We start from the raw sequence: 72,089 nt of genomic DNA on the forward strand, positions 1-72,089 counted from the left end.
GAGGACATAAAACTACACTGTTAAAAAAACCCTGATTTTACAGAAAAATAAAAGAAGATTTTGCAGAAAGCAATACCAGAATCATTCTTTAAATTCATGAAACAAGAATTTTTCTGCAATTTAACAGAACAGGTCTGTTAGAAAAAGGGGAAAAGAGTGTTTTATTTAAGGAAATTTGTAAGATTACACACACCAAATACCAATTTCCTGTAAGATTACGCAATCTGGTAAGATTACAGGTGTTCTCGAGAGTCTGCTGCAGGAACTTCTTTTAGTTTAAGGATAAATTTTCTAACAGTGTATATACTACCTAGGCTATATTTAGATTACAGCCCTGGGGAATGGGGTACGTGAGAGAAAACCACGAATCACTGGTAATTAAAGGACAAGTCCACCCCAACAAAACTTAATTTGAATGAGATGAGAAAAATTCAACAAGCATAACACTGAAAATTTCATCAAAATCGGATGTAAAATAAGAAAGTTATGGCATTTTAAAGTTTCGCTTTATTTCACAAAACAGTTATATGCACATCTCGGTCGGTATGGAAATGAGGAACTGATGACATCACTCACTATTTCTTTTGTATTTTATTATATGAAATATGAAATATATTTATTTTCTCGTCATTGTCATGTGAAATGAAGTTTCATTCCTCCCTGAACACGTGGAATTCCATTATTTTAACATTTTGTGCTTCAGGCAAGGAGGTCCTAATCGTCATATTCGTAAAAATTGAAATATTGTATAATTCAAACAATAAAAAACAAAAGAAATAGTGACATCATCGACTCTTTCATTTGGATGAAACTGGCTCGTTCATACAACTATTTTGTTAAAAATAAGCGAAACTTTGAAATGTCATAACTTTCCTATTTTATATCCGATTTTGATGAAATTTTCAGCATTGTGCTTGTCTGATTTTTCTCTATTGATTCAAATCAACATTTTTCTGAGGTGGACTTGACCTTTAAGTAAATGGCCTATGAGAAAGTTGTCCTTGGGCCGATTGTACGAAAGGGTCTATCCAAGGACCGTCTTTCGTGTCACCCATCTTTTATGATACGCTATAAGCGGGGTGTTTCTGAAATTTATGATAAAGAATAAGATTCATTAGCTTGCTTTTGAATCAAATTTTATACATTTTCATGATATATCACATCATTTTATAAACAAATATTTTGTTTATTTTACGGACGAATGAAATATGTTTGTAGATGATTTATTTAAAATGCGTTTCACATGGCGCATCATAAGAGATGGGCGACACCACTCATTCAATGAACAAGGTTATAATATAACCTTGTTCTCAGTTATATCTCCATGTGTGACAAAATAAGGGTGGCAATGTTTGGCTTATTTTCTCTTTTTCTTTGGGGCAAATGCTTGATTTTTTTACACTGACAGTTTCCATTAGACCTGTTAATTCATACTGCTTGGCTCTTATTTAAATTTGATTCTTTATAGCATTTTTTCTTAATTAAAAATAGAGATCAAAAAATGAAAATTTTCTTGCCATATTACTTTCCACCAATAGAGGGCGTACACAAAAATATGCCCAAAATTCAAGTTTTTGAGCGCTCTGGTGAATACAAAGATCATTCCCACATTACTAATGATAAATAAATTAAAACTGTATGGAAATTAGTAATTTTGGTCACAAAAGTGATATTTTAATGATTTTTTAAAGTGTGTGCTCTATACAGCATTGGCATACCATAGTCCTACCTGTAGATTCTCCACAGGCCAGATGGTAGCAGTGAACAAGTGGGCGACACGAAATAGCGAAATAGATACCCTTTTTGGCATTATCGTGATATAGGTAACCACCATTCACTTCATACAGCAGCGCTTTATTCAGTCGCACGCACGGTTCCCTATTTCCACCTCCATTCACTTTGTACACAAATGCGCGTACACAAATCTATGAGTGGTTTCCAAAACCACGATTTGGCCCCCTTTTTTCATTATTTTTGTGTTTTTGACACCCTTATCACGTTACGTATGTAACGTGCCCTATCGTGAAAAAGAAATCCCTTTTACGTGTTTTTTTGGTCGCGCATGCTATCCACTCGTCAATGTAAGTGCCCCCCCCCCCCCGGAAAGGGGCATACAGTAACGAAACGGAACGATAAGCATGAGGCGGACTACTCTAATACTGAAGCACGTCACAAAGTAGGAATTTGCAAGAACTTTTGTGCGGGATTATGCCGTTCTTCTTCGCTAGATGGCGCTAATGCACTTCATTACACAGATCCTAAAACAGAACTGAAGTCAGCACAAGCGATTGAGGAAGTTGGAAGCAGTAGACCTTCAACAAAACTGTCTTGTTCTGTGTTGTCTTGTCTTATCAACTTTTCTTTTTAATGAGTGTACGGGAGTGATGTAAGAGGTTATCCATTTTATCCACACGTAGAGGGTATCATACTATTGATGACACGACATAAGTCTTGAATGAATTCGAGATAACGATATTCACATTTCAAAAATAAATGACTTAAAATAATTATGATAATCTTACCTTGAATTTCTTGCTTGCTTCATCAGGAAACTCATAAAACTTGGTGTGGAAATCCAATGAAGCAAGTGGAGCCAGGAGTCAGGCGACAAGACATCCATTAGAGAAAAATTAGTTGATCATCCGGAGCTTGAGCCTAATTGAAGCAAGATGTCCAAATTTCACAAAACATCAATAAAGTTTTACAATGAAAACTACCACTGAGATTTGACGATTGCACAAGCAAACGCATCACCGAAATACATCGGAAGGAAAATAAAATGTGATTGTTTCCCTTCCTTGGCACAAAACGACGCTGTTTTCCTGCAGCAGACATAGACTCCACATAGTTGCTGATAGTATATCGCGTTATTAAGACTCCACATAGTTGCTGATAGTATATCGCGTTATTAATCCAAATTAGCTGCACAGTCATGGCAGTTATGGAGAGAAGTCCTGCAACATTGATTGTTTAGTAGTTTTCATCAAGATAAATAGCAGAAAAATAGGCTTATATATATATATCGACCCAAATAGGCTCATTTACGGCTAAGGCAGGGTTGGGGAAATCTTTCTATACAGAGTTTGAATTCCAACATGTGCATTCGTAAGATTGCCTTTTTAGTTTCGTTGGTTATAGTATACAAATAGCGAATAGGCATGAGTGCGATGGTGCGAGATTTCGCATGAGGTGAAAGAAAGTTGCTCTATTCAACGAGGCGTTAGCCGAGTTGAATAGAGCGTTTCTTTCTTTCACCGAATTTTTGCTATACAACGCTAAACGACCGAGGTACGTGCCATAGTACAAAACTATTCAACTGTAGAGCGTGATTGCCTGACCTATAATGCATCGAGTGACAACGGTGAATGGGCAAAATGCAGGCCTTTGAGGCTTGTTGAATAAGCTGGCTCGCAGTGAACAAAGGGCTGGTTTGAAAAGGAATTGCTTGTCCGCAGATATTGAATCAAATAGTTTGAAGTCTTGGGTAAATTGCTTTTGTGCAGATCACCTGAATAACACTAACCCACCGCGACTGAAATGCATGTTTGTTTGTTATATTTGGCACCAAGCAAAATAACATTCATAAATCCACACTGAAAAAAAAAACAATATAATCAGATTGTTATTACATCAAACACGCATAGTAGAAACAAAGCATAAAACAAACATTTTGAAACACAGAAATCCCTTTTTAAAGTCATGAAAAACATTTCGTTTGGCCCATGATGATTTCTTTAAGACACACAAAAAATTGTTCAACTATGATAATATGATTTTTTTCCTTAAAGGTCAAGTCCACCTCAGAAAAATGTTGATTTGAATCAATAGAGCAAAATCAGACAAGCACAATGCTGAAAATTTCATCAAAATCGGATGTAAAATAAGAAAGTTATGACATGTCAAAGTTTCGCTTATTTTCAACAAAATAGTTATATGAACGAGCCAGTTACATCCAAATGAGAGAGTCGATGATGTCACTCACTCACTATTTCTTTTCTTTTTTATTGTTTGAATTATACAATATTTCAATTTTTACGAATTTGATGATTAGGACCTCCTTGCCTGAAGCACAAAATGTTAAAATAATGGAATTCCATGTGTTCAGTGAGGAATGAAACTTCATTTCACATGACAATGACGAGAAAATGAAAATATTTCACATTTCATATAATAAATTACAAAAGAAATAGTGAGTGATGTCATCAACTCTCATTTGGATGTAACTGGCTCGTTCATTTAACTATTTTGTTGAAAATAAGCGAAACTTTAAAATGCCATAACTTTCTTATTTTACATCCGATTTTGATGAAATATTTAGTGTTATGCTTGTTGAATTTTTCTCTTTTTATTCAAATCAAGTTTTTGTTGGGATGGACTTGTCCTTTAAAGTTCCATTGCAAAATCCTGAATGTAAAAGATTATTCATTCATATGCCAGGCAAATAATATATCATTATGTTCTATCTGTTCTGTTATCACCTATTCGTGTTTTGGCTAAAGATGGCGCTAGACCACTCATGTTGACCTCTTACACTATCTTTTCTATGTGTCGAGTGTTTTTGTACGATTGAACTCTATGAAACGTTCATTCCAAAGGAAAAAAATAGATGTATTTTACTAAATATTTTAATCTCCCTTTGACTTAAGCCATACTTCCTTTCTACTATAACCAATAGCGTAATGAGTCATATATTTTGAGGGAGGCATATAGGGCAAAATTTATCATAAGTTGTGAGAGAATGCAAAAACGTTGACATCTGTATTACAAAAATCAAAATTTTGTGATAGATTTTGACGCAATACTCAGAAAACAATATTATATTTTATCCTTCTGTCTTTCCTTGAAAATTTGAGGGGGGGGGGGGTCGCCCACGTTCTCCCTTCTTTCCAATTCTCTCTCTCATCCTAATTACTATCCGCATCTTTTACTTCTATCCATTACTTTTCTGTCAATTCTTCTCTCCTTCTCCTGCTCTACTCCTTTCCCTGAATCATTCATCCCTTCCCCCTCTCGCCCCCATTGTCGAATTTCTCATTTTCAGTTTACCCCCCTTCCCGAGTCCACCTTTATTCTTCTCCCAATATTTCCCATTTATCTCCTCTGTATCTCCCAAGATCCGTAATCTCTTCTACCTCCCTCTCTCTCTCACCTCTTGCCCGTTTCTCTGATGTCCAATCACCAAATATCAAGTCCATCTTTGTTATCTCCATCTCTTCTGTTTTCTTCCTGTATATCTCCCATAATCATCATTATTTCTTTTCTCCCAACTACTCTTTCCACTCCTAACTTTGCTCCCCTCACATTCCCCTCCCCTCCCATTCCCCCTCCCCATCCTCACATTCCCCTCCCCTCACATTCCCCCTCCCCTCCCCCTCATATCTCCAATCCTCACATTCCCCCTCCCCTCACATTCCCCTGCCCTCACATTCCCCCTCCCCTCCCCCTCATATCTCCAATCCTCACATTCCCCCTCCCCTCACATCTCCAATCCTCACATTCCCCCTCCCCTCATATCTCAAATCTTCACATTCCCCCTCCCCTCACATCCCCAATCCTCACATTCCCCCTCCCCTCATATCTCCAATCCTCACATTCCCCCTCCCCTCACATCCCCAATCCTCACATTCCCCCTCCCCTCACATCCCCAATCCTCACATTCCCCCTGCCCTCATTCCCCCTGCCCTCACATTCCCCCTGCCCTCACATCCCCAATCCTCACATTCCCCTCCCCTCACATTCCCCCTCCCCTCACATCCCCAATCCTCACATTCCCCCTGCCCTCACATTCCCCCTGCCCTCACATCCCCAATCCTCACATCCCCAATCCTCACATTCCCCTCCCCTCACATTCCCCCTCCCCTCACATCCCCCATCCCCTCATATCTCCAATCCTCACATTCCCCCTCCTCTCACATTCCCCCATCCTCACACCCCCCTGCCCTCACATCCCCAATCCTCACATTCCCCCTCCCCTCAAATTTCCCCCACCCTTGTTGCTGCTCCACTCCCTCCTCATTTCAATCTCCCAATTAGATAGTCCATCTCTATTCGTCCAATTTCCCCCCATTTCTCTTTCTCTCTACCCCCCCAAAAAAAATATCAAACAGATGGATGTTACAAGAGAAATCGTACATGTAATTCATCTTTACTGTTACACACTAGTTACAAGTGAAATTAGTATTGCATACATAATCTTCAAAACAAACATGATCATTTTGTCAGTACACTGTATTTATGCATTTTACTGTAAACAAAAGGCTAGTTTTGTCTAACATTAATTAGTGTCAGGAAACAAAATACTGAAAACGGTACAGATTATTGAATACAAGAAAATAAATAGCTAACAAAGGACTACATCGCTATATTTAATTTTAGATTATTTTCCCTCATATAAAACATACATTGTTATAACCTAATTCTAATGTGCAAATAAGAATGAATAAATTGATCAATTCAGCATTCTAAATCAATGCTCCTCATTGATTTTTCTACATTTCACATTTAATAAACGTTCTTGGAAAAAAATACGATCACTAAATCTAGCCTGATAAAGACTGTAAAACTATTAATATATGTCAAATGACATGATTTTGTATTAAAAAAATCTTTTTAACTTGCTACAATCTGTATCTGTGAAACAATGAGTTGTCAAATTACCGAACAGATTTACAAGATACAATCTTGAATAATAATTCATTCAAGTATTTGCTAACTTAACACAACGCCGGAAAATGCAAAAAGAAAATAAATAATATATTTCCCGTATTCAAAATGACATACTTTTCAGCAAAAAGGCTTGACCAAATTGACTCTGTATAAGTTTTCCTACATTTATTCAATAACTTCTGTGCAAAAAAAATCTATTGCAATATCATGTCTGAGTGGGCATACCTTTGAAGACAAAAATAAAGAGACATCTTCATGACCACCATATTAACAGTAACTTTTATCATTTACCTTACCTTTACTTCAATGTGTGCTCACTCAAATATACCAAAATTATCTCCCATGTTTATAAACTCAATGGCCCGTATTCTGAAGTCAGGTTTAACTTAGACCATGGTCTAACTCTGTGCCAAAATTATGGGAAGCCAAAAGTGTCATTTTTTCATTAACTTGTATGTTTCTTATTTTCACTGTGCTCTTTCCTGATTCATCGATGGTGAAGACAATCATCTATTTATACTTCCTAGACAATTATGAATGATTTTGAGAGCCAATTAAGCTGAAAAATGATATCTTTACTGTTAGTGATTTATATAACAATTGGCTATCCATACTTAAACCACAACTTTAAACCTGAGTTTAAGTTAAACCCGACTTCAGAATACGGGCCTATGCCAATATATGAAAATGTTGGCTAATGAAACCTGTTTTAAATAATTCACACAGATGTAAGTCAAGACCTGTAAAACACTTTTCCCGAGTTATTTTTCTTGAGATGCTTTTAATGAAAATTTATGCCACTTTGATGAACGAGTCAAAATGAACTATGACAGCCGATGCATTGACTGTTTCACACACCAGAATGGCCTAGTGGTAATGGTGATACCTGGCAAGTAGGTTACGGGTTCAAATCACACCTATAACTTTTATGATTGAGCCAGTAAATGTACAAGATGGGAGTTTCCTGTCTTGGTACGAGGGTTCCATGACATTTTCTCTGGCGACAAGTGCTCTGATGGAAAATCTGCCCGTAAAGCCAAACATAAAACATAAACTCCCAAATTAAATAAACCTTAATCCGTATCTTTACATCATTCTGAACCCAAAACTATTACAATCCTAACTCTAACCCTATGCCCTATGAGATATTAAGACTGGAGCAATTGTTGCAGGAGAAAATGTTGTCGCCGGTATGAGCAACGGTATTTAAAAAAAATAAGAACTTCTCAACAAAAGTCTCAACATTCAAGCACTAAAAAAAGTTATATCAACAAATAAATAACTTATCAAAGTGTACAGCAATAAGACAGAAAAAAGGTAATATGAATTTCAAATTTAATGTTAAAATACCGAGTCATTTCAAGCACCTTAATACCCTTCATATTCCTTATCAATTACTACAATTCGTGGGCTTCACTTGAAAATAAACTAGTCAGTTAAAAGGACTAGTTTATTTGTCAAATGGATGCAACCGATATCTCTAGTCATATTCATTCTGACTTTCTTGTCACAATGACCGTCTTCATTTCCATTCCAATACGACTAAAATAATAGTTTCGCAAAGCTACACCATTCATCAAGTCACATTATAAAGTTTGTTTGTAATTGTTCATTTACACAATAATGCAAATGATTCCATGACATTTGCTCCGGCAACAATTGCTCCGCTGGAAGGTTCACACATCAACGGACTGACCAACTTCAACCCTGGATTTAAAGGGGAATGAAACCTTTGGAACAAATAGGCTTGTGTAGAAACAGAAAAATCAAAGATTAAGAATAAAGAAAGTTTGAGAAAAATCGGACAAATAGTGAGAAAGTTATGAGCATTTGAATATTGCAATCACTAATGCTATGGAGATCCTCACATTGGCAATGCGACAAGGATGTGTGATGTCACTGATGAACAACTTTCCCTTTGGTGGACTATAAAATACCCTCAAAATGTCTCTTTTTGCTTTTTCTCATGATGATACAAATTCTTTATCCATGATGTATTCTTAAAAAATATGTATTACATGCCATCATGTAGACAGAACACATGGTTTATGGATAGATGTGATAAAAGAGGCAATTCTAGTGAAATATATACTAAAGTGATGGGGAGAGTTGTTCACAAGTGACATCACACATCTTTGTCGCATTGCCAATTTGCTATCTCCATAACATTAGTGATCGCAATATTCAAATGCTCATAACTTTCTCATTATTTGTCTGATTTTTCTCAAACTTTCGTTGATCTGTTTCTTCGATTTTTCTGTTTTCACACAAGCTATCATGTTCCAATGGTTTCATTCTCCTTTAACACTATACCCTACCCTAAACCTAACATAACACCCCATTGCAACCCTAATCCTAACCCTATATCTTAAAGTGATTGGTTAACACTGGTTTGACTTTTACAAAATCTGAGCTAGAAGGCCACACTTGTCACCTGTGTCTGTGATATGTTACAAAAATGAAGCCAGAAAAAATTGCATTCAAAAATGATTATTTAGTGCTTCAAAAATTGAAATATAGTGACCGGAAACACCATCTTAATTTCATCCCATACACTTATGTGTACTATTTAGGTGTCTATAAGACGCCTATTTACAAAATCGGGGTTTGCCTTGTAGTTTTAGCTTTTCATTCCCAATAATGGTTGTTTTCAGGGTTTATTAGTTCTAATACATGCACTTGTACACATGTTTCATCTTGGTTTGAGAATTTTTTAAATCGACTGCTCACAAAGTTAAACAATACCTTTAATCAAAATAAATAAAGCCCAGAGAGCAAATGTTGTGTCACCAATACATACACTACACTAAAGTATGAATTGATTTCCTTTAGTAAAAACTGATCTATTACCTGTAAATATACTTCTGAAATTTGTAATTGATTGCAAGTTGTGTTGCAACAACCCCATACAGGCAGGAAACTATTACGTCTTGTATAAGTTCTTGCTCATATTTTTCTTGACCACAATTGAAATACTTGCAGTTTATCTTATAAGCGTCAGAAAATATCATTATTAATAAATTGCAGTTTTGTGATAGACTGTAATTGAGTTAAAATGAGTAGTAGAAAAAAAATGGATTCAATAAAGAAATTAATATAGATATGCAATGCTGAATTTAAGTATTAAATAAACAGAAAGTCATAATGAACCTTAAAGGCTAATGATTATTACTCAACATAATTGTTCATACTATTCAGTTGTGATATCTTGTAATCTAAAATAAAATTGTACTCCTATAGCTACAACTATCAATTTAGTATATGCTTTAAAAGATAAACTTGCAAGCTAAAATTTACAATAATTTTCGTCACTATTGATAAATCTTCCCATTATTGAATTGAGTTGTAAAGTATCATGATGTATCCTATGTGGCCAATTTGATGAAAATTTGAATAAAAAATACCTAAACTAGATTGTCGAATGGATGCAATCACTCCCACAATGGAGTCTTAAACAGTCTCACTTGATTGATTTCTTAGGGGGTGTTGCAAGAAAATATTTGCGATCAATTGCAAACAATCTTTTTCAATTTTACAACTGATAGATCATTGTTAGCTGTAGCAAATCAGATTAAACTTCTTGTTTCAAGGGGCAAATTATCAATCAATCACTGATTTGAAATTAACTGCAAGACATATGATTGATTTAGGGACCAAAACTTTACTTGCAATTGATCGCAAGTTTCTTGCAAACCCCATCAGATATTGTACTACACAATGGTATAAAAAAAAAGCTATTTCCATCACATTATAAAGCCCACAAAACAAAGCTTTACTTTGAAAATTCATAGTTTGTAAAAATGGTGGATCTTACTACACAGGAATCCATGCTGTAGAATCCTCTTCTAATTCCTCCTCTTCTTGCTCTTCCTGTAATAGTTCTTCCCCCTCCCCTGGCTCGTCCCCTAATGACTCTCCCCCCTCTGAAACATGCTCATCCAATGCCACTTTTCTCTCTAATGGCTGTTCCGAAAAGGGTTCTTCCCCCTCTCCTGGCTCTTCTCCTAAAGACTCTCCCCCCTCTGAAAAATGCTCATCCACTGCCACTTTTCTCTCTGATGGCTGTTCCAAAAATGATCCTTCTCCCTCTCTTGGCTCCTCCTCTAATGACCCTTCCCCATCTGAAATATGCTCATCCACTGCCACTTTTCTCTCTAATGGCTGTTCCGAAAATGATCCTTCTCCCTCTCTTGGCTCTTCCTCTAATGAACCTTCCCCTTCTCTATTATGTTCATCCAACACAACTTTTCTCTGTTCCTGCAATTGCCCATCCCCTTCTTCTGACTCTTCCACAAATGTCGCTTCCCACATTTCTAAATTTTGTTCGCCCTCCCCATCTTCATCGGCTGACTCCCTCTCTTGTTTTATTACCAATGCTTCTCCAAGACCTTGCTCTTCCTCTAATGATGCTTCCTCCCCTACCAGCTCTTCCTCCATTCCGAGGTCTTCTGGCACATCATATTCTTCGTCCAAAGGCTCTTTCTTCATCGGTTTCCCTTCAACCCACAATTCTTCCTCTATCGACTCATCATCACTTGGTTGTTCCCTGAACTGCTCTTCCTTGAATTGCTCCTCCTCCCCCTCTACCTCTTCATCTAATCGCCCTTCCCCCATCCATGGATCTTCCTGTAAAGACCCATCCTCCCCCGAATCCTCTCCAATCCTTTCTTCTTCAGGGAATGTCTCTTCCGCTGCACTTTTCTGTCCCTTTGAGTTCCCGTGATGAACTGTCCGCTTCACACTCAAATCTAAAGGACCAGAACTGCCACCATCTACCCTGTACGTCAAAGAATCTCCTGCAGTGTCAGGGAAGGTGGCAGGAAGCTGATTCACAGAAGTCCCCTCAACCGAAACTTTCATAAACTTGTGCAAATCCGTATGGTTCAGCATATGAACTTTAAGGGAGCTGTTCTGGGTGTAGCTCTTCCCACAGATCCCGCAAGAATACGGCCTAATGCCGGAGTGCGACCTGACGTGGGCTCTGAAACTGCTCGGATCGGTGAATCCCTTGGAGCAGAACTCGCATTTGTAGCGGTAGTCCCCTGTGTGTATTCTCATATGGATACCTAAAGAATCCTTGCGGGTGAAGCGCTTTGAGCACACCGTACACTCAAATGGCTTGCTTCCGCTGTGGACGCGGAGGTGGGTCTTCAGATGCTCCTGGAGTCGGAAGCTCTTGGGGCAGAGATGGCAGCTGTATGGCTTGGTCCCCGTGTGGATCATGAGGTGCGTCTGCAGATAGCACTGTTGGGAAAACCTGTGGTCGCAGTATTCGCACCTATATGGCTTGATCCCGGTGTGGACTTTGAGGTGCTTATTGAGGTATCGCTGATCAACGAATGTCTTTTCGCAGATCTCGCACTTGTACGGCCTCTCCGTGCTGTGCGTCTTCAGGTGCGACTTGAGGTGGGATTTCCTGTTGAAGGCTTTGTCGCAAAGGTCACACTTGAACGGCCTTTCATTGCCGTGATTATTGCGAAGGTGAGCTTTGAGGAGGTGCAGCTTTGGGAAGGCATCGGAGCAAAGCTTGCAGCCGTAAGGGGTGTAGGAACTATGGTTCTTCATGTGTGATTGCAACTGTGCGCTCTGTGCAAAGTTCTTGTGGCAAATTTCGCAGCTAAACGGTCTATCCTTGCTGTGTGTTCTCATATGAACCTTGAGGGTGTTGGCAAAGGTGAAGCATTTGGAGCAGATTTCACACTGATGCGGTTTAACCCCAGAATGAATCTTCTTATGACGAAGCAAACCAGAGCGGTCGGAATAACACTTCAAACACTCGTCACACTGGTGGGTCTTACCGCTGGCGTGTGTCCGCATGTGTGCTCCAAGTTCCCGAAAGTGCGCAAAACTCTGCGAACAAACATCGCAAGTGAAAACCTCACCACCGTCTTCGGCGCTATCCTGCATCTTGCAGCCATCACACAGCGGCGTCTTTGGGTTTCCGTCCTCATCAGTTTCGTGGGCGATGTACAACGTCTTCTTGCAGATCTTACAAAGCTCCATTGTATACAGTTTCAAAGGAGGATCGCTCGAATCCATAGTCAATCCACTCTCATTGCCAGAGCCTTTCCCTACTGAGCTCCCTTCCATAACTACTACATCAGCATTCTTGTCCAAGTTTACTTTGGTGGTTTGACGAGGTTTCCGCCTCCGAGCTTTCTTAGTTGCGACTGCTTGTCCATCATCAACTGAAGCTGGAATACAGAAAAGGGGAACAAGATTAAGTTAACTTAGTTCTGTTTATTACTGGGAGCCTGTTTCATGAATGCCTAACGACTCCAGCTCGATGGCATCTCTATGGAAAGCCAAGCTGGACAAAATGCAAATGCATGGAATTTGCATAGAACTGTTCACAGACTATCATTGTCCAGTTTGGCTTTCCATATGAATGGACATCAAGTTGAGAAATGACGCATTCATGAAAGGGACCCCAGGGCTCAATCTGTTTTGCAAAACAAAATGGGACCAAATAATTGTATCAACCTTTTAAACCTATGGCTATGGAAAGCCTGTGACAACATAAATTGTCATCTAAAATACACATCAATAGATTGGTACAGCATTCCATTCCAGCTACTTTAGAAGGTAAAAATACAACAAAATTTCATCACCTTTAGTACCTGGTGACTGTGAAAAAGTGATAATCACACGGTTTGATTTTGAATGGATGCCCCTAAAATCAAAGCCAAATCTTTGTTCCAAAGACAGGTCCATAGCTGATAATCAATCGATTAATTCTCATCAAATGCAGAAATTAGACCTTGTAGAACTGGGCTCTTCACGTCTTCAACGTTTCACAAATCGTCCCAAGAGGCAAATTCTAGGTTTTTTATCTATCTACCACTCATGGGGTGGAACACCCTATCAGCAAATGCTGTTTTTCATAGGGGTCCCAAAAACAAAGACGTCAATGAAACAAAATGTTTGAAAAAATGCATATACGTCAAATGAGTGAGTGTGAATGTCAGTGTAATGTTCCATTGTCACATAATTTTGATGTTGTCTGAAACAATCTTGTTTGTAGGTTTATACCATAACAATATACAAATATATTTCGTTGTAAAATTCATAGGGATATGGTTTTGTGGAAACAGGCGTGAAATCATTAATTTTTACACACACATATTTTGCTAACCTTGAAAGGGGTGGTCCAGGCTGAAAGTATTTATAGCTTAATAAATAGAGTAGAATGCACTGAGCAAAATGCCAAAAATTTCGTCAAAATCGGACAACAAATAGCAAAGTTATTGAATTTTAAATTTTAGTAATATTTTGTAAAAACAGTTGTCATGAATATTCATTAGGTGGGCTGATGATGTCACATCTCCACTTGTTCTTTTGTATTTTATTATATGAAATTAGGTTTATTCAAATTTTTCCTCCAAGAACTAGAAAAATTGGATTGACAACTGATTTAGTGCATTAGATATTTATCGCTGCAACTTATTTCATTATAAGGGAGACATATTATTCACACAAGTATGAAATAATGAAAAAAATATGGTTTTATGTAATAACATAAGAAAACGGAAAGTGGAGATATGACATCATCAGCTAACCTAATGAATATTCATGATGACTGTTTTCACAAAATATTGCTAAACTTTAAACTTCAATAACTTTATCATTTGTTATCCGATTTTGATGAAATTTTCGGCGTTTTGCTCAGTGAATTCTACTCTGTGTATTAAGATATAAATATTTTCAGCCTGGACCACCCCTTTAAGGAAATAGTATAATCTATTTGATGTGTTTAATTTGTAAATTCACAACGTATAATCTTTGTACCAATAATTGTAATAGACCAGTTTGTAGTTACATCATGGACAATTTGGTCAAATGACCTTTCATTTCTTTTAATATGATAGGCAGATTTCAAAGCAAGATACTATGTAATCTGGCCTTACATAGCAGGATGAAGAAATTGAATAGACCAGGTGACTACAATAGCACACCAATGAACACTTGATGAAGGTATTTGTTGCATTCCTACTTTGAATGCATATCATAGCATGTTGCACAATGTACTTGGCAAACTGTGAAATACCAGTCGTTCGTGGATGCATTGTTGTTTTTTGTGGATGTAAATGAAAACCACAATTCAAAAGAATATATGAATAATCAAGACATCAAAGTTGGTGCTTATCTCACTAGATTTTACACTGCCATGTCACTATAGTACAAATGACCTTCCTCTGATCATGCGTAGAATCTTTTGATCATGTTCAGAAAGGAACTACAAACTGGCTGTAACAAGTTCACCTCTTCCTCTCTCTTAGTCGCCCCGCATGCTCAACCTCCGTCTTTTGCTCTCTTTCCATCACTTTCCTGCTAGCTTTCTCTTCTCCAGACCTTACCATCTACCCGTTGCTTTAATTTTCTTTCCCCATATCTTCCTCTCTCTCTCTCTGTCTGTCTGTCTCCCACTCTAAGTTTGTTTTCATTACTGATGTACTGCATGTTTTGATGTGTTTCTATAATGTACCTACTGTATATTTACATTTATTCATATTTATATTTGTATCACTCTCATATTATCTTGTCTATTTGTTTTCATTGTGCAGGGCCCTCAGTGAGAGAAATTTGACAACAGTTGAGGTAGGGGGGATCTAGGATTTTTCGAAAGGGGGGGGGGGGGCACATTTTCATGAGGAAAAATTTGAAAGCAAGCCCCCCCAAAAGGGGTTTTAACAAAAAATGAAGGGTATTTCACCCACGCAAAAAAAGTGGGGGCAAACATGGGTTTTACAGAAATTTTTACATTACAAATTTTTATTGTGCTTCTCAAAGGGGGGGGGGGGGGAACGGGGTCGCCCTCCCTGGAGGATCCGCCAGTGTGTTGAGGTTACCCTGTTGACATAAAACTAGAAATACATATTAAATTACAAGGAAAGACCAGGATGTCTGATGAAGTTTACGGAAACATATTACATGGCACTGCGCACATATGCTTATATGACAACACAAAGTATGTTTTTCAGAAGTCATTTCAGAGATTTGAAGTATCTATCAACAAAGATGTATGACAAAGAAACGCAAAGGAACACATTTATGCTTTGCTTCGCATTTATTTACAGCGCTATAAACAAAATATTCATTAAGTACAGTCATGATAGAAGTAAATGAAAAGAAATTGTTTGCTCTCTCTCTCACACGTGTCCCACGCTCTCTCCTTCCAATTTTTTTTTAGAGACAGAAGACACCAATGATAAGATGTTATTATCTAATTGTTATCATAGCAACAACCAGACACATGAGCTTCCCAGCCAATTGAACCCACTGAAAGTTGTAAGATCTGGGGCCCCGTCTTACAAAGAGTTGCGATTGATCTGATTAATCACAACTATGGAAAACCAACATATACAATGCATGTTTCTTCAAAACATTTTCTAGATATGAATGTATATCCATGATTTCATTGATTTCTTGACGATTTGGTGTGGTCTCCTTTGTTTACAATGGACAGTTTGCAAATTTACTGGAGAAAAAATTATGACACTGATGGATTTCCATAGAGTTACGGTTGATTGGATCAATCGTAACTCTTTGTAAGATGGGGCCCTGGGGGTGTTAGTGTTTCACACAGATTGAAGTGTGACCAGAGCCGCACTTAAATTCAAGGTTGCATGGGGTATAAAAGGCATCTCCGCCGTTGGTCAAATCATGCTAACTTGACACGCGCTATTGCTTACCGATCAATAAGATTGCATGTTACATATCATGTGCGCATCGGTATTTAAAGATATATGAAAGTAGTTGCAGTAAACACTGATTTCACGAGAAAATGTGTGAAACCATGCGTAATTTTTACTACATCATCGAGGATCTAGATCTGGTACAGTTACATAAACTGAACTAGTGAAATCTTGAAATCTACGCTGAAAAATATTCACACTGAAGATCACCAACACAGATAAGTGCACGTGGGACAGTGTATTATTATTGCTTTGAATGTTGGCCCGACGCTTGACCCAAATCCTGTGCTTATTTGCTAATTTCTCAGCAATTACACAATTTCTTCCAGAATCCTTTGGCACATATTTTTTATTTCTACAAACAGACATTTTGGTGGTCATTTCATTGTATTCTGTACAAACCCATTTTGAAATCGTGACCACAACTGGAATTTATCTTTAAGCAGGACTATTTACGTCACACTCAACTCACTGTGCAACACATCCTGAACTTATCACAAGACAATTGTTGATAAAATATTCCAGTGAGTCATTTTACAAGTGGATTGAGAGGCTGTATCAACAATGCAATATACAGGTAAATCTGGTTAAAGGGGAAGTTCACCCTGAAGAAAACTTTGTTGTAAAAATAGTAAAAAATATTGGTGAAGGTTTGAGGAAAATCCGCTAAAGAGTAAGAAAGTTATTAGAGTTCAAAATTAAGGATTTGTGACGTCATAAACGAGCAGCTGCCCCATGTGTTATGTAATATAAAATGTATGAATTTCAAATTTTGTATGGTTCCTGATAACTTAATTTTGTTTTCTTTCCATGATCGGGTGTGAAATAATTTGTCTATTGACATACAAAAGTTACAGTGAAAACCATTTTCAATTTTCTGAGAAAATGACATTTCATTGATTTTTTACCATTTGCTATGTAGGAATGCTGCTCGAATATGACGTCACAAATCAAATAATTGAAATTCTAATAACTGTTTAATTACTTGATGAATTTTTCTCAAACATTCGGGAATCTTTTATATTATTTTTTCTGCTATTTTTACAATAAACTTTTTGTCAGGGTGAACTTCCCCTTTAAAGGTCAATTCCACCCCAGGGAAGTGTTGATTTGAATAAATGGAGAAAAATCAAAGCAGCATAACACTGAAAATTTCCTCAAAATCGGATGTAACATAAGAACATGTAATGTCATTTTATAGTGTCACTTATATTTCGCAAAGCAGTGATATGCAAATGAGAGTGTCGATGTCCCTCACTCACCAATTCTTTTTTTTTTATTGATTAAATTATACAATATTTTGATTTTTGCAGGTTAGACAATAATGACCAACTAGATTGAACCATAACATATTGAAACAATTGTAATTCCACAAGTTCAGGGAGGAATGAAACTTTGTTTCATACAATAATAAGAAAATTATAATATTTCATATCTCATACAAAGAAATAGTGAGTGGATGATGTTATAAATTTCCTGTTGCGTATCAACCAGGATTTGTGAAATTAAGCAAAAGTTCAAAATGTCATAACTTTCCTATTTTACATCTGATTTCGATGAAATTTTTAGTGTTATCCTTGTTGGATTTTTCTCTTTTATTTAAGTCAACTTTTTGTTGGGGTGAACTTGTCCTTTAAGTAAAGTCTTTTAGGATAAAAAAATAATCTTGTTCCATTTCAGCAAAATTTAAAAACTACAAAGATGTAATTACACATGTCTGCATAATAATAATAATATCTGGATTCATAAAGCGCTTTTTCCAGAGGATACAAAGCGCTGCTATTATTACCCCAGATTTAGAAATGTTTGTACAGAATTATCATGGCAAGTTTAGCGACAAAAAAGGTATTTCTCAGCCTGAAGTCCGCAATCAACTCGAGTTGCATAATGAGTAGTAGCTTTTTGGGCCCGCTCTGCAACTTCTTATACCATTCCAAAGAACAGTCGACAGACATCTGCCTGACGTCATGGGGCCCGTCTTACAAAGAGTTGTGATTGATCTGATCAATCACAACTATGGAAAGCCAGCAACGTCAACATCTGAAATACATGTTTGTTCAAAATATTTTCTAGAATTGACATATATTCATGCATTCACTGTTTTCTTGACAATTCAGTATGATTCATTTTGTTTTCTAAGGACATTGGGTGATTTCAAGTTCAGTGTTGACCTTTTGGTGTTGGTGTTGGGTCAATTTTTACACGATTATAACACCAAACATAAAATGAGGATGGTCCCGAAAAGTCACTCACTAGTTGTTGAGATGTCAATAATGTGATCTGGATCGGTTTTACAAGCTCTAAATAAGTTTTGGAGCTAGGGGAAGCAACCGAAATTTCAACACTAACACCAACACCAAGGCCAACACCGAACTTGAAATCACCCATTGAGCAAATTTCCAAAAGAAAACATGACGTTGATGGATATCCATACAGTTGGGATTGATCGGATCAATTGTAACTCTTTGTAAGACGTGGTCCTTGGCCCCGTCTGACAAAGAGTTGCGATTGATCCGATCAATCACAACTATGGACGGCCAGCAACGTCAACATGTATCATGCATGTTTGTTCAAAATATTTTCTTTGGTGTATATTCAAACATTTGACGTTTTCTTGAAAATTCGCTGTGCTTCTCTTTGTTTACAAAAGACATTATGCACATTTCCTGTAGAAAAAAAATGACATTGATGGATTTCCATAGAGTTATGATTGATTGGATCGATCGTAAATCCTTGTAAGACAGGGCCCTGATCTATCCTTGAGCCCTCTATTCAGCAAGGAAATGAAGGAATACTGTGGTTTTCTTCAAGATCACAAGCACGTGTGCCACCAATGCACAAGCATCAAGAAATGTTCTTTCACTTCTCCATACAGTTCCGCAGACTGAGTTGGATCTTCAGGAAAGATCCGTTATTATGATCCTGTGAATTACAACGAAGAAAGGAGGAAATAAATAATTACAATTATGAAAAATTGAGAAGACATAAATTCTAGTCAGTGATTGGTTGCACACACGCTCAATGTCCGGGTGGGTGTTTCATAAAACTGTTTGTAAGATAAGAGCGACTTTAAGAACGACTGGTGATCCTTTCTTGTGGTAAATGGTATATTCACTGGCGATGGTTTAGCGCATAAGAAATGATCACCAGTCGTTCTTAAAGTCGCTCTTAAATTACGAACAGCTTTATGAAACAGACCCCACGTATTTGTTTCGCCCGACTCACACATTTTACTTTTAAGAGGTGATGAGTAAAGTAAAGTAGAATGAACAGTTATTATTTTGAGATGAGGATATTCTTACCACATAACAAGGACCTATAACATCACCATCTTATAAAACAAATGATGCACGTCATTTTCATATAAATTACCCATGGTCAGTACCTTTAGAAGGGTCCAAATATATTCTAAATATAAAAAATGAACCTTATGTGTTTACATTCTTACTGACCAGTATTTAACCCTATCTTGGCCGGGGGAGGGGGCCTCGGAGGCCCCCCTCAACGAATCATGCGATATTTTCGCTGCGCGAAATTTTTTGACCGCGCCGCTCACTGACTTTTTACTTTCAAGTCTTGTGCAACTTTTGAGACCAATATTGCATCACCCGGGTACGTGGTTCCGAAATTACGCAACATTATGTAAGTGCATGTCAGACCAAAAATTGCTCAAAAACATGATTTCGTATAGAAAGTCAATGCAAATTGTGTTTTCAACCAAAATTCATAAATGCATGATTATTTTTAGTTTTGCTGGTCTAAATGTCATTTATTTTATGCTTTTTATGATCACAGAAGAGTCTCCAACAAATTTTAATGAAAAACAAAAGATAAAAATCAGAAATACATAAGAAATTGCAAAAAACAATATAATGCATAAGAAACTGATTTGATATCGCAATTTTTTTCATGTACAGTTGCTAAGAACACTACAAAGAGTTTCTATACCAAAAATTAGTACATTTGGAGCTTTATTTAGGGAGTTGGAGGAAAAAGTATGATTTCGCATACTAATTACGCATAAATTAGCATACCCGGTAATCACTTAATAGCAATTCGCATGAAATAAATTACTATACAATCTTGTAGATTATGTCCCAGGCAACCCGCGTGCCAATTTTCGGCGTGATCGTCGGAAACGTAATGTGACGGCCGAGATCTTAGGGGGGGGGGCCTACCAGGCCACCCCCTCCGGCCATATGAACTCCCAAAATACCCCCGCCTAGATAGAGTTAACCAACAGTAATAATATAATAATAAACATTTATAATTTAATCAAAAACTAAGTGACAACATAATTTTACACCAACCCTACACATGCCCCAGTCAACAAACGGCTCCTACATAATACACATAAATCCCATAGAGCTGCAAGAGCTTCAGCATGTGTAGGGTGCAAACCATGCATATAAAAGAACTGGATAGAGATCGCTGTATGCTGCTGTGCACACAATTTTGAAGCTAGAGGAAGAGTACTCCGTGACACAATTAACACTATATGGAACCACACCAACAGGTAAAAAACAATATATAAGAGAAAAAAAATGAAATTTTGTACGCACTTGACCTTTTAGAGTACTTTAAAGTGTTTCCGGTGCCCTCATAAGAGCATGTTGTTGCTATATCAATGTTTTTATGCTGATGGTGCAAATAGGTATGAAAGACAAGGAAGTCTTACCGGATGTTGTTGAGACAGAAGTGGTGGATACTGTGATGCCAGAGATGGTGGCACTGGTACCAATGGGTGCAGTCGTTACCGGTGTCGGCATGAACGGTTGTCCTTGATGAGGACCCGGGGGGTGCACGTGAGGTGGCATCGGAGGGTACATCGGCGGTGGACCGGTAGAGGGTGCCGAAGGTGGTCGGTAATACCCAGCACCTGGATGATTGGGGTAGCCATACCCGTGGACGGCATTGGGATCGTATGGGGGAGCATGGGCGGGCGGGGCAGGTGGCCAGTACCCCACAGGGTACGAAGCAGCAGGTGGCGGGGCCGCTGGTGTCGCTCCCGAAGGCTTGGAATAATTCCGGATGACCAGCATAATGTCGGTTTTGACATCGTTCCATCTCTCCTCCGGGATGCGCCTCATGCTGCTGACGATGGTGCGGGCAAAGTCGTTGAGTTCTGCAGAGTGCGGAGAATCGGGAGCGGCTGTGGGCTGGACGGGGCCTTTTTCTATTATTCTTGCACATATCTGAAAAAAAAAGAAAATGCAAAAACAGAGAAAAAGTTTTGGTTAATAATCTTCTAATCATATTATAATTTCAGTAATAAAAAAAACCAGATAAAATATGTCAATAGCGTGGTATATAAAATGGATTTGGTGCCTCAGAAATCGCATTTCCTACAACTATATATTATTAAAATGAGATTTACTTTCACTGCTTTGATCCCACAGCAGGAAGATAATAAATGGTCCTAAAAATAGCTACATTTTTTTGCTTACATTGAAATGCTTCATATTTTGACAGAACAAAGAATAAAAGTTATTCTTTCAAATAAGTTAATCAATAACTCTTTGATTTTTTACAAACCCAAATGCCAATTTTGGCTAATTGCACAGAATCTATGCTGGAATTTGATCTTGGCTGTCAGCTATAAAACAAAGTGACATGATTTGTCATGCTAAATGTTTACACATTACCAGAGATGCCAACCTGATCAAGAATATGTCAGAATTTTTAAGGCTGAAAATCAGTATTTTGGTAAGAAAATCTGTATTTTCACAGAAATAACACATAAACTTGAAACAGTACTTTGCATGAAACCACCTGTATTCTTTCTCATTTTCAGTAATTATTACTGAAAACCAGGGCCCTGTTGTACAAAGAGTTACGATTGATCCGATCAATTGTAACTCTATGGAAATCCATCAGTGTCATAATTTTTTCTACGAAAAATTTGCACAATGTCCTTTTATACAAAGAGAAGCATAGTGAATTTCAAGAACACAATGAATGCATGAATATACATCACAGCTAGAAAATATTTTGAACAAACATGCATATTAGATGTTGTACAACGCCTACTTAGCTTGTTGTACGCGATCAAATGGGAGGCTGAATGTCACACATTCGTACCGTTGCACACAAGACGTACCATCCAAAATGTACCATTGCACGGCTTTAGGAGGTGACGTCACAATGCGATTTCATTGAGTAAAATGCGCGTACATCCCGCTGTCTAAATGCGCAATGCTGTCCAAGATCATGTGCGCTTGTGGGATTTGCTTTTCGCTTTCAATATTTTTGCTCCCTTTTCATAGATTACTGGAGGGGAAACTCATGTTTTTTTTCATATTTTCGCTAGATTCCGAGGCGTTGTACAACACAAATAGCGAATATTCTTATTCGTGCAATGGTGCGAGATTTCGCATTCGGTGAAAGAAAGAAACGCTCTATTCAACGAGGCGTTAGCCGAGTTGAATAGAGCGTATCTTTCTTTCACCTCATGCGAAATCTCGCACCATCGCACTCATGCCTATTCGCTATTTGTATATTGACGTTGCTGGCCGTCCATAGTTGCGATTGATCGCATCAATCGTAACTCTTTGTACAACAGGACCCAGTACTACTTGGCAATTCTGCATTATACATTGGTTGTTGAAGACCTACATGTTTGTTGTACCATGACTGTCTAACAGGGTGATGCATGAAAATATTATCAATTGCAAATTTTAGATGAAAATTTAGAAGAGGCACATCAATTTGAACTGAAGCAAATCAAAGTATAATGTTGAGGCAATAAGCAGGCCACCAATCAACTACAAAATTGCAATGAAATAAGTGACTTGTCAACTGATCTGGGCCCGTATTCCATAAACGAGATAAGCATGCTTAAGTAAAAAAATCTAAGCATTTTGTCTTATTTTCTGTCTAAGATAAAATTCTTAGCCAAAAAGCGTATTCCATAAAGAAATGGCTAAGAATTTTGTCTTAGAATTTGGCTAAGAGGTTTTGCGCAACTAAGACAGATATAGGATGAATGGCTAAGTAACTTTTCTTAAAACTGCAGATTCGGTATTTCATAAATACAACATGGCTAAGAATTTAGCCCTAACTTTAAGACAGCTGTGAGTTGTCTTAACTATATTAGTTTCAAGGTAATTCAGACAACAAAATTTTAGAATATATACCTATATTGCATTTCGAGCTCCTGCCTCATTCTTTAAACCGATTTTCATAAAATTTTGAACACACATTGGTCTTAAGGTAAGGAGGTGGAAGATGTTTTTTCTTTTTCAGAAATTGTGTTGCCATGGTAACAATATATTATGGCCAAAATTTTGCCGTTTAAAATACTTCATTAATTTTCTACCAATTCTCATGAAAGTTGGCTCACACATTGGATTTGAGGAAAAGATGTGCAAGACACATTTATGCATGTGTCGGAAATTATGTTGCCATGGTAACGGTATATATTGGCAAAAATTATGTATAAATCTTGCTGTTCCAACTACTTCCTCAGTTTTTAATCAATTTTCATTAAATGTGGCACAAACATTAGTCTTGATGTGAAGATGTGCAAAACATATTTTATGCCTATATAGAAAAATTGTGTTGCCATGGTAACAAAAAAAATACCAAAAATAAATGAAAATCTTGTGATTGAATTACTTCATCAGTTTTCAACTGGTCTATTCTCCTAAATATTGGCATACACATTAGTCTTGAGTTGAAGATGTCTAAGACATATTTTTGACTGTATCAAAAGTCGTGTTGCCATGGTAACAACATATTATGAAATTAGGTGAAAAACCTTTGGTTTGAACTCCTTTTTAGTTTTCAACCAATTCTTATAAAAGTTGGCTCACACATTGATTTTGAGGTATAGATCTGTAAGACATACTGTAAAAGCTGTTATTTTCGCGTACAGAATTTTTCGCGAATCGCGGGGGTCCCGACATTTTCGCGGGTTGTTAAATTCGCGATCGGAAGATGTACGATACATTTCCACAGCATTTCAAAGAAGCAAAACTAGTGCAATTCATGTGCAAATCTACACTCCTCAAAGTCACCATGCTGATATGTCTTTTGTACATAAATATGTCCCTGTAAAAACAGTTACAAATTGTGGAAAAAGTGGCTTAAATTTCACTTTTTTAACCTTTAGATCTAAAAATTCATCATGCCACAGGATCTATAGGGTTAAGCAATCTTTGGAATTTGTGTTTGGTTCGATTCATTTTTCAAAAAGTTGGTAAAAAGTGCAAAATTGTGGAATTTTGTGAACAGAATGTTCACCTTCAAAATTCTGGTCATGTGACTTATGAATATTAATGAGTATGCAAATAGCTACCAATACGTGTGTATAGAGTCAATCAGATGACAATAAAATCAAATTGTTTCATGGAAAATACATTTAAATATTACAGTGAGTGTATAAATATTGATAAAATAATGTTAGAAAATAGTTTAGGCCCTGATTTTGTTTGAGAAATTAAAAAAAGTGAAATTCTAGCTAACTTTTTTGAATCACTAACTGTACTTTCTAAGCCTATTTTTTGTACATATAGAGGTGCATATCTCCTTTTTTTCACTATGCAGGATGTTTTCTATAGCAAAGCTTTGCTGTTGGGGGCATTGGCGCTGACAAAGAAATGTGTCAATATTTTCGCGTGTTGTTAAATTCGCGGCCGATCGGCAATTCGCGAAATCCGCGAAAATAAAACCCCCGCGAAAATAACAGCTCCTACAGTAGTCTATATTGGAAAATGTGTTTCCATGGTAACAGCATATCAAATCAATAAATGTTTGAACAGCATGATGTGGATTAAACTCCTTCTTATTTTATGGCATTGGCCTGTATGCTCATGGAATGCAGGTTTTGCGCTAAAATAATCTGCAAGACACATTTTCTCATTCATCAAAACATGTGTTTGTATTGGTACATGTAACTGCAAACATCAACGCCAAAATAAGATTAAGACAATGGTCAATGCTAACTTTTGTTTGGCTACATGGAGAACTACATGTAGCTGTGGGCTTAGTTCTAGTTATTAATTTTAGGGGGGGCTAGGCCTCTAGATCTCAAACTACAGCCCCTAGCTTTAGATGTAAGCCTAAATCAAGATCCTTTAGTCCTAGAAATAATCCAATGCTAGATCCCTAGCTCACTTCCCTTTTCAGGCCTAATGTTAGATGAACTAGCCTACATTTACTATTTTTTTAGAACTAGAATCTATATTTTGAAAGAGTCTACAAGTCTCCACTCTAAATCTCGACCTAATACTATGTAGGCCTACACCTAGATTGATATAGTTAGTTGTACTTCTAGATCTAGATAGGGTGTAAGTTTTAGTCTTAGTCATTTAGTCTAGATCTAGGCCTACGTTAGAGATTCTAGATCAAACAGTAGACTAGTCTGACTAGATCAGCCAGTCCTAGCGTTAGGGCTACCGGTTAGGCTAGAAATAGAATCTAGAATGAATAGAAGAAAGCATAGCTATACTAGGCTAGGCCACCTAGATCTAGTAAATTTATATAAATCTAGGCCCCAGTCTAGACTGAGCTGTTGGTCTAGGTTTTATTTTAGGCCTGTTTTCTAGAAACCTTAGATCTAAACAAACTCCCCAAAATGTATAAAATAGAAACTCCTCCAAACAAACAGATGGACCAAAAACAGAAGTAGATCTAACTTAGATGTACATAGGCCTATAGATATAGGCCTAGGTCAGGACTAGATCTAAGTTTTGGCAAGCAATGCATAGCGATGGGTACTCTAGCACTGTAGACATGAATAACCATCGTTTCTGGGAGTTATTTAAAAGTTTCTGACATATACTGTCATCACATTGGTGAGATTAAGGTCTAGGCCAAAGTAATGTTACAATTAGACTGTCGAGTGTCGTATTCGTAGACGTAGTCGTAACGTTAGTTTAGCAAAAAAAAAAATCGGAGACTGAAATGAAGCTTTTGCCTTTTGTTCTAAGTACTTTACCTAGTCAGATCTATTCTAGTCCTGCATGTAAATCTATCCCTGTCCTAAGTAAGGCTAAACCAGGCTAAGTCCTGAATGTTCTAGGCCTAGACCAATACTGATAGGCCTAGTAGGCCTATAGGTTTTTATGTACTTTATGTAGCCTAGCTTCAGTGTCGGTTGCTCCACTATGTCTATGGCACTAGAGTCTAACAAAGTTACATTTTGCAGCCTTCAGTTCATGTCTCATGAAAATAAAAAAAAAATCAAAACAATGTTCAATTCTCCTCCAAACAGACGAATATTATAGATTTTGGGCCTAGGCTAGATCTAGGCCTAATGTTAGACCAAAGACTAGTCTCAAAAGGTTTTCCCTTAGGGGGCCTAGGTCTACTTAAACTGAAGTTAGAGTAGAGATGTCGAGAGGAATATTTCAATTTATATTTTGACAAACAATACATGAAAAGTAATAAATGGGACTGATACACAAAAAACTGTGCAAGTCACTCGGTTTGGGATTGAAATGTTTTGGTAATTAACAAAAATATAGATAATTTGAATTAAAAATTCTTACCATATATGGGTGATGAATGCTCTTCTCTTACTACAATAGTTGTAATTAGTTCCAATAAAATCCAAATTTTTAAGAAAAAACAACTTCTGTGACATTTTTGCAAGTTTGTTGCAGTCACCTCTGCAGCAATTTATTATTAAGAAGGTCACTGAAGGTCATAGAATTTGAGACTTTGGCTTAGCCATATCGCCTGACTTGAGACAATTGTCTTAAAGTTTATAGAATATCGTTAGGGAAGATTTCTTAGACAAGCAAAATGCTAAGACAAATTGCTAAGACTTAAGCAAAAAGCTTATCTTGTTTATGGAATACGGGCCCTGGGCCCTAAAAGCGTTGTGGAGCATTGAGTCCCAGTGGATTAGTCTCCAGACTCTGAAACAGAGGGTCGTGGGTTCGAATCCCAGCCATGGCGTAATTTCATTCAGCAAGAAATTGATCCACAATGTGCTGCACTCAACCCAGGTGAGGTAAATGGGTACCTGGCAGGAATTTATTCCTTAAGCGCAGTGCGCGTAACAGCTGCACTGCTAAAGCCAGGGTAATTATGCTGCATATACCTTAGAGCGCTTAGAGACTTCTGACAAAGTAATAAGCAAGTATAATTATCATTAAAATTGATTTGTGATCGATTGCAATGTTTTTTGCACCACCCCATCAGTCATTTACATTCTGTTGATAGGAACATTTATACACTAACCCTTTCTATGGTGCTAACATCCATCTTCTCGACCGGTGCTGTCTGCATCGGGGGTGCTCTAGTCTGCATCGAGGGAACTCCTGTCTGCAGGGATGGATCTCCCGTCTGCAATGCGGGCACTCCCTTCTGGATCGAGGGATCTCCCGTCTGCAACGCGGGGACTCCCATCTGCAACGCAGGGACTCCTGTCTGGATCGAGGGATCTCCCGTCTGCAATGCAGCGACTCCTGTCTGCAATGTGGGGACTCCCGTCTGCATCGATGGAACTCCCACCTGGACCGTTGGGAATCCAGTGTTCATTGAGGGAATACCTGTTTGGATCGAAGACACCTCTACCATGGAACCAGCCACCTCCTTCCCGTCACTCCATCCCTGCCGAGTGGCTCCACATGTGCTGGTGCCACTAGTACCTGGAGCAGTGTCAACAAGTGCTTCAATCTTGACGACCTGCATAGGCTCTTCGATTGGATCGGTCACGATGCTGTCCGTAAGGCTTTCAGTGAGGCTATCAGTGTGACTACCAGTGTGGCTACCAGTGTGGCTACCAGCTTGGGTGTCCAACCGTTCTCCCTTTCTTTTCCTCTTGTTGTATATACCTAACTGCAAACACAATAACATTGCAATTCTAGTTACTGATACAAGCTGAAGGGGACACAATAGTACAGAAAATGCCTTAATATTGTTTTGAAATATTGGGGGAGGGAGGTTTCATAAAAATGTTTGAAACTTACAACTTTATCAATGACTATCGAATGAAGCAAACAATTTTCTTTTCTTGACAAATATAGAACATGACTTCATGATCCAACCATCCAAACGGTGAAAAATAGCTTATTACTTTGAATAAAATGTGTAACTAGGTTTGTTTACAAAACTCTGTGTTTACATTTCCTATGTTAAATATCCTGTGGTACAATTCCTATGGTACATTTCTTGTGGTACATTTCCCGTGGTACATTCCCTACAGTACATTTCATATGGTACATTTCCTGTGTGTACATTTCCTACAGTACATTTCATGTGGTGCATTTCCAATGTTACATTTCTTATGGTACATTTCCTGTGGTACATTTCCAATGTTACATTTCTTATGGTATACTTCCTGTGGTACATTTCCTGTGGTTCATCTCCTGTGTGTACATTTCCTATGGTCCATTTCCTTTGGTACATTTCCTATGGTACATTTCCTGTGGTACTTTTTCTGTGGTACATTTCCAATGTTACATTTCCTAGGGTGCATTTCCTATGGTTCATTTCCTATTCAATGATTACCTATTAAGAGATCATGCAAATGAATACAACTCACCGTAACACCTTTTCGACTCCTGATCCTGACAATGTGGTCCGACAGGAACCTAAAAGATTCTTTGATCCATTGCTCCCTGTCGGTCAACCTGTGGTCAGGTGGGAGAAAGGCGCCCTCTGGGAGGTACTTACTCCGGGCGATGTTGTCCAGCCTCCCATAATACGTACGCATGTTCGTCATCCAAGTCATAAGTTGGGCCACTGAAAGAAAGATTGAGAGTGAGCAAGTCAGATTGTAGGTGAACCTGGTGTTTCATAAAGCTGTTCATCAGTTACCAGCGACTTTACGAACGATCAGTGACCTTTTCTTACGCGCACAACCATCGCTATAAATGAATATACCATTCGCCATAAGGAAAGATCACCAGTCATTCTTAAAGTCGCTCTTAACTTACGAACAGCTTTATGAAACACCCACCAAGTGGGTTCACCATACAGCTGTTCGTAAGTTACAAGCGACTTTACGAACTATCGGTGACCTTTTCTTAGGAACTAAATCCAACAGGAATTAAAATCTAGCATAATTTACCACAAGTCAAGATGCCTAGTTGCTAGTTGTTTGAAAAGTCGCTTGTAACTTACGAACTGCTTTATGAAACACCCCAGCACATAATGAACTGATCCACATAGTTTTACTAAAAATTGCATTGCAAGTAGGAACATGCTTATCAGGAGGTCCTACACTATTTTCAATGTCACATAAATCAAAATTGTCAAACCTATCATGATGAACTCTGGATAAATATTAATAACTTAATGAAATAAATTTTGTGAATGTCACATAATCAATGAAAGGGATACTACTAATAGAAACAATTATTCTCACTAACAATTCCACTATCCATATGCTGTGTTTCATAAATCTCTAAAACTAAAATTGAAATGAAATCTTCTTTGGTGCTTAGGCCCCTACATAGAGATACATAATTTAGCAGAAGAAAGGGTCACCGGTCTTCCAAAAAAATCATGCGGAACTTATAAACAGCTTTTTGCAAAAGGCCCAGATATATGTGGAACTAACCCATCAACTAAAATAATATCTAATTATTACATGTATATAATCAATAAATACAAGAACCATTACATTGACAAGGCCCGGATAAATTAATCCATCAACTAACATAATATCTAATTATTATAATCAATACATACAAGAACGACTTGATTCCCAATCAATAGATTGATGGATGAAAGTAGAGAACTTACGTGAGCAAACGTTTCCTTCTTCATCAACGTACTCTTTGGCCTTGTCCTCTATAATCCGTCGCTTGAGGTTGGTGCGCCGGAACTCTCTGCACCGCTTGTCGTAAAATCGCGGATTGTCTCTGTACCATTCGGCAAGTTCTTTCTCCTGCTCTGGAGTGAAGAGGAAGGCGACGATGTTCCGCCGACGCTTCTTCTTGCCCGTCTCGTCGTAGCTGTCCTCCGGGGGATCCGGATTGGGCTCGACGGGGTTGCTACGAACTCTCCGAGGGGGCGGGACGGCTATGGGTACATCGCGAGGGTCTTGCTCTTCCTCCTCCTCCTCATCTTCCTCATCATCATCATCCTCAAAGAAGCCGTGTGCATCATCCTCCACCTTCCCGAAATACCTCTTCTGTTGTGACCTCCTAGGAGACACCCGAGAGTTCTGGTTGAAACTTGGGGGCGCCCTTCGTCCGCTTCTCTCTGTGGAGGTTGACGAGAAGGCACCATTAACTCTTTGTTCCTACGCATCCATGTCTCTACATCTGGAACATGTGACTAATTCTGCGTGACTGAACCGAACTTAGGCCCATTCGGGCCATAGCGTGGAATTTTAGAGTGATGAGCTTGAGAGAAACTGTTGTAAATGTGTAATGTTCTCAGAATTATGTTCTACTTTTAAATTTTTTTTGTCAAAATGAAGCTCAAAACAAGTGTTGTTGATACAGTGAGAAGAAGCCATCTTCATTTTTCTCTCGATGCATAAAGTTTTACATTAAGTTAAATATCCCAGCAACGGAGTGAATCTCTCATGAAATTTATAGCTGTGGGAGATTATGAAGACAAAACAAAGGACAAGAAGAATGCACTGAAATTTGCTCGGAAGCAAGTTCAACGAAAATCCTTTGTTACATGACACTATGACCATCATTTCCATCTTCAAAAGGGTTTACATATAAATTATTTCTCTATATCGTGTTTAAGGCAAATTTTTGTGTCTTCTTTCAATGTTCATAATGCACCTTAACACCCTCTAGTCTGCAGGCACAGACCCTCATTGGAACATTGATCAACAAGTGTGCCTCCACGCAAAGACTAGCACATACAGCGAGAGAGCCTTCAGTACACAAGGCATGAGTAGGCTGCACATTCAGACCCTTATTTCGAGTGAAGGGTTTGCCCAGCAGACTAAACACCCTCTGCCTTCGTCTTTACGTCTATATGTGTATTATGACGGAATAAACCCATTTATAGACTTCGCCTTTACATAGGATGTATGCATATATATATATATATATATATATATATAAAACATTGGATAGTGACCGCATACTCATGCACCAAGAAATGTTTACAAAGTGTACATATGTAAACCTCTCTGAAGTGCATCATGTGGTAATGTTTAATCATATACACATATTGCTGCCCGACACTTTCATGAAAAATATATATTTCCCTCCCCCTCAACATTTTGTGATAATTTCTGCTTCTCAATCATTTCATTCAGCGAAAAATGGCTTCATACATATAGAAACCTCACTCTTGTTGTGACTGAATAGCGACGGAGTAAAGTTGGCAACTTCGATCATATCATAATATGCCAAAAGTGCATACAACGACTCTTTGATATCTTATGAGGCAATAAAATCTATTTGTACCTGGTGATCAATTGCAAATTTTGCGTGAAGACCTGAAGCAATATTCAAATTGCATTTGTTTTGCAATGAACTGCAAGATGTATGTTTGATTGATCAAGCGTAACATTTTCTTGCGACAAAATTAAGTGTATCTTATGATCAATTGCAAATACCGGTATGTGTTTAATCCTAAGACATGCATTTATACACTTGATTTGCAAGATACTAATACACTGCCCCTCTTTGTAAAAAAAAATCCACAAAAACCATGGAGCTCGATCGAAACTACAGGTAAACTTTTGTTTGTAAAATTTAAATGAAACTCAAGGCACACACAATATATTTTTTTTTACAAAATATATGAAAGCATTTATTTACACCAAATGGTCACCCATGATGACAATGAAATTCATTGGCAAACTTTACACTTAACAAAATACAAACACAAAAGTGAATATGTGGGCTGTGTGTACACTCCACGAGAAAGCCAAATATTGAGCTTTTGTGTAGAATTGATTTAAAATTGCAATTTATTTAAAACTCATGAAGCAACGTTTGTATATAGGCATAGGAAAGAGAATGAGAAAGCAATTTCCATCGCAATTGTTCCGATCGAAAGTCTGCATGTTAACTCAAGCGAAACATAAGACCTAACCTCCAAATCTAAAACATTTTACTTTTAATAATCCTTATCTTTACATTTATTCTGAACCAAAACTCTATTACAATCCTAACTCTAATCCTATGGCTATGTCCTCTAAGATATTACGACCGGAGCAATTGTCACAGGAGTAGACAGCTGTTTTTTGTTTGTTGATTGGCTTTAAGCAACGCTCTCATCAAAAAAAGAATATAATAATAATAATACATTATATTTATAAAGGTGTTTCTAAGCGCTTAACAAAACTATTAAGTAGCATACATTAATATGATTGAACATTTAACATACAGAAAGGAAATGTACAGTGTAAAGTATTATCACATTACAAAAATATGCGCCAAGATGTAGAGTCAGTGAGAAAGCATCAAGATAAAATTGTAGGGAATAACTCAATAAGAGTGAAATTTTGTTTCACCGTTCCCAAAAAGTAAATAAACTGAATCGATATTTTACATTCCATACACTCATGATAAAGAAACACATTACTTTTATGCTCAGATTATTTGCAAAATATTCTAGAAGGCATTTCACAAAGTGTCTTTTTTTGATGGTGGTTTTCACTGATGGTTAATCTGCTCTCAGCCAATCACATGCAAGGATTTCAGTAGCTTATAACAGCCAATAGTAAAAAAAAATTACTTCACAAACTCCCCAATACGTTTCTGTTTACAGTTTCCTACAGTCCACATATCTTAACTTTAATAACATACAGGCACAAAGATACATTCACATCACCATACTAAATTTCCCAATTTACAAAATAAGTATATAACATTTTGGTTTCACTATACAAATTTAATTAAAGGCCAATTTATCATCTGTATCACTGAGTTATATATATGAAGACTAGATATTTATAACACACAGTCAATGAGAGATCAGGACACGTAGGCCCATATTTTGAAGCCAGGTTTAACTTAGACCATGGTCTAACTCTATGCTAGAATTATAGGGAGCCAAAAATGGTCAAAGTTTTTATTTAAGTTGAACGTATCTTGAATGTGTTTACTGTGCTCTATCCTGATTCATCGATGGTGAAGACATCAATCATCTTTTTATACTTCCTAGACAATTATGAATGATTTGAAAGCAAAATGAGCTGAAATATGATATCTCTATTGCAAGTGATTTATGTAACGATTGGCTATCCATACTTAAACCACAACTTCAAACCTGAGTTTAACCCTGACTTCAGAATATGGGCCAGAGTGTCGGCCAGTTTGCTCCCCTGTAACCATGGATAAACTTAGTGCAGTTTGGCGGAATACTAGTTGCCACCTCATACACAAAGCACAAATCATTTGATTCCATAGTGATTCCTTCCCCCCAAAAAAATTATTTTGCTGCAAAACGAGAAAACTCTGAAGAATGGGATTAATTGAGAATGTAATTAATTACTTTCAATTAAATTATTTAGCACATCATCGTCAAGCATATTGAAGACGAAAGATGAACCCCAACATTCCATAGAAGTGTTGATTGAATTCATTGTTAAGTCTAGAGTTGGTTCACACTACAATAATTATGTTACCAATTTGCAAAGCAGTTATTTTAACTCTCCACTTATTTTGGTATCTCTATACCAGTAACATTAGTCAAAGTAACCTTGGTTTAACGAACACAATCCTAAGCATTGGCCTGTACATGCATTTTGACGTCGAGTTAGATTTAGGTCACGGTCTTACTCTGTGCTAAAATTAAGGGAAGCCGAAAATGTCAGAATTTTGTTTACATTGTATATTTCTTACAAGTATGTTTATTGCAATAATGTGCTCTTTTCTACTTCTTTATGGTGAAGAAAACTTTCTCTTTAATCCTTCCCAGACAGTAACTAAAAAATATGTCACAATTGGCTATCCATAGTTAAACCACAACTTAAACCAGAGTTTGAATTAACCCTGATTTCAAAATATGGGCCAATGAGTTGATATGAGTGGTTTTACTGCCTAATTGAAACCATGCACAAATTCAATAAAAGAGCACCGAGCTTGATTTAACATAATATATGGCAAGCATTCCCTGGGTATGATTTCACAAAACATGTTAAAGGGGAATGAAACCTTTGGAACAAAGAGGCTTGTCTAGAAACAGAAAAATCAAAGAATAAGAATAAAGAAAGTTTGAGAAAAATCGGACAAATAATGAGAAAGTTATGAGCATTTGAATATTGCAATCACTAATGCTATGGAGATCCTCCCATTGGCAATGCGACAAGGATGTGTGATGTCACTGATGAACAACTTTCCCTTCGGTGGACTATAAAATACCCTCAAAATGTCTCTTTTTGCTTTTTCTTACGATGATACAAACTCTTTATCCATTATGTATTCTTAAAATATATGTATTACATGCCCTCATGTAGAAAGAACACATGATCTATGGATAGATGTGATAAAAGAGGCAATTCAAGTGAAATATATACTAAAGTAATGGGGAGAGTTGTTCATCAGTGACATCACACATCTTTGTCGCATTGTCAATTTGCTATCTCCATAGCAATAGTGATCGCAATATTCAAATGCTCATAACTTTCTCATTATTTGTCCGATTTTTCTCAAACTTTTGTTGATCTGTTTCTTTGATTTTTCTGTTTTCACACAAGCTATCTTGTTCCAATGGTTTCATTCTCCTTTAAACATACATGTAGGCAAGTTGAGAGTGAATGAAATCAAGCCATTCGATTGGTGGAAGGCAAATCCAACAAAGAAACAAGTATTATGTAACAAGGCCCTACCTTGCTGTATGAATGGCATCAACATGCATTCACTGTCCAACTAGTAAGTACTAATACTGAACATATCAAATGTATATCAAATGTAAATAGCTGAATTAAAAAAAATCAGATACGTGCACATGGTAATATTCTCATTCCAGTTAAGCAAAACACATCGCTGGCTATTTATACTTCAGGTACATTGCGATATTCACGTTCTAGAAAACAAAATATAGCAATTGTGGCCTTTCATACATCAGATAAAACATGTAATATTCACCTTCTAGATAACAAAATAGAACACTGCTACCTTTCCGTATGTCAGATACACGTAAATTGCAAAATTCACATTCTAGAAAACAAATACATCACTGGCTTTCCATAGTTTCAGATACAATTTGATATATACACATTCTACACAACAAAATATAGCATTGCTGGTTATCCATACTTGAGAATCACCGTGATCCTCGAATTCTAAATATTAAACAAAAATATCAAAGAGCTTTCAGATTTCCCTCATCATTGGATTCAATCAGTCATTCCCCGCACACAAAGTATGTGCATCCTCCACTCCCTGGGGAGTATTCCAGTCAGTCGCCGTTGGGGCGCACACAGTACTGGACAAGCTTCAATGACTTTCACATTCTACCGGGTACCTATCTAATTTAGCACCTGGGTGGAGAGTGGCAAAGTAGGTATTACCAAACGGCATCTTGCCAAAGGACGCTAGGCCGCGGTAGGATTCGAACACATGACCTTTTCATTACAAGGCGAGATTCAGCACCACTACGCTCCTTACAATGTGATATTCACCTTCTGGAAAGGAAAATATAGCACTCCTGGCTTTTCATACTTCAGATATAAATGTGATACTCACATTCTAGATAACAAAATACAGCAATGCTGTCTTGCCATAGCCTTCACTGATTCAAACCTATAGCATCTTCGTTTCAATAATGGTGACCTGGGAGCCGTTCATAAAGCTGATAATAAGAGCGACTTAAAGAACGACTGGTGAACCTTTCTTACGCGCTTAACCATCATCAATGAATATACCATCTTCCACAAGAAAAGATCACCAGTCATTCTTAAAGTCGTTCTTATCAAGAACAGCTTTATGAAACACCCACCTGGTGTCATGTTCAACATGCAATCTTACTAGAGATCCTTTGAGTGTTTAACTTGGATTATTTGGGTTGCTGCTAGCGCTGTCTTGACCTTGGTGATTGCTGAGTCGCTTCCGATTGAGCCTACAAAATAAATATGTGAGTCGAGTGATGAAATTGCATTTAAAGAGAGAGTAAGAAATAAATAAAACAAACATTATTAATCAAAAACTTAGATACAGGTATCACTGGCGATAAATGATGTCATCAAAAACAAAGAGTTAAAATTTTATCTTCAACTCTGTTCCCATTCGATCAAATTACACCATTATATGCAATAATTGTAGAGAGTCCCTTGCTATTGACAACAGGCTTTAGGGAACATAGCCAGGGGTACTTATCTTGTTGCATTTTGTCAGGAAATTTCAGACATTTGAATTTTAGCCAATCGGCTGCAAGGATTATAGAAGCTTGTAATAGGAAAATCACTTTGTGAAAGCGAGCCAGGTAAGATTCAAGGAGAGACCAAAGTTACCAACCATCCTACATATGGGGTAAGTAACACAAACGTTGAACAACCGATCGTAGAGTTGATTTTCCTATTGATTGTACAGTAGTCAATGCAATGGATCATAAAACAAGTCCTAAAATCAATTGCTAAAGCCTTGTGTGACAGGTTCCTTCACATACCTTTGGTGAAGACTGAACTGTTAGCTCTGCATTGGAGTGGGACATCTGTGGAAGGTGGTTAACAATGGGCCTGACTGAAAGAGGAACGACTGGCACCTGTCGCTCCTTTTCTTTCAACTCCTCGCTCTGGACGTGGTACTTCATCACCAGGGCCCAGGACTCCTGGTAGAACGATGTCAGCAGCGACGGGTGCAACGATGTCACAGCGCTTGACAGGAAATTCCCGAAACCTTTGGCCATGCTGTTATTCTGGCCAGCAGAAACTGCTGCAGAGATGCCAGCGAGAAGCTGTTCCGCCTGCCCATAAGGTTGGGACACCTGATTCACCACTGGGAAGGTCTGGAAGGAATCCATCTGTGCAGGAAGTTGGGCTGTTGATGAAGCTGCTGTAGGTACGTTTACAGATGGTGAGGGTGCTGCGATGCTGTTCGGAATGCTTGGAAGTTTGTACAGATCTTCATAATTTTCCTCATCCTCAGACCCCGACTGCTGTTGATCATACGGCCTGGACTGAAACTTTTGCTTGAGCTGCCAATAAACACAATTTCAAAGACAGTTTCTGAAATGCATGTACTAAACTGTAACAACTACGATGCACCAACTGAGTTTGATACAAAATGCAGCGGGACAGAACTAATTGAAAAATTTGCCTTACCCTGATAAAATATAATACCTAAAGAAATCTTTGTCCAACACAGTCAAGCACATTTTTCACTGACAAGTGTTAATAAAGTTGATACAGGTAGAGTTTCATGGGTGATATTTATTAAGAAAACCTATGGTACCAAAAGAAAAAGCATGCATTGCGTAATACAAGTATCAAATAAAGCACAAAAATATGCATACTTACAATGCTGCTGCCTCCTCCTCTATTACAGACATAGATGTGAGGGGAGATGAAGTCAAAGTTCCTTAGTATCCATTGATCCCGCCAGGTGAGTTGTCTCGACTTGTTCACAGACATAATCTTCCTAAGTTTGCCAAACCTTGTCCTCATCGACTTGTACCACACTTGGAGATGGTCTCCCGACTGCATGCCCAGCTCGCTTGCCTTCTCCTCCCAAAGGCTGTTCTTCAGGTCAATGTCTTTGTACCTTTGGTGGCTCTTGTTGAACAGTTCCGGGTTGGACTTGAGCCACTCCACCAACTCTTCTTCCTGCTCGTCGGACAGAAACAGGCGGGCGGCTTTGCGCTTCTTTTTCAAAGCTGGAGAGTCCGTTTCGTGTCGGGGAGTGTCCGACAACACCTCCTCTTCTTCCATGTTTGCTCGACTGCGGCTTTCGCGGGGAGGATTCATCCTACTTGGAGCCGGTCTCTTCTGACCTCTAGTCACCGGGCCTCCGGAGGCTCCTCTCTTTGGCAATGTCCCTGAGGAGAAGAGCAGGCAAAAGACAAACTCTGATGAATTCCAAGTGCAATGCGTCACAGTTTCTTTACATACAACTTGATGAAATTAGAAGCAGATGAGAAAAATAAAGCACTTCAGGCTCTTCGGACGAGAAATTTCTGATGGATTTCCCCACGTGGACGCTCCTGCTTAAGTCTTTGTAGGATGTGCGCACGTGATAAAAGAGATGTTGGTCCTGGAGTCGACATTCTATTACTTGTACAAGTAAATGATAATACACTTGCAGCTGTAATTGACCAAATGGTGTTAACTGTTCCGCTTCAACATATGACGAAGGGGATTTCAAATCCTTGCCAAATGATGACGTTTTGATATTAAAGTGGAGGGAACAAACAGAAGCAATGCAAAGTAGGATATCTTTAATAGGTAACAAGAGTTTCTCGTACTGAACTCATCTGATCATGATATCTTTCACTGATTGGTTAAAATTATTAGTAACCGACAGGAGAAAGTATTACACTAATATGATTGATAGCAGAATAGAAATGCAGAAAGACAACATGGTAAAATCGAGCACTGTACGAGTCTGAGAATGCATTCAAACAAAAGTTTGAATGTAATCCCTGCCCCTACAATCACGGAAAATGTTTAGTTGAATGCATGATTGCATTCAAGTAAACATTCCTACAAGTATACATAATTTACCTTGGTAAAATATAGCACTGTATGAGTCTGATATTGCACTCAAATGAACTGCAATTTGCATTCATCTTGAAAGCAATTCAAGACCATACAATCATAGTTCGAAGAATGTGTGGTTGAATACACAAGTGCGTTCAAGTCAACATTGCTACAGATATGTATAATAATAATTGAGAATGCGCTTCAAGAATGTACAGTTGAATACACGATCATGATTGCAAATGCAGATATATAGAATGCTATAGTTGAAAACACGGGTGTGTAGTGTGCTTGTATTCATTCCCATTCATACACTTGTGACTTGTGAAAACATGTTCAGCAAAAAAATTAGATTTTGAAATGGAATATATCTACAAACATGACTGCCATGAATGCAATCATGTTCACTAACATTTGGATAGGTTGAGTTTTACTCACATGGCCAGATTATGCAGCGATTATGAAGAGCGGTAAATCGGTAATATTCGTTAAAAATCACTGACAAAATATTTCATGAATGCTCTTCCACAAACTACTGTACAAATGAACTCTCTGCCCGCTTTGTTTGACTTAAGTCACATACAGGGGGCTACCAAGTTCGACTCAAGTCACATTCTATTCACAATACACAGAGTGTATTAAGTTTACTGTTCATACACACATACACAATAGTGATGTGTGTATCCCTTTGTACTGTGTACACACAAAGCTTTTCTTCACAATTAACCAATCAAAAGCTATTGTGAGCTGAAATTAACATATTTGCAAACCCCCTCTAAAGACTGTACCTGGACATCAATGTGGCACAGGAGTGATGTGTCAGTGGTGGACAAAGAGTTAAAAGAGAAATTCCAGTAGTTGTGGTAAACACTGATTTCATGAGAAAGTTTGTAAAACCAGGCATAATTGTCAGTATATCATCGAGGATCTAGATCTGGTACAGTTACATAAACTGAACTTTGTGAAATCTTGAAATCTACGCTGAAAAATGTTCACACTGAAGATCACCAACACAGATAGGCACACGTGGGACAGTGTATTATTATTGCTGGAATAAAGACCAGACTGAAGTGACTGAATCAGGGCATATTTTGCTTATTTCTCAGCAATTACACAATTTCTTCCAGAATCCTTTCTATTCATATAAACAGACTATTGGGTGGTCATTATATTTGATTCTGTAAAAATTCATTTTGAGATTGTTTATACCAAAACGGAATTTACCTTTAAAATCATTCCATGAAGGGGTTATAATTTCTGGAGTCGGACACTTAATATTTCTCACTTTCACATAATTCTTTTTTTATAATGCACCCTATGCACAATCGTGTAAACCACAAAAACTTTACTTATATATCTTTATATACAGGCTTTTTCGGTATTACCTGAACCTGCCCACAAAGAACACCTCTGTTGTCTCCCTTGAGTGTTCTTAACACACATATATTTTTCACTACACCGTGCAATCTCCTAGACATGCTACCCATTTTTCTCATCACATTTCTACGTAGCCTGTATCCAAATTGCACAAGAGCTGGATCACCATATACAAAGTATATCTGGGGCCCGTTGCAGAAAGAGTTGCAATCAATCGCAACTCTAAAAATCATGCGCAACTTGATTTTCAACCAATCAACAGCGCGCATTTGGGACTTGCGATTGATTTTTTGACTTGCGTTTAAACGCAACTCTTTCTGCAACGGGCCCCTGTTGTTCAAGATCAATACAATACCCACCATAAATTACGTGTGAATACACACACACAAACAAACGCACACGTGTTTATGGTGAAAATCATGGAAGTTTTTTTTCAGAAAAACTTTCATTACATACCCGAGGACTTCAGTGTCAGTAGGAATCTCATACACCAAGAATTATGAAATTTTACTATGTAACTGAGGACATCGAACATACGGTTGTGATTTGAGGATTTTTGAAAGTGTACCCCTTAACATTCATAAGCAGGTAACATGGGACTGTTGTTGCGGTCTACGTACTGACAATGTCATCAGTGAGCTGTGTGTCCACTGTTCAATGAGAAGGTTGTGCGTGTCCTTATTTTCTAACATAGGTAAGAGCAATACTTATGTGCTTGATATTGAAGGTACCTGTATGAGCTTAATCATCTATGTGCCATAGTTCCTTCTGTTAGGCTACTTAATAAGCTCCCAGTTGGAACAGTTTAACCCAGTTTCGACTGGTTTCAATCGAGAAAGTATGCGTTTACTATTCCTTGCACCGGAGTTTCCACCATAAGGATATTTATACAAACTAAGACCAGTTTCAACTGGTTAGGATATTTATCAAGACACCAACTGGAACCAGTATAACCTAGTTTAGACTGGTTTTAATATTGAAAGTATGTGCTAACCCTCTCATGGTATCATACTTCCAGTTTTTCACGTTTATAATTTTGTGGAGCTCAATAAATTGCTCTCCTTATTTTTTTGAGGAGCTCAAATCAATTCAATACAACACACGTATAATAAATTGTAGATTTTTCTTAACATTGTATATGCAATAGAAGTGGAGCTATTAATTAATCTGTGGTGAAACTAGGCCTGGGTCAATACGTTTACAAAATATCGCACTCCTGCTAAAAAAAAAAATTGCTAAAATTTCACATTTTACATCTTTAAATCAATGAAATGGCCATTTATCTTCCATAATTCCTTGAAATAATTTTGATTTAGTTGAAAAATATCAGAAAAATGAAGAATATTCACCTCTTTCCTGACTCTGATTTGAACTTACCTTGGTCAATATTGTAGTCCCACATGTAGACATCCATGGTGCTACCACAAAAATCTACATATGGGACTACAATATTTACCGAGTTTAAATTCAAATCAGAGTCGGGAAAGAGAGGAATATTCTTCATTTTTCTGATAGTTTTCAACTAAATCAAAATAATTTCAAGGAATTATGGAAAATATTTTTTTTTTTAGGAGCGAAATTTTCTTTACTTTTCTTTGATCCGTAGATCCGTCCATTATGATATTCATTAAAATACCAATTGGAACCAGTTTAACCTAGTTTTGACCGGTTTTAATATTGAACGAATGTGCTTACTTCTCTTTGAGCCGTAGTTCCCTACATCTCCTCCGTCCGATGATTCAGGCGACCTCAGGACGTCGGAGGTCATATGAGCGAGCGGGTCACAAAGATTACTGCCTTCGTCCTCGCACCATTCCTCACCGAGATCTTCGACAGTTGCTGATTCGTTATCGAGGTCTCCCATCTCTATGTTTTCCGTGCCTGTATGACGTGAATAACACGGTCAGTGTTCACTTTTTTTTCATTTCAGGAATACCGTTTGCGCTGCCAGATACAGACAAATCTGTCGATTTTAAGGCTACCCAGAGGAAATAGAGAACGTGCCCATTGTAGACAGGTGAACTTTACAAATTCTTTCAACAATATTTTTTAGAAATGGCAGACAATTTTGATGGACACCAAAGACAGGTTGTTCTTTTCCAAGAGACATGTAGTGAGTGATCACTAACAGTTTTGACTGTACAAGTATACAGGCAATAGGCTACATGTAGTTTAGCCAGTAGCAATCAACATGTTGGATAAGATAAATGTTCTGGTTCAGCTTTCATGCAATAGCATTTGCAAATTGAACAAGGACTGGTATTGCAGTATAAGCGCCACCACACATGTACATGAATGGAGTTTATGTACATATCTCACACTATTGCCAGGAAAAAGATCACTGGGCAAACTCTTCATTTAATCCCATTTCGTTACATGTATATCAATCCAGTGCATGAAAAACATGTAAAAACTAAGTACGGCAAGATGTTCATCATGAATTTATCATAAATTCAATTCTTAATATATTATCAATAGAACATTTTGTGTTGCTGACAACAATAAATTCTTGATTTCAAGTTTAACTTTATTTGCTACTTGATTTTTAAGTATGGACATAATCATGTTTTACAAACTTTTGTGACATATATTTATTAAACTACTGGCAAATAGATCTATTAACTCATTTATTTAAAGGGATGGTCGAGGCAGGAATTCTTCAAAACTCGATAAATAGACTAACATTCATCACAGATCAAAATACTGAAAATTTGATCAAAATCGGATAACAAATAACAAAGTTATTGAATTTTAATTTAGATTTGCATTATTCTGGTGAAACAGTTCTAGGCATGTCTTTATGAATATTCATTAGGTGGGCTGATGATGTCATATCCCCACTTGTTCTTTTGTATTTTATAATATGAAATTAGGTTTACCAAGAGCTAAAAAATTGAATTTAAGTGCATTACTTAATACTTATATATTGCCGCAACTTATTTCGTCATAATGGAGACACATCATTTACACATGTATGAAAGAAATGAAACATTTATGATTTCATGTAATGGCATAAGAAAAAGGAAAGTGGGGATGTGACATCATCAGCCCACCTAATGAATATTCATGACCTGCATATAACTGTTTCTACAAAATATTGATAAACTTTAAAATTCATTAACTTTGTTATTTGATATCTGATTTTGATGAAAATTTTAGCATTTTGCTCTGTGAATTTTACTCTATTTATTTAAATATAAATATTTTCAGCCCGGACCATTCCTTTACATTTCTTTGTTTTTTTCTTGGGCTCTGTCATCACGGTATTTATTAACCTGTAATCAATGACAGTAAAGTACTACCACGATTAAAACACATGTTCCATACATATACATTTCTAGTTGCTATATCTGACAAGTCTCTGGCAAGCTATCTGGCTGTCAAGAACAAGCCGCAGTGAAAGCTCATTATGTGACGATTTTCCCCAAAAGCACTTCAATGAGCTTAAATTAAAAAAAAAAGACAGCAAACTTACGTGTGTACTCTACATTAACCAAACACATGCTACTGAATATCATGTCATGTAACTGATCACATGATAGACAACCACTCACCTTGAGAATCAGGTGACTTTGGAGATCTCCCATCCAATCTTCCTTGATTGGATCCGTATTCTGATGTATTCAATAAGTAAGAGATACATGTATGGGGAGGGGAGGAGAGCGAGAGAGAGAGAATTAGAAGAGTGACCATCAAAGTAATTATCATAATCATTGTCATCATCATCATCATCATCATCATCATCATCATCATCACCATTGGTACACATCAGCATCACCATTATCACTTTCAAAATCATTATCACAAACACTTCTCATTTGCCGCTCCAAATTGGATATATCTCTCCCTTTACTTTAAATATTGTTAATTCTAAATTAATGTCTGAACTTATAAAAGACCAATCCCCAATGATTCTTCTTAGGCATCTTTATTCTTCACTTTCTCTTTTTTCCCCTCCTCCTCTTGAGACAGAAGGTCCAGTGATACTTCAAGGTCAAGTCCACCTACAAAAAAATGTTGATTTGAATCAATAGAGAAAAATCAGACAAGCACAATGCTGAAGATTTCATCAAAATCGGATGTAAAATAAGAAAGTTATGACATTTCAAAGTTTCGCTTATTTTTAACAAAATAGTTATATGAACGAGCCAGTTACATCCAAATGAGAGAGTTGATGATGTCACTCACTCACTATTTCTTTAGTTTTTTATTGTTTGACTTATTTCAGTTTTTACGAATTAGACGATTAGGACCTCCTTGCCTGAAGCACAAGATGTTGAAATAATGGAATTCCACGTGTTCATGGAGGAATGAAACTTCATTTTACATGACAATGACGAGAAAATCAAAATATTTCATATTTCAAACAATAAATTTTTTTCTTTTTTTACATCCGATTTTGATGAAATTTTCAGTGTTATGCTCGTTGAATTTTTCTCTTTTTATTCAAATCAAGTTTTTGTTGGGGTGGACTTGTCCTTTAATTACTCTTATGTCCACATTTCATGAACTATATCCATATATACCAAGTAATGATGACATTTCAAAAGCTTAACCTTGATTAATATTTTATAATTTATTCCCTCAACATGGTATAACTTCATTGACCCTAAATGACCTTTGACCTTGGCAATGTCATCAGAAACCAAGGCAAGATTTTCAGTGATACTTGGTTACCCTTGTGTCCAAGCTTCCTGTAATACTGTAGGTCCATATACTTTCTAAGTTATGGTGATATTGAAAAAACTTAACCTTCGGTTAAGATTTCAATGTTGACGCCGTCGGCGCCGTTAGAAAAGCAGGACTTAAAGTTTTGCTACACTATGCAGGTGAGACTAAAATGTTGCTTGCAACTCCCACAGTTGTTTGACAACTCATATCCCACTGCCTTGCCCCACAACATACACAAAATTTTAAGATTTTTGCTGAGCTTTAAACATAAACAAGACCCAAGCCATTGACTGCTAAATTATGTCATTTCTTTACCTTTCAGGGTGCTACATAACTTTTTAGAAGCACTTGCCCAGTCAGGCAAGTAAATTTTTAAATAGTTGGAATATACTTGCCCAAAATCTATTTCACTTGCCCGAAAAAAATCCTTGAAAAAAAAAGTTTTACCTCTTGAAAAGAAGGTTTTGCGGTTTTATAAACCATTGACATTTTTTTCTCTCTTTTGACATGAGCTGATATACCTTGTTATTGCATTTCTTTATCAAAAGTGATTTTATCTTGCCTGCCATGACCAAAATTAGGGTCTATATCGACCCTGGTTTGGGTCATTCTACGGTGAGAATTTCGCTTGCCCAATTCGGGCAAGTACATTTGGTCTTTACTTCAAAACACTTGCCCGACTCTAACTGTTACTTGCCCCGGGCAATTGGGCAAGTGCTTATATACATGTAGAACCCTACCTATATACAGGGATCACCTCGTTCCAGAGTGCAAGGGGTTAAGGGATGAAACAAACTTTTTTCTTTTACCTTGCCAGGCGGGTTCCTGCTTGATTTCAACAGCAAGCTCTTGTTCAGCTTGGGCCATCACACTTCAGAAGCTAACACAGGCCTTGGAGGCAAAGGCATTGCATAACACCATCCAACAACTATGTTCTGGGTTTAGATAGCCAACTGCATACAGAAAAGAATAGGGAATATATGATTTAGGAGTTATAGAAATCTGTAATTTCCATATCACTTCAATGACACTATATTTAACCCTAAAATGGCCAGGGTGGTGATTCAACCCCCCTCAACATTTTCTGCGATCATTCCGCCGCACAAATTTTTTTGGCCGCGGCACCCCTACAGTTTATACTTTTCAATCTCGCGCATCTTTTAGACAAAATTCACGACACCCGAGTGCGCGCTTTTGAAACTACGCAACATTTTGTAAGTGCATGTCAGACCAAAAATTGTTCCAAAACGTGATTTTGTGTACAAAGTCAATGCAAATTGAGTTTTCTCATGTTATTCATGAAGAAATTGATGTCCAAAACGAAGTTTTTTTCAATTTTGATTGCTAAAAATGCTACGAAGAATACTTTTTACCAAAAATGAGCATTCTAGGAGCTTTATTTAGTGAATTAGAGCAAAAAGTATGATTTATGCATAAATTAGCATAATTCATGTATCTTATTATTTGGGAAAATTTTACCATACAGCCTTGTAGATTACGTCGCATACTACCAGCGTGCAAATTTTTGCAGTGCTCGCGCAATCGGCGGCCGAGACCTCAGGGGGGGGGGGGTTTGATTCCCTCCCCCCGGCCACAGAACAGCCCAAAAAGCCCAGCCTACACACAGGCCTTGGAGACAGAAGCAATTGCTTCAAGCACAAGCAATTGTTAGCATAGCAAAAGATCAAGCCTTAGCAAATATTGCTTTATTTTGCATGCATAACCTTTTGATTACAGGTGTGCTAAAGATCTTGCCTTCAGAAAGCAGTTGCTATTGAGGTTTCGTAAAATAAGCAACATCATGCTCGTGCAAACATGATAGTGCTGATTATGACGATGACCAGATGATGTTGATATTGACTACCTTTACTATTTGTTTGGCGACACCTGTGCCTGGGAGGCGAAAAGCGAGCTGAATCACTATGACCCGCAGGTCTCTCCTCCCGATATAACTGATTGGGGGATTGCAGATGGACCACTACACCAGGGTTTCCCCCTACTCTTATACGAATAGTGCAGTGGGTTCTTAACATGCAAAGGTGGTGACTCTACTTTACATGGGGCCTCCATTTAACATCCTATCCCAGGGACAGGGTGTTTTTCTCCGTAACATAGCCTGCATATATGGAACAGGGGAGAGATTTTGTTCCATATTTCACTAGCTTCAGTCATCTGCCAGAGGTGGACTCGAACCTACGAATTTTGCTTTGGTTCGACAGGCAGACGTTAGCCAACTTTGCTCTCTATGAGTGATGATGATGCGGGTACAGCTGCTGCTGATATAAAGATAAACAACTGAGTAGCCCAAGAAGTGGCAGCTTCAGTTTAATACAACAAAGTGCAGATCCCTCCATTTACATATAGGTCAACAGAGTACCCATCATCAGTATAATCTAGATGGAGATTTGTTGGAGGAAGTTTCAGAGAAAAGAGACCTGGGAGTCATTATGGACTCTCAACTGAAATTCCACTCCCAAGTAGCCAGCGCAGTCTTGAAAGCTAATCGTGTGCTCGCTATGATTCAACGCACCTTCTTGCATAGAGACAAAGAAAACATCAAAAGGTTGTGCAAGTCACTTGCGAGACCAATTCTTGAATAGATGCAAATGGAATATGGTACCCAAGATATGCTTCTGACTTGAAGGCTATTGAGAAAGTCCAGTGACGAGCGACCAAGCTAGTACCAGCCCTGAAAAAATGGACTACGGTAGAAGACTGCATGAAATTACCCTCCATCAAGTACAGACTACGAAGAGGTGACATGACACAAGTCTATAAGATAATCCATAGCATTGATGATGTGAATAGAGACCTATTTTTCACATCAGCTACTACTCAATCAACGCGTGGCATGGCCACCCTTACAAGCTATTTTTGAAAATGAGTAGACGTAGACTGAGTGTGAGACAAAACATCTTCAGGTTAATGACTGGAACTCTATTAACTCTTAACATGCCACGCACACTACTAACCCAACGCCACAGTGCTAATCCGATGCTAATGATTGATTTTGGGATCGTGAGTCGTATTCACTCCTTTCAATAGTCATGATTACAATTGCTTGTACATGTAACTCTCTAATGATTGGTTTATCCACAAAATATTGTTGTAGTAAAGTTGTGGGAAATTTCATACCCCTTATAATGGTGTCCTCATTATATTGATTGGTTATTATCTTTACCGCTAAAATATGAGTTGTATCAAGAAGTTCCATTTTGTGGAGTGTTTTGTATGGATAAAAAAACCTAGGTCTCTTCCCTCTCAGAGGCGGAGCCATATCTTGTAAAAAATGTAGAAATACTCAAAAAAGTCGAATGTAAACCGCGTAAGTTGATCTGTCAGAAAGCAGAGTTCGCACTGCACACAACAGTGCTAATTACGGCGTGCATGCGATGCGCAATACAATGCAAAACGGCGTAACAATGATTGTAATTCCGAATGTGCGCAGTCATGCACGAAGCAGGCGAGGGTAGGAAACAATGCAAGCACAAAGCAATCAATAGTAGGCGTGCGAGCACGAGTGTGGCATGTTATAGTAGGATACGTAGCGTGCACGAAGCACTCAATGAGTTAAGTTATTCAAGCTCGTCGGGGGGGGGGGGGGAAGGGAAAGGTGTTTCATGCTCGTTAGGGGGGCAGGAATAAGTCCTTTGCATGGGTTGTGACTCGTCAGGGGAGCAGACTGCCCCCCCCTAGGTACGCTAGTGGACTTTGACCCCATAGTCATAATCGAGTGCACCCATTACATGAACAAGGTTATGATATAACCTTGTTCTCTGTTTCTATCCCTGTGTGGTGAAATAAGGTTGACAATATTTGGCTTATTTTCTCTTTTTCTTTGCGACAAATGCTTGATTTTTTGACACTGTCACTTTCCATTACAGCTATTCATCAGATAACTTGGCTCTTAAGTAAATTTAATTCTTTTTTGAAATTAGTTTTTCTAAATTAAAAATAGAGATTGAAAAATGACAATTGTCTTGCCATATCACTTTCCACCAATAGAGGGCATAAACAAAAATAGGCCCAAAATTCAAGTGTTTGAGCGCTCTGGTGAATACAAAAATTAGTCCCAAGTTACTAATGAAAAGGATATTGCAACTGTATGGAAATTAGTATTTTGGGTAAAAAAAAGTGTTATTTTAATGTTTTTTTTAAATTGTGTGCTGTGTACAGCATTGGCTAGCGTTTTGAACTTGTCGCTCGCATTGATTAGCCAGGATATCGAAAATTTAATCGGAAAGCCTTGATAAAAGCACAAGTCGTTGAACATAGAGGGCAGCAACACACGGCTGCCATTTTTTCCTCTCCTGCAGAAAAAAAAAAGGAATAAATTATGTAATGTATATTTTCTTAGAACTTATATAAATTTAGTATCAAAAGAAAGATTAGAGTCTAACGAAAATAGTGGGCCCTCGTTCAAGATATGTCATTTAGAATAAAAAATAAAAAAATCTGGACAAAACCCAGTCGCCCGAATTGCTGACCTGATTACACATGCAGGCTCACACTAACACACTACCTTCGGTGAATGGGGATTACAGTAAAATGTCAGAAATTGTTAAATAAATCTCCAGAAACGATGGTTATTCCCATCTAAGCACTGGTATACCATAGTCCTACCTGCAGATTCCCTACAGGCAGGATGGTAATGAACCCGAGTCAACAATGGGTTCAATTCATCTCGCATGCGAAGGAATATCATATGCACCTGGTGCACGCGACAGAGGCAAATCTTTTATACACTTTTTGCTCAAATAACGTATCATTACATTATAGCTAAGATTTTTAATTGTGCTATGACACCGAACCATATGGACCGTTTGTTGACTTCTCTTTGCTGTTTTATTTTAACAAAAAAAGGATTTTTTCTTGATCTTCACGTAGATGCCTCTTGATCAGCGTTGATATCAATTTTTGCCTAAAGAGGGCGTGTGATATTATTCGGTTTGTTTATAGTTCTGCGGCTGGTACTGCTAGCTGCATTCTAGGCGCTCAGTATTATTTTCTTGCTCGTTCAATCGACTTTCATCATCATCTTGTCAAAAGATGGCGTACTTTACCAGGACATGTCATTCTCCATGGAAACCCAACTACGTTCAGAGAGGCTGCACTACCTATCATCAGCATGATGCAGCCTCCTGTTGGGTCCCACATGCTATAAATGGACCAATGCATGTTTTTACTCGCACCCCTGCATGCTCATTTTTATTGTATATATGTGAGCCAACCCAAATCCTGCACCTTGTCACCTCCATTGGCACATGACATTATTGACATCCCAGTATAGCTTCCAAGGAGCTGCGTTTTGGGATTATTGCGACAAGTAACAAGTAACTTTACCTATAAGTATATAAATGAGATGCAACCTGTTGATTTTTTATACAATTTCCTATTATACGCCGATGACTTGAATCGAGACTGTTCGATAGGAAAAATTTGCATTTCGATTGTCGTAATTTCCACTGCAGAATTAAGAAAGCATGCAAACCACTTTTCATAACAAATCTCTCGTTTTTTAATGAATTCTTCTTTAAAAATGAAATCAATATTGCAGAAATGTTGGAAATGAAGTTGGACCCCATGTACATGTTTTAGGGCTAGGCCTAGTATCTTTTAGAGGGAAAGTAGAATTCTCGGGGGCGAAAGTTTCTGGTTTTGTACCCGTACATGGGGGAATACAGGTAAGGCTCCCAGGCGTCAGTGGGGAGTGACTATACGTACAGTATATGACTTTCACTCCCCAGACGCCTCCAGGCTATGCTTGGGTGAGTGCCCTTGTGAATCAAGCACAGATATTAAAAGTCAATCAATCAGACTCAGACATGTCAGAGACAGAGTCAGACACACTTGTTCACTGCTACCATCTGGCCTGTGGAGAATCTACAGGTAGGACTATGGTATGCCAGTGCTGTATAGAGCACACACTCTAAAAAGTCATTAAAATATCACTCTTGTGACCAAAATTACTAATTTTCATACAGTTTTAATTTATTTATCCTTAGCAATGTGGGAATAATTTTTGTATACACCAGAGCGCTCAAAAACTTGAATTTTGGGCATATTTTTGTGTACGCCCTCTATTGGTGGAAAGTAATATGGCAAGAAAATTTTCATTTTTTGATCTCTATTTTTAATTAAGAAAAAATGATATAAAGAATCAAATTTAAATAAGAGCCAAGCATTATGAATTAACAGGTCTAATGGAAACTGTCAGTGTAAAAAAATCAAGCATTTGCCCCAAAGAAAAAGAGAAAATAAGCCAAACATTGCCACCCTTATTTTGTCACACATGGAGATATAACTGAGAACAAGGTTATATTATAACCTTGTTCATTGAATGAGTGGTCAGACAGAACTTCAGAAGTGTGACTGAGTGACATACAAATTTCAAAATGAAATTTAATTCTATTTTGAACAGCCTCAGACAACCAATACAAATTTCTAGCAAACAGGGGCACATTAAAATGACTTTGGACAAGCTTCAAATCAGAACTTACAGAAGATAAACTTTTGACGTGCAGTCAACCAAACGGCCCTTCAAAAATAAAAAGACGAGCGCTACCTCATCTGGTAATAAAAGACGTCAATTCCTGTATTTGGGACTACACAATCCAAACTGCCCATGGGTCATTAAATAAACATCTTACACCAGATCAATATTACAGTAAATTTCCATAAAATCAAAGAATGATTACCTTAAAAACCAGACAATGCATTTATACTCACACAGTTAAGATAAAATACATGCATTTCAGGGTAAAGAGACGACAATACGTTACCTTAATCTGAAAAGCCTCCGACTCCCCGCAGGGTCATCAAACGGATGTGACGTCAGTGTGCTCGCAAATTCAGATCAAAATAAAAGAAACACTTCTTGCCACGCCAATGCACAACAGGCGTGAAGTCAAGGGATGGGGGTAGTTGCCCCTCCCCCTACAAAAAAACGCCTTTAGAAAAAAAGGAAAAAAAGAGAGGAGAAAAGGAAAAAAAGCGAAGAGAGGAAGGAAAGAAACCGAAGAACTGAAAGGTAGCTTTGAAGGTTTTTCTTTTTATTCTTTCATTTTTTCCTCTCATTTCAAGTTCCAAGTTTATTTATAGTAGGCCAAGGACATTTAACTATACATTCAATGGGTAAACGCATTTAAATCGAAGAATTTAAGTTGTGAAAAAAACTTAAATCTATTGATAGTTTTCACAAACTTTTACGAGGGAATTGCGGTTTTTATTTCACTGTGCCGTATGAATTATGTGTGTGTAATATTCCGATTTGAAATAGATATTTATCATACTTAAAATTTGAAAATCCAAATAAAAAGGATCCCATATATCAAAAGTAATAAAAAAATAAGCTATTTCATAGGCGGATCCAGGGGGCTCGCCCCCCCTATATTGGCGGAGCTAACATAAAAAGGACAAAAGGAGGGAAAGAGAGGAGAAAAAGGAAGAGGAGGAAGACGAGTGAATAAAATAAGATGAGGGGAAGACTTGGAAAAAAAGAATCTTTCATGTCACTGTATATTTTTTTCGCTCACGCTTCGCGCTAGCATTGCCTGTTATCTTGTTCAATATGGAGTTTAAATTTGGAAGTCAATATAAAAAACATATTTCCCCTCAGAAATCGAACTTTCATTATTTTGTGTTTTAGTTACAAATTGTTTTTTTTTAAGTGCTCTGTAAAAATTTCAGAGTTTTATGGTCTGAATATTAACATATTTTCTGCTCGTGCTGCGCGCTCGCAAAATTTGAGTTATCAGGTACCTATTATTTTCGTGTATTCCATAAGGTTTAATATCCCTTTCAGCTAGGTCTGATTGTCAAGGGATAAGCCCGTCAGTCATAAGGACCATAAGTCATAATACTAACTGGTCATAAGGACCGCTAGTCATAACGTGTAAAATCCTATACCCAAAAGCTCGCTAGTCATAATAGGCAAAAGGGGTCGCTAGTCATAAGGTCATAAGGACCATGGGTCATAAGGTCCGATTTTCATAATGCAAGATAAGGGTTGCTATTCATAATGGACCATAAGGGTAATTGATCATAAGGATCGCCAGTCATAATCAACAATGAGGGTCGGAATTCATAATACTAGATGAGGGTCGCTAGTCATAAAAAGGAAGAGGCTACATTGATCATAAGGGTCGCCAGTCATAATAGGGGATGAGGGTCGCCAGTCATAATGGTAGAAGGGGTTCGCCAGTCATAATAATGGATGAGGGTCGCCAGTCATAATAATGGATGAGGGTCGCCATTCATAATAATGGATGAGGGTCGCCATTCATAATAATGGATGAGGGTCGCCAGTCATAATAGGAGAAGGGGTTCGCCAGTCATAATGATAGATGAGGGTCGCCAGTCATAATAGTAGAAGGGGTTCGCCAGTCATAATGGTAGATGAGGGTCGCTATTCATAATAGTAGAAAGGGTTCGCCAGTCATAATGATAGATGAGGGTCGCCAGTCATAATAGTAGAAGGGGTTCGCCAGTCATAATAATGGATGAGGGTCGCTAGTCATAATAATAGATGAGGTTCGCCAGTCATAATAGTGGATGAGGGTCGCTATTCATAATAGTAGAAGGGGTTCGCCAGTCATAATAATGGATGAGGGTCGCTAGTCATAATAATAGATGAGGTTCGCCAGTCATAATAGTGGATGAGGGTCGCTATTCATAATAGTAGCAGGGGTTCGCCAGTCATAATGATAGATGAGGGTCGCCAGTCATAATAGTAGAAGGGGTTCGCCAGTCATAATGGTAGATGAGGGTCGCTATTCATAATAAGCGAAAGGGTTCGCCAGTCATAATGATAGATGAGGGTCGCCAGTCATAATAGTAGAAGGGGTTCGCCAGTCATAATAATGGATGAGGGTCGCCAGTCATAATAATGGATGAGGGTCGCCAGTCATAATAGAAGAAGGGGTTCGCCAGTCATAATAGTGGATGAGGGTCGCTATTCATAATAGAAGAAAGGGTTCGCCAGTCATAATAATGGATGGGGGTCGCCATTCATAATAGTAGCAGGGGTTCGCCAGTCATAATGATAGATGAGGGTCGCCAGTCATAATAGTAGAAGGAGTTCGCCAGTCATAATAATGGATGAGGGTCGCTAGTCATAATAGTAGATGGGGTTCGCCAGTCATAATACTGGATGAGGGTCGCTAGTCATAATAATAGATGAGGTTCGCCAGTCATAATAGTGGATGAGGGTCGCTATTCATAATAGTAGAAGGGGTTCGCCAGTCATAATAATGGATGAGGGTCGCTAGTCATAATAATAGATGAGGTTCGCCAGTCATAATAGTGGATGAGGGTCGCTATTCATAATAGTAGCAGGGGTTCGCCAGTCATAATGATAGATGAGGGTCGCTATTCATAATAGTAGCAGGGGTTCGCCAGTCATAATGATAGATGAGGGTCGCCAGTCATAATAGTAGAAGGGGTTCGCCAGTCATAATGGTAGATGAGGGTCGCTATTCATAATAGTAGAAAGGGTTCGCCAGTCATAATGATAGATAAGGGTCGCCAGTCATAATAGTAGAAGGGGTTTGCCAGTCATAATGGTAGATGAGGGTCGCTATTCATAATAGTAGCAGGGGTTCGCCAGTCATAATAATGGATGAGGGTCGCTAGTCATAATAATAGATGAGGTTCGCCAGTCATAATAGTGGATGAGGGTCGCTATTCATAATAGTAGCAGGGGTTCGCCAGTCATAATGATAGATGAGGGTCGCCAGTCATAATAGTAGAAGGGGTTCGCCAGTCATAATGGTAGATGAGGGTCGCTATTCATAATAGGAGAAAGGGTTCGCCAGTCATAATGATAGATGAGGGTCGCCAGTCATAATAGTAGAAGGGGTTCGCCAGTCATAATAATGGATGAGGGTCGCCAGTCATAATAATGGATGAGGGTCGCCAGTCATAATAGAAGAAGGGGTTCGCCAGTCATAATAGTGGATGAGGGTCGCTATTCATAATAGAAGAAAGGGTTCGCCAGTCATAATAATGGATGGGGGTCGCCATTCATAATAGTAGCAGGGGTTCGCCAGTCATAATGATAGATGAGGGTCGCCAGTCATAATAGTAGAAGGGGTTCGCCAGTCATAATAATGGATGAGGGTCGCTAGTCATAATAGTATATGGGGTTCGCCAGTCATAATACTGGATGAGGGTCGCTATTCATAATAATGGATGAGGGTCGCCAGTCATAATAGTGGAAGAGGGTCGCCAGTCATAATAGTAGAAGGGGTTCGCCAGTCATAATAATGGATGAGGGTCGTCAGTCATAATAGTGGATGAGGGTCGCTATTCATAATAGAAGAAAGGGTTCGCCAGTCATAATAATGGATGGGGGTCGCCATTCATAATAGTAGCAGGGGTTCGCCAGTCATAATGATAGATGAGGGTCGCCAGTCATAATAGTAGAAGGGGTTCGCCAGTCATAATAATGGATGAGGGTCGCTAGTCATAATAGTAGATGGGGTTCGCCAGTCATAATACTGGATGAGGGTCGCTATTCATAATAATGGATGAGGGTCGCCAGTCATAATAGTGGAAGAGGGTCGCCAGTCATAATAGTAGAAGGGGTTCGCCAGTCATAATAATGGATGAGGGTCGTCAGTCATAATAATGGATGAGGGTCGCCAGTCATAACAATGGATGAGGGTCGCCAGTCATAATGGTAGAAGGGGTTCGCCAGTCATAATAGTGGATGAAGGTCGCTATTCATAATAGAACAAAGGGTTCGCCAGTCATAATAATGGATGAGGGTCGCCAGTCATAATAGTAGAAGGGGTTCGCCAGTCATAATGGTAGATGAGGGTCGCTATTCATAATAGTAGAAAGGGTTCGCCAGTCATAATGATAGATGAGGGTCGCCAGTCATAATAGTAGAAGGGGTTCGCCAGTCATAATAATGGATGAGGGTCGCTAGTCATAATAATAGATGAGGTTCGCCAGTCATAATAGTGGATGAGGGTCGCTATTCATAATAGTAGCAGGGGTTCGCCAGTCATAATGATAGATGAGGGTCGCCAGTCATAATAGTAGAAGGGGTTCGCCAGTCATAATGGTAGATGAGGGTCGCTATTCATAATAGGCGAAAGGGCTCGCCAGTCATAATGATAGATGAGGGTCGCCAGTCATAATAGTAGAAGGGGTTCGCCAGTCATAATAATGGATGAGGGTCGCCAGTCATAATAGAAGAAGGGGTTCGCCAGTCATAATAGTGGATGAGGGTCGCTATTCATAATAGAAGAAAGGGTTCGCCAGTCATAATAATGGATGGGGGTCGCCATTCATAATAGTAGCAGGGGTTCGCCAGTCATAATGATAGATGAGGGTCGCCAGTCATAATAGTAGAAGGAGTTCGCCAGTCATAATAATGGATGAGGGTCGCTAGTCATAATAGTAGATGGGGTTCGCCAGTCATAATACTGGATGAGGGTCGCTAGTCATAATAATAGATGAGGTTCGCCAGTCATAATAGTGGATGAGGGTCGCTATTCATAATAGTAGAAGGGGTTCGCCAGTCATAATGATAGATGAGGGTCGCCAGTCATAATAGTAGAAGGGGTTCGCCAGTCATAATGGTAGATGAGGGTCGCTATTCATAATAGTAGATAGGGTTCGCCAGTCATAATACTGGATGAGGGTCGCTATTCATAATAATGGATGAGGGTCGCCAGTCATAATAGTGGAAGAGGGTCGCCAGTCATAATAGGAGAAGGGGTTCGCCAGTCATAATGGTAGATGAGGGTCGCTAGTCATAATAGTAGATGGGGTTCGCCAGTCATAATAATGGATGAGGGTCGCTAGTCATAATAGTAGATGGGGTTCGCGGGTCATTTATAATGGATGAGGATCTCCAGTCATAATAGTACATTGTAAAAAATGAGGTGCTAATCTAGCGCTTACAAATCTTGTATAGTGACTGCACTGGGAGTGTTGATTTTCTAGTTTAAATGTGAACTAGAAAATCAGCACTACTAGTGCAGTCACTATACAAGCACTGTAAGTGCTGAATTAGCAATTCATTTTTACAGTGTAGTAGGGGTTTGCTAGTCATAATAGTAGATGAGGGTCGCTAGTCTTATTAGTAGAAGAGGGTTGCTAGCCATGATAGTGGAAGTGGTTCGCATGTCAGTAGAAGGGAACTTTACTACATAATAGCTGAGGTGGGCGCAAAGCGTGAGAACACAAAAAAGGTGATTTTCAAGCCTAATATGTATTATGTTGTAGTTCAAGAAGGGTATTTAATTTCGAATAAGAGCACATTTTTATTTTGAAAAATGGGATTTTTTTAATCATAACCAGCAGGAGCTATTAAAAATGACACCCTTTAAAAAGATAGATTATCTCATGTTATTGACATTACTTTTGTGACCATCCTGAAATGTTTTATGTTGGACTTCAAGAACAGTATTTAGTTTTGAAAAAAGCGCACTTTTCATTTCGCCAAAAGGCTTTTTACTTTTGAAAAAGGGCATTTTTTTTACCTACGGCGATTTTTTTTTCATCATAACCAGCAGAAGTTGTTAGAAATGATACCCTCCCCTAAAAAATCAAATTATCTTTAGGCGAAAAGTGTAGATTGTGAATAATTCCAATAACAAGGAAATCTTCTTTGAATATATGCATTTAAGATAGTGTTGACCTAAACCTGTACCAGAGTATTTTCTAAAAGCCTTTTTTTCAATAGAGGTTGGGTTTTTTTTTACAGAAAAATGTCTTTTCTATCTATTTTATACTTTTTTTAGTTGATGTTGAATATGATATGAGCATGAAATTATTCCTTCATATTATATATTTCATTTTTTGAAAAGGAAAAAAACCCAAATATTTATTGTTTACAGGACACTCATTTTGTAAAGGATTTGGAAGAAAACATATTAAAGGAGTGGGAGGAAGGTTTTTTTCTCATATAAATCATCTAATGCAATGCTATATTATTTGATAAAAACATACAACTTGTTATTAAGAGAGTAAAATGCGATACTGATGGAAACTATGTTGCTTATTTCATTGATATCATTGTATAGGCAAAATGACCCTAAATTTTTTAGATGTATAGAAAATATCTTATTGGACTATGATGATCCTCATAAAATCCTATGTGGTGATTGGAACCTGGTCCAAAGTTTTGAGTCAGTGAGTTAATTTAGTTGATCCATGGCGTCAGTTAAATCCAAATTCAAAATGTTATACTTGGAGACAGTCCACACCATTGAAGCAAAGTAGAAAACATTATTTTTTTTATATCTTCAGATATTATTTCTTTGGTTAGAAAATGTGATATTGATTTAGGATATCGTACCGATCACACAATGATCAGTTTAGAGACTGTGTTAGATGAATGTTTTTACAGTATCTTGATATTGTCTTCATGGTAAAGCTTTTGAAACTGTTAGAAAAGAGAAACTCAGATTTATTATTGAATATCAGTTGTTTTGTTTATACACTGTTCATAGGCGGATCTAGGGGGCCCGAGGGGCCCACCCCCCCCCCAAAAAAAAAAGTAAAAGGGGGAAGAAAGAAAGAAAGAAAGAAAGAAAGAAAGAAAAGAAAGAAAAAGAAGGGAAAAGAGAGGAGAAAAAAGAAGGGGAAACACAAGAAGAGGAAGACGAGTGAATAAAATAAGATGAGGGGAAGCCTAGAAAAATGATTTTTAAAATCCTTAATGTCACTATAAAAAAAATCGCTTGCGCTTCGCGCCCGCATTGCATGTTAGGTGATTTACATATCAATATGGAGATTGAAATATCAAAAGTCAACATAGAAAACATATTTCAGCTCAGAAATCGTACTTTCATTATTTTGTTTGATTTACAAATTGATTTTTAAAAAGTGCTCTGCAAAACTTTTTGTTTTATGGTCTAATTTTTTTAAAATTTCGGCTCGCGATTCGCGCTCGCATTGATTGTTGAAAATCTATCAGCTCACGCATCTTCTTCATAAATCATAAATACAAAAGTGCTTTAAATGTACAGTTTTCAGGCCATAATATTAATAGATTTCACGCTCTCACATTAGGCTTATTAGGTTAATAAATAAGATATTAATTCAAGAATCAAATTGTCCCTTTTTCAGAATGCAATATCGACAAGTTTTATCTTGCGCTTAGGAAGAGAAATAAGAAGATATAGTCATAATTTTAATATGATGACATAATGCTCTTGGAATGTCCTGGTCCTATGTCAAAACTCAAAGTAATAATAATGAAACTTTTGAATGAAATTAAAATAATGAAACTCTTTTTTTTTAATGTCATCCATACACACCTCACAATTTTTCCTACAAAGTGCTTGAAATACAGAGCTTAAATTGACCCTTTTCAGATCGGAATATCAAATGTTTTAAGCTCCCGCTTCGCGCTCACTTTATCGATTTTAACGATCAAAAAAGGTATTTAGAATGCCCACTCAGATTCTAGGTCTAAATCTGAAACACGCGCGCGTTTATTCAGATACGCAGCTTGTGCTCTGTATAAATCATTATCCAGTTTTAATCCACAATATAAAAAATTTGTGCTCGCGCTTTGCGCTCGCAATATCGATGTAGAAAGATATCCAATTACTCATCCTTTTCACGATTTACAAAACATGAATGGAGTGTCCCGTTTTTAGGTGTAAACAGCGGCGTAACAGGGGTCGGTGGCCAAGGGGGGGGGGGGGGGCAAGAGCCAAAAATTTCCCGGTCATATCATGGTATAAACAGGCGCAATGGTGTAATTAGGCGACGATTTCGAAAGGGCAAGACATTGTGTATCAGGCAGAATTTATCTTTAAAAAAAAAGTCGCGAGAGAGCGATGCGAGTGAGCGATCAAAAAGTTTTAACATTTTTAATAAAAAAATCCAATTTTGTGATAGATTTTGACATGATATCCAGAGAATATATTTCACTCTTCTCTCTTTCCATCCCTTTTTTGTGATCTGTACGCCACTGTTAACAGGATTATTTGCGGCAGTAGCGTGCAGAGTAAACAAAACAAAAATCAAGGTGCGCAGTATGGCGCATGTGCTAAAAAGCTGTTTAATATAAGTCCCGAGCGAGCGAAGCGAGAAAAAAATCACCTTTTCATGAGAATCTAACTTTGAGATATCTTTTTTTACATGGTAAAACTTTTGGGGACCATGGCCCAACCCTTCCATACTCATATACGGCAGTGCTATGCGGTTGGGGTCTGGGGCGGAGCCCCCGGAACTTCTTGATCTCAAAGCCATTTAAACCTCGCAGATTGCCGCAATTTGATTAAATAGCGGGTATATACAGAATATAGCTTTTACACAACACATTTATTCAACCCAGTTGAACCAAATATTTTGAGGGGGCAAAACATAGCAATGTGGGGGGGGGGGGGGGTGTCGCAAGCGAGCAAAGCTAGCTGGAAAAAAATTGCCTATTGAAATTAAATTCTAATTATGTGATAACTTTCTCCATTATATTCAGCAAATAACACATTTCATTGTTTCCATTCATTTCATTATACGTTGTCTCCCATAAATTCTTTATTTCCTCTTGGGTGTTGAACCAAGACCCCCCCCCCCCGCGCCTGTACGCCAGTGATTGAACGTAAAGCTTAATGTAGGAAGGGTCCCTAAGGGGGGGGCGTAATAGAGCCATTTGAAGGTCATAGATGAAGAGCCCCTACTGCTTGGGGTCTGGGGCAAAGCCCCGGTAGCTTTTTTTGCATAAAATTTAGCAAGCTAATAGCACAATGTTGTATGCAGTTCCTCTTTCTTCCCGCTCTTTATTTTCTATCCTCGTCAGCCCGGTCGTGTTATTAAGTTTTTATTTCTTGTCCCTTTTCTTTGTTTTCCAATTTAGCTTTGGACTAATTCCATTCTACCTTCATTTCCCGCTATTGTTTGCCATCTTTTAATTTATTTCCCATCATGCTATTGCACTCTATAGGTCTATTTCAGAATGATTTGTTCTTTCTCAAATGTTTTTCTTTCGTTCTTCTTCCCGCTTTCCTTCCTTTTCTATTTCAAAAAATACATTTTTCCTTGTTTTCTTTCCACTTTTCCCTTTCTCTTTCCTTTTCCTCCTTTCCTTTCTCTCTTTCCTTCCCTTTCCCTTTCTTTCTCCATCCCTTTTATTTTTCCCGTTTTTTTTATTTTCCCGGTGAAATCCGCCGGGGGGCAGCTTGCCCGCTGCCCCCCCCCCCGCCTGTTACGCCACTGGTGTAAATCTCGAATTTTTCCGCTTGCACTTCGCGCTCGCATCAATTGTTTAGTTACATACTTATCCTTTTTACGATGACAAAAAGTGCTCAGAATTTTGTTTATCAGGTAGAAATGTCAAAACTTTTAGCTCGCGCTTCGCGCTCGCATTATTTGATTATTGAAATATATAACGTTCTTAGGCTAACTGCAAGCAGCCGTTAACAGATCATTTTTTATTACATCAAAACGTATATATTAAAAATTTCTGCTCGCGCTTTGCGCTCGCTATATTAAAGGTCAAGTCCACCTCAGAAAAATGTTGATTTAAATAAATAGAGAATAATCAGACAAGCACAATGATGAAAATTTCATCAAAATCGGATGTAAAATAAAAAAGTTATGACATTTCAAAGTTTCGCTTATTTTCAACAAAATAGTTATATGAACGAGCCAGTTACATCCAAATGAGAGAGTCGATGATGTCACTCACTCACTATTTCTTTTGTTTTTTATCGTTTTGAATTATACAATATTTCAATTTTTTCGAATTTGACGATTAGGACCGTCCTCCTTGCGTGAAGCACAAAATGTTAAAATAATGGAATTCCACGTGTTCAGGGAGGAATGAAACTTCATTTCACAGACAATGACGACAAAATAAAAATATTTCATATTTCATTTAACAAAATACAAAAGAAATAGTGAGGAGGTCAGGAGGTGATAATGTGAAATATGTAAAATAAAGGGGAAAATCTGAAAATATGTGTACAAAACAAATGGAGAGTTGTCCACAAAATCAGCCATTCAGTCATTTCTGCTCGTTTGTAGTAGTTATTCATTTGCATGCACATCTTTTTCAGAAAAAATACAAAAGATTTCCCAAAAAATTAGCTCGCGCTTCGCGCTCACATTATATAAATAAAGATATGATATTGTCTATAAATGTTTATTCATAGGAATAAAGCTAAGAAGTGAGTATTAGGATTACCCCTTCAAAGAAACCAAAAATCATCTTCTAGTGGCCGATCGGGGAAAATATGTCTGAAAAAAATCCGCCCCCCCCCCCACTATTGGCGAAGGCTAGATCCGCCCCTGCTGTTGATGGAGTTGAGAGCAGCGACTATATTGTATGTAATAAGAGAGAAGAGAAAAGAAGAAAGTGTAGAAAAAAACCTCGAAATTGAAATACTTAACTTAGAAAAACTTCTAGACCAAAATATAAATACTAGAGAAAATTTACAAAAAATTAGGCTACTTAGGAAATAATTAGAACAATTTAGATAAGACTTCAAATAATGCAATATGGAGAAAAACCGTCTAAATATTTTTTTTATCTTGAAAAGCAGAGGATAGCAGAAATAAACATTTGTTGAATTGATTCATGATAATGGTACAGTATTGCAAAACAAACAGACATTTTAAGAGAAATTGGCTCATATAATGAACAGTTATATAAATATGCAAATAGTGATGCTGAAGAACTTTTTTATCTTATTAGAGAAGAGAGTTTCCATAGTCTTACAGAGGAAGACGATTCTTCTTAAGGAGAAATATCTTACAGTGAAGTTGATTTAGCATTAAAAAAATATGAAAAATAATAAGCCTCCTGGACGAGATGGATTTTCAACTGATTTTTTTTTAAAGCATTCTTTCAGGACTTAGGTATATTCTTGGTACGAAGTATGAATTTTGCTTATATTTCTGGAAAATTATCCATCTCACAAACAATAATGGCTTGATAACATTAATTCCTTAAGGTGACAAAGTAAGACATTTCATCAAAAATTAGAGATCAATTTCATTGTTGAATGTTGTTTATAAACTGTTGTAAAGTTGTATTGCTCACAGACTTTAAAAAGTATTACCATATAATTATTCATGTTAATCAATCAGGATTCTTGTCTGGACGATTTATTGGTGAAAATAGGAAAATTTTGTATGATTTAATTGTGTATACGGAGAAGAAACATATTCCTGATTTCTGATTTTTCATGATTTTTTGTTTGAAACGCTTTCCATTTTTAAATTTGGCAAATCTTTCATGACATGAATAAAAATACTTTATCAGAATGCATTTTCTAGTGTTATAGTCAATGGGCAAATGACATTAAGATTCGTTTTTGCTATGCTCTAAAATTCATGGGTTGTTAATTCGAAATTCATACTCTGTCAAATGAATTTATGTTGGCTTAAAAGAATACAAAGTTCTTTAATATGCGGATGACACAGTTTTATTTCTCGATGGTACAGCTGCCAGTTTCTGTAATGTACTAAATATTTTGGATTCATTTGCTAAATGTAGTGGGTTGAAGGTCAATACGCAAAATCTACCATCTACCTCAGCTACCATTATGACTATCGACCCCATCTACTATTATGACTGGCGAACACTTTCTTCTATTATGACTGCATACGACCCTCATCCATTATTATGACTGGCGAACCCTTTCTACTATTATGAATAACGACCCTCATCTACCATTATGACTGGCGAACCCCTTCTACTATTATGACTGGCGACCCTCATCCACTATTATGACTGGCGACCCTCATCCATTATTATGAATAGCGACCCTCATTCATTATTATGACTGGCGAACCCTTTCTACTATTATGAATAGCGACCCTCATCGACCATTATGACTGGCGAACCCCTTCTACTATTATGACTGGCGAACCCCTTCTACTATTATGACTGGCGACCCTCATCCACTATTATGACTGGCGACCCTCATCCACTATTATGACTGGCGACCCTCATCCATTATTATGACTGGCGACCCTCATCCATTATTATGAATAGCGACCCTCATCCATTATTATGACTGGCGACCCTCATCCACTATTATGACTGGCGAACCCCTTCTACTATTATGACTGGCGAACCCCTTCTACTATTATGACTGGCGACCCTCATCTATTATTATGACTGGCGAACCCTTTCTACTAATATGAATAGCGACCCTCATCTACCATTATGACTGGCGAACCCCTTCTACTATTATGAATAGCGACCCTCATCTACCATTATGACTGGCGAACCCCTTCTACTATTATGACTGGCGACCCTCATCCACTATTATGACTGGCGACCCTCATCCACTATTATGACTGGCGACCCTCATCCATTATTATGAATAGCGACCCTCATTCATTATTATGACTGGCGAACCCTTTCTACTATTATGAATAGCGACCCTCATCGACCATTATGACTGGCGAACCCCTTCTACTATTATGACTGGCGAACCCCTTCTACTATTATGACTGGCGACCCTCATCCACTATTATGACTGGCGACCCTCATCCATTATTATGACTGGCGACCCTCATCCATTATTATGAATAGCGACCCTCATCCATTATTATGAATGGCGACCCTCATCCACTATTATGACTGGCGACCCTCATCCATTATTATGACTGGCGACCCTCATCCATTATTATGAATAGCGACCCTCATCCATTATTATGACTGGCGACCCTCATCCATTATTATGACTGGCGACCCTCATCCATTATTATGACTGGCGACCCTCATCCATTATTATGAATAGCGACCCTCATCCATTATTATGACTGGCGACCCTCATCCATTATTATGACTGGCGACCCTCATCCACTATTATGACTGGCGAACCTCTTCTACTATTATGACTGGCGAACCCCTTCTACTATTATGACTGGCGACCCTCATCCACTATTATGACTGGCGACCCTCATCCATTATTATGAATAGCGACCCTCATTCATTATTATGACTGGCGAACCCTTTCTACTATTATGAATAGCGACCCTCATCGACCATTATGACTGGCGAACCCCTTCTACTATTATGACTGGCGAACCCCTTCTACTATTATGACTGGCGACCCTCATCCACTATTATGACTGGCGACCCTCATCCACTATTATGACTGGCGACCCTCATCCATTATTATGACTGGCGACCCTCATCCATTATTATGAATAGCGACCCTCATCCATTATTATGACTGGCGACCCTCATCCACTATTATGACTGGCGACCCTCATCCATTATTATGACTGGCGACCCTCATCCATTATTATGAATAGCGACCCTCATCCATTATTATGACTGGCGACCCTCATCCATTATTATGACTGGCGACCCTCATCCATTATTATGACTTGCGACCCTCATCCATTATTATGAATAGCGACCCTCATCCATTATTATGACTGGCGACCCTCATCCATTATTATGACTGGCGACCCTCATCCACTATTATGACTGGCGAACCTCTTCTACTATTATGACTGGCGAACCCCTTCTACTATTATGACTGGCGACCCTCATCCACTATTATGACTGGCGACCCTCATCCATTATTATGAATAGCGACCCTCATTCATTATTATGACTGGCGAACCCTTTCTACTATTATGAATAGCGACCCTCATCGACCATTATGACTGGCGAACCCCTTCTACTATTATGACTGGCGAACCCCTTCTACTATTATGACTGGCGACCCTCATCCACTATTATGACTGGCGACCCTCATCCACTATTATGACTGGCGACCCTCATCCATTATTATGACTGGCGACCCTCATCCATTATTATGAATAGCGACCCTCATCCATTATTATGACTGGCGACCCTCATCCACTATTATGACTGGCGACCCTCATCCATTATTATGACTGGCGACCCTCATCCATTATTATGAATAGCGACCCTCATCCATTATTATGACTGGCGACCCTCATCCATTATTATGACTGGCGACCCTCATCCATTATTATGACTGGCGACTCTCATCCATTATTATGAATAGCGACCCTCATCCATTATTATGACTGGCGACCCTCATCCATTATTATGACTGGCGACCCTCATCCACTATTATGACTGGCGAACCCCTTCTACTATTATGACTGGCGAACCCCTTCTACTATTATGACTGGCGACCCTCATCCACTATTATGACTGGCGACCCTCATCCATTATTATGAATAGCGACCCTCATTCATTATTATGACTGGCGAACCCTTTCTACTATTATGAATAGCGACCCTCATCGACCATTATGACTGGCGAACCCCTTCTACTATTATGACTGGCGAACCCCTTCTACTATTATGACTGGCGACCCTCATCCACTATTATGACTGGCGACCCTCATCCATTATTATGACTGGCGACCCTCATCCACTATTATGAATAGCGACCCTCATCCATTATTATGACTGGCGAACCCCTTCTACTATTATGACTGGCGACCCTCATCCACTATTATGACTGGCGACCCTCATCCATTATTATGACTGGCGACCCTCATCCATTATTATGAATAGCGACCCTCATCCATTATTATGACTGGCGACCCTCATCCATTATTATGACTGGCGACCCTCATCCACTATTATGACTGGCGAACCCCTTCTACTATTATGACTGGCGAATCCCTTCTACTATTATGACTGGCGACCCTCATCCACTATTATGACTGGCGACCCTCATCCATTATTATGAATAGCGACCCTCATTCATTATTATGACTGGCGAACCCTTTCTACTATTATGAATAGCGACCCTCATCGACCATTATGACTGGCGAACCCCTTCTACTATTATGACTGGCGAACCCCTTCTACTATTATGACTGGCGACCCTCATCCACTATTATGACTGGCGACCCTCATCCATTATTATGACAGGCGACCCTCATCCATTATTATGAATAGCGACCCTCATCCATTATTATGACTGGCGAACCCCTTCTACTATTATGACTGGCGACCCTCATCCACTATTATGACTGGCGACCCTCATCCATTATTATGACTGGCGACCCTCATCCATTATTATGAATAGCGACCCTCATCCATTATTATGACTGGCGACCCTCATCCACTATTATGACTGGCGACCCTCATCCATTATTATGACTGGCGACCCTCATCCATTATTATGACTGGCGAACCCCTTCTACTATTATGACTGGCGACCCTCATCCACTATTATGAATGGCGACCCTTATGATCAACGAACCTTTTTCCTCCTTATGACTGGCGACCCTCTTCCTTTATTATGACTAGCGACCCTCATGTTTGATTATGAATGGCGACCCCCATCGTTGATTATGACTAGCGACCTCTATGAACAAAGCCCCTTATGAATAGCGACCCTTATGACTATTATGACTAGCGGTCCTTATAACTAGCGGGTATTATGACCAGTGGTCCTTATGACTGGCGGGTGGACCCCATTGTCAAAAGGTATCAGCTAGCGCTGCACGCCGCTGGCATTTTGATTGGCGATTATCTATATTGATTATACTACTTAAAATCCCCTTTTCATGACAGTTTATCAAAAATTTTGGCTTGCGATTTGCACTCGCATTAATGGTTAAATATATTAACTTGATGCATTCTTTCTATAAGATACTAATTTAATAATTGAATTGTCCCTTTTGTTAGCAAGAGGATCAGATAGCCATCATTTTTATATGCATGTCCTAAAGATGTCCCAGTCCTATGTTAAAACTTAATGCCATAATGATTGAAAATATATCAGCTCTTTATGAAATGCGATCCATATCCACCTCACAATTTTCCTACATGAATTATTGAAATATAGAGCTGAAATTGACTCTTTTTCTGATAAGCTCGCGCTTCGCGCTCGCTTTGATTGTCTTGATAAAAGATGTATTTAGAATGCCTAGATTCTAGGTCTAAATATGAAACACGCCCGCGCATGTTCATTCAGATAGTCAACTTGTTCTCTATATTTAAATCATTATCCAGTTTCAGATCACAATATCAAAAATTTTCTGCTCGCGCTTTGTGATCGCATTTAATGTAGGAAGATCCTCTACTAATTCTTATCGTGATTTAGAAAATAAGAGTACGGAGTGCCCATTTGCAATCCTGAATCTCAATTTTGTCTGCTCGCGCTTCGCTCTCGCATCAATTGTTTAGTTGTATACCTATCCTGTTCACGATTACAAAAATGGATAAAAATTTTACATTCTTTGTGCAGAAATGTAAAAATTTTAAAGCTCGCCCTTTTCTTTTCCAAATATAGGCCTACACTATATACATCTAACCTTGTATAAAGCTGAATCCAACATTTTAAGTGTAGGGTAGAACCATTTAAAGTAAATGCAACATTTAGAAAATGTTTTCACTCCTACAAATTTTCAAATGTTAAGTTAAAATTTCTTGTTTTTAGAGTGTATATATCATTCTCTTTGCTGTATTGATCTTGTATGGATTCATTGACCTCTCTCTCTCTCCCTTTATGCTCTAACCCTTTTGGGTCTTCATATCTTAGAGAGTATTTGGTTAAATAAGGGTGGATAACGGTTTGGGTAAATTCCTCAAAATCTGCTTGTCACAATTCTAATTAATTTCTACATGATATGATTGTGCCCTAAAACAGTTATGATGTGGATGACATGAAATGAAATGGTGTTTTACATAATTCATTTTTCAATTTCCCCTGTAATACTAACAATTCGGGAAATCCGATCGGGTTTTAGTGCCGCTCCCAGCCGTTAGCGTGTGAATGGAGCTGCCTCCCTCTATTCTCCGAAATCCACGCATTTATTTTGCATGCACTGCACTCCTCCGGCTAGCTCTCTGCATTATGCATGCATATGTATTGACACTTCCCTTTTGGTATTTGCTGGATTTCATGTTTGAAGCTCTTTCTATATACAGACAAGTGCCCATCGACTGACTGAGGGTCACAAGGAGGAGGAAGGGCTTCCTCCCACAAGGGCCCCCTTTTTATTTTTTCCACGTTAGGTAGGTTAAAGGCGTTTGTCCCCTGGAAAGATCAAACCTCAAGATGTTGATGGACCTGAATCCCGGGGGGGGGGGGCACTTGACCAGAAAAGTGGTAGGGGTGTGCCGCGGGAGAGACAAAAAACGGGGGCCTTGGAGCGGGCTTATTGTAAAAAGGAGGGTCCTCGGAACGGGCTTCGGAACTACAGTTTTGTGAAAACGGGGGTCCCTGGAACGGATCGTCAGCGTGTGAGTACGTGCGTATATGCATCCCTATGGAACGGGCAGCGCGTTTCCGTTTTACACCCTGGCGAAGGCATTTTCCGGAAAAGTAGCTAAAAAGCGACTAGTGAAGAGTCTACGTCTACGTTTGTTTACATTATCATCTGGGCGCGCGATCCAAAGTCCGCACCGAAGTTATCCGCAGAACAAGAAAACTAGAACATACCGTACTGTCTTGCAAATGCAGCTGCATGAGCTTATACTTTCCAGGTTTGATCATTTGCCTTGCCGACTTGCTGATGTCTGTCTTTCTCTCTATCTGTCTATATATCTATCTCTCAAATTCTATCTCTATCTATGTAACTGCAGTATCTATCTATCTAATAATCTTCTCTGTCTCTCTCATTCTTTATCTAACATCTATCTCAAATCTCTCTATCCATCCATCTGTCTGTCTTTCTCTATTTCTCTCTCTCTACCTACCTATGTAACTACAGTATCTATCTGTTAATTTGTCGCTCTTCTCTCTCATTCTTGATCTATCTGACATCTATCTATCTCTCAAATTCTTTATCTCTCTATCCATCTGTCTGTTTTTCTCTATTTCTCTCTATCTATATATCTATGTATCTATCTATCTGTTAATTTGTCTTCTCTTTCTCTCTCATTCTTTATCTTTCTATCTATCTAACATCTATCTATCTGTCTCTCAAATTCTCTATCTCTCTCTCTCTAGCATTTTCTCTCTTTCTCTTTGTCCGTCCATATTTCTATCTACAACATCTCTCTCTCTCTCTTTCTATCTATCTATCTATCTATCTATCCACCTCTCTCTCTCTCTCTATTTCTATCTATCTATCTGTCTATCTTGTCTCTTTTTATTTATCAGTCTTCTATCTATCTTTCGGCAGCAGCAGCAGCTTCTAAGTGTATCAATCCATCAAACTTCAATTTGTCTTTCCATTATAAGTATCTGTTTATTTTGATTTTGTCTGTCATTCTATTCATTTAGTTAATAATTTATTTTTATAAAAAAAAAACTATCATAAACAACGCGACTGCAAAAGCACATTCGGATTTCACTCCTGACTGCCGCTCTCTCTGTACATGAAGTGCCGAGGAACTCTGTGCTCTGATCAGTAACTGTGCAAATTGCATGCGGTGGTGGACTCGCCTGTGTCGCACGCTGCATGCAACCAGCGACGTGTGTAGACTCTTCACTAGTCGCTTTTTGGCTACTTTTCCGGAAAATGCCTTCGCCAGGGTGTAAAACGGAAACGCGCGAACGGGCAAGCGTGCATGATGCAGCTAGCGCGGCCTCCGCCGGCTGCGCTCTCGCAGAGACGATGGTTGGACAGCGCTCTGCGGCCGCTTTTCACCAAACTTGCAGCAGATCAATGCGACCGGAACGGCGCAACGAAAAATATGCGAAGCCTTGGAGCGGATTTTTTTCTCGTAAAGAACAAAACGCTATACCTTGGAGCGGCTTTCTTTGTTTTTTTCTCAATAACACAAAAATGCTATGCCTTGGAACGGAAATTTGGGTGTGAAAATGGGGGTCCCCTCCGCGGCACATACCCACTATGCATTATATACTGAGTGCCCCCCCTGGGACCTGAATCCACCGACGGGACTGGGGACAGTCGTAACCCCGTAACACTGGTACGGGTGTGGGAGGGGGCTCTTCTTTCTTTGCCTGTCTCTCTTTCAGTCATTCCAAATCAGTTCATTTTTCCCTATCTTACACTGTCTTCTTGATCTCATAAATCCTTTCTTCCTCTGTCTTTACGTACTTTACGGGTCAATAAAACCCCAGAAAATTATCTTAGGCCACTGAGATTATTTGAATTGTAAAGAAAACAACAACAAATATATCACAAATGATGCTTGGTACACTGAGAATTCAGAGTACAGAAAACTTGTTAAAATGTTAGCCCCCCCTTGTTAGAATGATTTTCTTTCATATAATATCACATAGATCATCGATCAACGACCTTATATCGTATGTATTAAATGTTTTGTTTTGTTCGTTTTTTCATAGAAAAAAAGGAACGAATATACAAGAAATGATTGAAAAAAAGGGAAAAAATAAAAAATGAAAATAATATTAGTCAATAAAATTGTTACCCAACTCTTTATACAGTGAGTGGCAAAAATAGTCAAATATGACTTATTGTCAAATAAAAACAAGGAATGGAATGGAAATGGCACCGCCGCTTGATCCGTACGCGGGAACAAAATGTAGTCCGCTGAAAAGAGGAGTTGTCCAGTCTATAGTCACACAGTTTTGCTACGCCCGTTCTGTACGCATTTATTCGATGATAATTCCGATGCATAACGTGACAACAAACGGCAGAGCAGAACAAAATAAAATACTTCAACGATACGAACCTCACTGAACTTAGTCCTATTCCTTGGAAGTTTTAGATTGCAATATATATTTTTTGGTTCATAATAATGCAAAGATAAGGATAAGTTTTATTTTTAGTTTTTGAGATTAGGTTTATGCTTGGCTTAACTTGCATATCTTCCTTCCGAGCAATTGTCGCCGGAGCAAATGTCAAGTAAACCCCCTCTTTTATCGATCTCTCTTCTTTCCTCCATATACGGACGTATGACTATCTTTCTCTGTCATTCTCTCTCATTTTCCTTATTCATCTGTTCCCCTTATCCTCCGCTCGTCTCTCCTTCTTTATCGCACTTCCTCACTTTTCTTTAACTTCTTCCCCACCCGGCTTTCTTTCATTATGCGTCTTACTTAATCTCCTCAATAGCGAGTTTCCGCAGCGGGAACGGATTCTAGAACATAGTGAATGGATTGAAAATGCCAATCAAATCACAATGGAAAGCTCAAAGGTTTTTGTCGAAAATTGATAAACCGGGAGATCATTTTTTTAAAAATCATTTTAAAGGTTGGGAGCTGGCGAAACATTGCAAATAATATGCCGTTTGTCCGGTTATTTCTAATTCGTGTCATGCCAATTCCTCCAATTGCCAACTCATCTACGATC

The 72,089-nt window shown here is 38.2% G+C and overlaps 1 protein-coding gene across 4 annotated transcripts; it reads right to left on the reverse strand.

The window, feature by feature from the left end:
• Positions 1-10,286: 10,286 nt before the first annotated feature.
• LOC121406366 (zinc finger protein 7-like) lies at positions 10,287-51,780 on the reverse strand. Of its 4 annotated transcripts, XM_041597406.1 has the most exons (9): positions 51,711-51,780; positions 45,738-45,881; positions 43,812-43,871; positions 41,953-42,138; positions 30,063-30,524; positions 28,858-29,057; positions 27,552-28,151; positions 21,040-21,556; positions 19,057-19,283 (listed from the first exon to the last, which is right to left on the reverse strand). In XM_041597406.1, exons 2-9 carry the CDS (start codon positions 45,793-45,795, stop codon positions 19,276-19,278), a joined length of 2,091 nt encoding a protein of 696 aa, XP_041453340.1. In that variant the 5' UTR covers positions 45,796-45,881; positions 51,711-51,780; the 3' UTR covers positions 19,057-19,275. The 4 variants fall into 4 exon arrangements, with proteins under 4 accessions (XP_041453337.1, XP_041453339.1, XP_041453338.1 ...); XM_041597403.1 differs by lacking the exons at positions 19,057-19,283; positions 21,040-21,556; positions 27,552-28,151; positions 28,858-29,057; positions 30,063-30,524 and adding an exon at positions 10,287-12,860; XM_041597405.1 differs by lacking the exons at positions 19,057-19,283; positions 21,040-21,556; positions 27,552-28,151; positions 28,858-29,057; positions 30,063-30,524 and adding an exon at positions 10,287-12,860 and having other exon boundaries at positions 51,658-51,742.
• Between the last annotated feature and the right edge of the window lie 20,309 nt (positions 51,781-72,089).

The sequence above is a fragment of the Lytechinus variegatus genome, chromosome 19 (genome assembly GCF_018143015.1).
Source record: "Lytechinus variegatus isolate NC3 chromosome 19, Lvar_3.0, whole genome shotgun sequence".
NCBI lineage: Eukaryota > Metazoa > Echinodermata > Echinoidea > Temnopleuroida > Toxopneustidae > Lytechinus > Lytechinus variegatus.

Excerpts from the sequence above, each read along its gene's own strand:
- LOC121406366 (XM_041597403.1), bottom strand. The coding sequence starts at position 45,795 with ATGGCCCAAGCTGAACAAGAGCTTGCTGTTGAAATCAAGCAGGAACCC. Across the intron at positions 43,872-45,737 it reads GCAGGAACCCGCCTGGCAAG|AATACGGATCCAATCAAGGA; the intron begins GTAAAAGAAAAA and ends TGAATACATCAG. Across the intron at positions 12,861-41,952 it reads GAACTACGGCTCAAAGAGAA|CTTCAGTTGATGATGGACAA; the intron begins GTAAGCACATTC and ends TCTGTATTCCAG.